General features: G+C 39.9%; 1 protein-coding gene across 1 annotated transcript; it reads left to right on the top strand.

Annotated features, from left to right (window-relative positions):
- Positions 1-7,561: 7,561 nt before the first annotated feature.
- HDX (highly divergent homeobox) lies at positions 7,562-54,333 on the top strand. Its single transcript, XM_050901720.1, has 12 exons — positions 7,562-7,714; positions 9,105-9,407; positions 10,076-10,221; positions 15,037-15,183; positions 19,826-20,950; positions 26,345-26,398; positions 37,512-37,658; positions 43,685-43,892; positions 47,217-47,296; positions 50,179-50,262; positions 52,931-53,053; positions 53,689-54,333. Exons 4-12 carry the CDS (start codon positions 15,037-15,039, stop codon positions 53,812-53,814), a joined length of 2,094 nt encoding a protein of 697 aa, XP_050757677.1. The 5' UTR covers positions 7,562-7,714; positions 9,105-9,407; positions 10,076-10,221; the 3' UTR covers positions 53,815-54,333.
- The last annotated feature ends 6,615 nt before the right edge of the window (positions 54,334-60,948 follow it).

Genomic DNA, 60,948 nt, shown 5'->3' with positions numbered 1-60,948 from the left:
GGCACTCCCTAACCGTACCTGCAACTCCTGTTGCCTGGAACCGTACCTGAAACTCCTGCTGCCTGGATCATTGCCCGCCCTGGAAGGTGCCAGAATTACCTGACGAGAATTGTGGCCAGAATGGAAATATACTGACCAAAGTCAATCATCTCCCGATCCTATAAACAGCGATCCTAAGTGAGACCCTTTGAGCTCTCCGGGATCGCAGCAGGCTGTGACCCAGTGTCTCCCCCTGAGCTGGGACGCCTCTCAGAGTAGATGTTGCAAGGATTTCGAAGAGTAGATTTTGCGAGGATTTCCAAGATCGTCCGCTGACAGATGCCGACAAAGAAGAAGGGGACGAAGATCGTCTGCTGACAAATGCTGACGAAGGAGAATAGTGAGTAATTCACTACAATTAGATTTCGCGAAGTTTCAAAGATCATTTGGTACCAATAATTTACTACAATTGGCAAAGAGAGAAAAATCTTCATCATAGGTTAACCTCTATATTTGTGTGCGTGTGTTTGTGTGTGTGTGATTTGATTTAGGAAACTTTGTAGTGTTGATTATAGCAAATTTTATTAAATCACGCTGGTAACTGGCTGATGATTAAGTATTGTTAAAATCATGTAACATAATGTTGTGATTTACCATAATAATGTTAATAAATCTTAAATTGCTGCTACCTCAAAGTCGTGTAGGATCCATAATCACTCATTCCCCAACAAATTGGCATAGTAATTCAATGGGAGATTTTCCTTACCCTTTGTATCCCTTCCATTAGGCATAAACTGTTGACCAAGTCTGGGACTAAGTCTGGCTCCAGCTGCGCCTAGCCTCCTCTCTGAGAAGGAGTTTAGAAAGCAAGGGAGTCCACTCTGAACCTCGTGGCTCAACGGGAGGGTCTCCCTTACCTTTTTATGTCTGGTCTCTGTGTGAATCATTCTAACTTGATTCTAACTCGATCTTCCTTTGTATGTTTCTTCCATGTAGTAAGCAATAGAGTGAACCTTGCCATCAAACTTCGTTAAGTCGCGCTTTTACAAATTCACATTAAAATCACCTTTTGCTAATACCTTTGATGGTGATTCTTTAAGTGACCTGAATGTCTCATCCGTGACAAATTGGCGTAGTCGGCGGGATGCTCAATCAGGATTCGCGACATGGGGTGTAAGTTTTTATTACTTTAGAAAAGAAATACCCCTCCTTTCAGGAAGTCTGTAATAATGAAGTCTGAAACAGTAGACTTGTGGATTCTGTACAACAAGCATCACAGTCCAGAAGAATATGGGATTAATTTGTAAAGGCTTCTAAGAACAGGTCAATTGCATAGGCAGGAAAAAAAATGATGGGTTCCCTCCCTGGTTCTTTGCTTCCTCCTGTCTTTATTGGGTTTGTTTTCATTTTTATTTTTAAAATATTTTAACTTTTTCTTTGTACTATAAAACTCTCTATGCTAGGAATATTAATGGGTGGAAGATAAATATTCAATAATTATCTCCCTGGGTTTTTTTTTTTCATTTTTGGTGTATAGCATTTTTATATGTGCCTCAAGTTCATAATTTTCACGGCTCACTGTATGAAAAATTATCAAAGGTAATAAAAATAAAAGGAAACAGCATTCCTGATTTTCATAAAAATATCCCAAGAAATAAAAAAGTGGAACAAATCTCTAAAATATATACCCAGCCAGGCTCTTTTGCATTTGTTTTTCCACAAGCACCAGCTGTTTTTTGCATACTAGCATACGGGACATATTTGCAGATTCAGTTTATGGGAGCTTTGTTTATGCACTGGGTGAGGATTAACAACTTATTTTAATTAATGTGGCAAAACCAAGTTCAAGGAAGACAGAAAATTTGTAAATCTTGTAAGACCACTAATTCTGGCTGTGTTCTTAGATGCAGAAAAGGTGCCACATGGAATTTTCCATATTAATGTTTTTACTAAGGTTTACACACTGTAATCCTTTCTCCATCACTATTTCACAAGGAACCTCCTGATTTAGCAGATCTTTAATTCCACCCTTGTGCCTCCCAATATTGAGTGTGTCTTTACAATCTTTCCATAAAACAAATACCACTGTTGTCATTTCAAGTGTTCATCAAGCAGGAAACCTGTGAAAGAGCAGGCAACTAAACCAAAGGGCTTGCTTTTCGGAGCAACTTATACCTGCGCAAAGTCAATGGCATCGATACGAAAAGAACGGCATACACATTTTGATGGAAACACGTAAATGAATAACAGGTAACTTGGATTTTGCAAGAATATATCATGTCAAACCGATCCAACTTTCCTCTGTGACAGAATAATGAGCCTTGTGGAAACACGAAGCAGTAAATGTTATTTATCTTGACTTTAGCAAGGCTTTTGGCATGGTCAGACGCGGCGTTCTCGTAGCGAAGCTGGGGAAACAAAGCCTCAGAACTGGCTGAGGAACTGCTCAGAAAACTGTTATTATAGTTTTCTGACAAAACGAAAGGAGCAAGTGGGGTTTTACTGTGGTCAGTCTTGAGCCTGAAGTTTAATAAATCTCTTCTGAGGGTTTAACTTATTGAAGATTCAGGACGAATGTTAGCAAAAAGCTCCTAATGGGAGGACGGTCAAGCACTAGATTAACTGTAGGCTTTTCAATATTGGATTCTCCCATACATTTTCCCAAGCACAAGTTCGACACTGTTCTTTTTGGGGACAAGGCAACAGATTCAATGACAAGATGAGGTCCCTTTGTGGCTGATGCTATGTAACTACATGATTTAATGCCTTACAGCAACGTAATAGGCAAGTTACTCATTTGAGATCAGGAAGCACCACACCAAATTGCAACACAAATTGCTGGTGAAACATTCTTGTGCTCCTTTCCACCCGGCTTCCCCCCTCCCTGAGAGGCCGCTGACTCCATCAGGTCACCCTCAGGTCTGGCTTAGAGATTATGTCCTTTAAGGCATCACCAGAATAACGGCATAATGAATTGAGTGAAGTTGTCCTAAGAGAAGTTTCTGTTAAGTGGGTTGGTTTTGCCTCATTGGCTTTCTTAGTGTTTTCTAGATTCAACAGAAAGCCAAGAAATGGAAGTAGCAGCTGTTGCTCTAAAGTGTATGGCCAAAATTGTTCAGGTTCATCGCCCGGGGGTCACACATCAGCTCCTCTCTCTGGGACGCTTCTGGGGCATCGTTACAGAGACTTCTCTTACCTGCACGATCTGCTAAAAATCTGAAAATGGTATGAACTGCTGGAAAAGGGAGGTGGTCTTGGGATGGGGGAAGAGAAGAATTGTGTGATTTTACAGTTGGGTTCCTGACTGTGGAATACGAAATAGGGCTCGTGACCTATTCCATATCCCATGTGGGGACGACGGGACAGCCGCACCCCGCGGCTGCCGTTAAAGCAGGGAATATCTACGCACAGCGCTTAGAAACCAGCGCACGTATTTCTGAGAAATGCTTTCTCTGCCACATAGAAGCAGTAACCCATACTGAGCTAAGTGACTAATAGTAAGCCTAGCTAATTAGTTTAATGAGCTAATACAAAGTAGCTACATCAGAGAGTCTTGCTTTGATGCTAATTCCCTCATGTAAGGAGTCCTTTCATGTCCCGGGCTACTGTTTAAACCACTGGACCAATTTGCCAGCCCCTGTTAATTTAAATCTGTTATTAATGAATGAGAAAGCATGTGGATCTGGTTGCCGCAGAAGAATATTTGTTTTATTTCACCCTGCCATAGTTTTTCCCTCAAGGTTTGTCTCACTGAGAGGCAACACCAGGGAAGGAAGGAAGTAGTACGAAGTTCTTTCTGGAGCTTGTCACTCTGCTGCTGCAAACAGCAGCAGCTTTTTTTAACCTACATGTTCAGTTTACTCTTCTATATTGTAAAGTATGTATCATTGAGCGTGTCTCTTCTACCCTGCTCCTACCACTAGCATAAATGTATTTTTTCACATGTCCTTTACCTCTTTTTTCTTTCCATGTTCTGCTTGCTGGATATAGACTGTTCTGCTTAAGCTCTTAGTCTTACCTTTTATACCGAGACAAATTTCTGTTACTGTGATCTATAAATCTTTTATGTGGTCACAAGTCTGCATACTAGTTTCTTTGACAACTTAAACGCACGGCTGACATCTCCTTTAAGGATTGTACAACTTTTTGATACAAACTATAGAAAAAGCACCTGTGAGCCCATTGTTAGTCAGATAAGAGCCCTTGAAATATTACTGTTATTCAACATTTTAAAAGAGTTTAATAAGCTATATTTTATGAAACACCACTGTATCTTTTTCAAAGGATTTTAGAGAGACTGTCTCACCACTTTTGTTTCCCAAGCCCCAGATAATGTGAGAAGAAAACGTACCAAATTTCTCTGGAATCATTCCGTAGCAAATTCCGAAACAGTATTTTCTATAAAAGTGGTGTACGGTTTTTATGGTTGCTCTATTTAATTTTTACAAGGTGAGTGTTGATGGCACCCAGAGGAAGGGAACAGATCTAGGGAAGAAGCAGCATAATACAAGATTTAGGGTTTATAATACATGGACTATCCGTTAGATCCTGTTATTAAATTCAGGGTGTTTACTACTGCGTCTAATCCAATACAATTGGGGGCTGCTACCCAAAGGGATACCCCCCCCCCCCCGCTTTCCCTATCCTCAGCTGCTTCCTCACGCTGCTTTCCTGCAGTGGATCGAGCAACTGTGCTGCAGCAGGCGACCTGTATCAACAAGCTGAGCCAGTAGGTAACCAATCCCACCCAGAAAAACACCATCTTTTCAGTTGGCCCACCTCATCCATGCAATTCCCTCTGCACCACACCATTACTGGGTGTGATACAAAGGAAATATCATATCAATATACCTGGTATATTATCCTAATTTGTTGGAAGTATGCAGAGCTCTTAACATCAGCCACACCAGGAGAGAGGTATGTTACCAGAGGAAAGCTGGCTTGGTCCGTCTTCTGCTTTATAAAGCAGGAAAAGCTAAAGTAAAGACTGGCACTTTACTGAAACAATTCAAGTAATCTAAGATCTTTAGCTCAGATTAAGCTTTATTAATCGATTGACTGACTTTCCAGAGTGGTGAAGGAAATGTAGTTACAACGTGGACAGAACATGAACTACTATTCAACTATTAAAGAACACTCTAGAAGGATCTATTTTATTTACGGATGACCAAACAGTCAGCACATCTTGCTGCTGCACGGAAAACCATAGACAAAACTTTAGGTTAAATATGTCAGAAGTCACTGTTAAAATTTTTAAACAAGTAACTTACTGTAATTTTAAAATAAACATACACATTCACCGCTTTTCTCCTCCCTGCCTACAAATAACCAGTAGCAATTCTTTTATTTCAGTCCTGCAGAAATGTTTACCAATAGTTCTGATTAAAGTCATTGCACAAAATTAGTTGCCTGTTTTAATATTTTAACATTGTGACTTACAGCGTAAACTATTCAGGATAGGGACACGGCATATCTAGAGGCTTTGAAATTAACACAACAAGGCCTCAAATCTGATTCAGACTTCTTAGTGCTCCTACAGCCGAGCCAATAAATAATGACTTTACATGATCTCTATCACCTAATCTGTCAGTACAGATGAGCGCTATCGGACTTCCCGCTTGTTTGTTGACTAGGTTTCCTTTCGGATGGGAAACCGACCCCGAAGGAGGGCTGGCATCGATGCACCTGGTTGTACTGTGAACTCCCGTAATAAGACAGCGTTACAAGCCTGCGTAGTTTGTGTCGTGGTGCTCGTACAATCACCAACTCCGACCAAGACACAGGCGAGGTGTCTGGCCTCCATGAGGGTACTGGCCCTGTGCTGCCCACCTGAAGAGACCGACCTTTCCTTTCTTCCCAGACCAGATGTATTCACCCCAAGCAACAAAAAGTTTATTTCTTGACTGCCATAATGTTCGCGTAATTGAAATCCTGATCCTTCGTGGAGCTTTTCAGCTTTTACCAGACACACCTACTCGTCTGCCCAGAGCAGCACAATAAAAAGGTTGCAAAACACGGTACATTTTATTTAGCTGGCTATTCACTATTTGCTTCTCTCTGAAAACGCTGGTATCGCTTTACACGCGGACGGCAGGCATTTCCATGGCGCCCAGCGTTACCTGCCCGCAGGCGGGGATGCTGGACGGGCCGACGAACTCGGCGGCGCCCCAGGCCTCCGGGCAGGTGAGCGGGAGGGCCCCTCCGGAGGGGCCGCGGTGGGGCAGAGCTGCCGCGGGCCGAGGGCGGCGCGGCGGGGCCGCTACCGGCGCCGGGGGAGAGGCCGGGTGCCGTGAGGAGGACGGGGCTGTGCGCTGAGGGAGCGGCGGGCGCGGCGAGGCGGCCCCGGCCGCTGAGAGGCTGCGGGGCAGCGCGGCGCTGCCTCCCCGCGCCCGCCCGCCCGCCCGCCGTCCGGCGCGGCCGCGGGCGCTGTGGCGGGCGCTCCCCGCAGCGGCCCCTCGGCCCGGCGGAGCCTGCACCGCGCGCCCCCCCGGGCGAGGGGCGGGGGCAAGCACTGTCCCGGCCGGCGCTGATCTTACGCTCCCATTGGCCGCTGTCTGCGCTGACGTCACGATCATGATGAGAATTAATGATCGGAGGCGCTGATTTCATTGTGTGACGCCGGGACCGACCCAGCCGAAACCGGCTGAATCCGGAGCCCCGAGCCCCCCGGACCAGCCCCGCACAGCACGGTAAGCCCGGCGCGCTGCGCAGGGGCGGTGGGCGGGCACGAGTGAGTCCCGGGGGGGCAGCCGGGTCCCCGCCCGGGAGGGGCGCGGCGGGCGGGGAGGAGGAGGAGGAGGGTGATGATGGTGATGATGATGATGATGATGATGATGATGATGCCGCTGGGCCCGCGGCCTGACGGTGGGGGAGGGCGGCCGCGCGGGCTCGCGCTCGCAGACCCACCTCGGGCGCGCAGGCGCACTGCGCCTCCCCCGGCGGCCCCGCAGAAGCAGGCGCTGGGCGCCCGCCGCCGCCGGCGGGGAAGTGCGCATGCGCACGGCCGCTCGGCGCGCCGGGGAGCCGCCTGCGCCGCCTCCGCCGCACTGCGCGTGCGCACCGCTCTGCGGCCCTGGTGCCCTGTGGGGCGGCGGGGGCGCATGCGCCGAAGGGTGGCTGCCCTGCCCGCCGGGGCCGCGGGCGGGTTGGCGGCTGGGGTCTCTCTCTGGTGGTTTCTCTTCCCCGAGCTCTGGGCCCCTTCTTACCCCTCGCGTCAGTGCAGGGGCAGCTCCTGGAGGCTGGGCTGGTACAGTGGAAGGCTTTGGGGGGACAGGTGGGGAGGGGTAAGGAGAAAGCTTGCCGTTGCCTCGTGGTGTGAGGCCTGTGGGGTCCACGCAGGGGCAGATGGACACCCACGCATGAGTGGGGCAGGTGGTGGCCAGCAGTAGGGGATTGTCACGGAACAACTCAAACCTTGTTTCCCCTAAGGACTTCTACCTCTCAAAGGCCGTATCAGCTCTGTTTTGCTGCCAAACACAGCCAGTCCTGGTGGCGGTTGAATAGGGTGTCCTTTTGCTGTCAAATTGTAGCCCTCAAGTATTTGGAAGGGAATGAGGAGGAAGAAGTGCGCTGGTTGTGCAGTCTGTGGCGTTCTGGAGGGATGATGGTGCTAAGGGAGGTCTTGCCTCTGGAAGTGCTTGTGTTGCACATAGGCTTGCCCCACTCTGGGGAATAACAAGCAATCCCCAACCGTGTCCCACTGCATTCTGTTAGCCTGGGGCTTCTGATACTATAGGTAAGATTGTATGTAACTAACCAAAAGTAGTTCTATATCCTCCGAACTGGAGTCTTGAAGCAGCTCACATCTTCAGAGTAAAACTGCATTTTAGTATTCCTTTCCTTTTTTCTGACATAGGTCTTACAAATGCTTGTGTACATGCTTAATTTAAAACGTGGCTAATCCAGTTGAAGTCAGAAGTCTCATTTGCATGAATAAAGTGGGATGGAATGCATAAACCTGCAGAGTTGTGGTCATAGGTTATTATATTATTAAGTTACTGAGGGCTGTCTAATTTGTCCCTAATAAAGGGCTGAATTTTATAGGTAGAACTGTAATACAATATTACAAGTGCTGTACTTAGTGGTGAGGGAAACAATTGTGCTGCGAGTCATGGATATTTAAAAGTAGTTTTTCGAGCTGATCTGTATATTACATTTACCCAACCATAAGCATAATCTACTGCACTTACAGTTGTGTAGTTGTAACTATTTTGGCCTGTGTAGGAAAGAGGCAGTAACCTACAAATTCTGATTATTAAACGTTGTTGCCTGATGTACGTCCAGTGTGTCCACACATGGTGTGTAAGTTGAGGGGTTGGTTGGTTGATTGTTTTCTTTCCATTTGGGGTGTGCAAAAAATTGTGAGCTTTTGGCAGACGTGGAAAGTGAATTGGGTGATTGCTGGTACAGTTCAGGTTTCTAAAGCTGTAGTAATAGCATCACTACTGCAGTCTTGTTTTTTTTATGTATATAGTAGCTTTCTTATAGTTGCAGTTTTGTTTCAGACTTATATTGGTGCCAAGTCTTGTTATTTTGTACCGCTGGAGAAAGAAGGAAAGAAATAAATTAGAGAAGTGTGCTGATTTTCTTGTTGTACCTGTTATGGATGGACAGACTAAAACAGTAATAGGCTTACAGGCTTTTATAAGATGAGTTTTTTCCCAACAAATGCTTGTTTGGTGCTGAGGTTAAAAAAAAAAAAAGCCTCTCAGAAACTGCTTGTTCCCTTTTATCACTATGTGTTAATCCCTGACAGTTTTATAGTGTTTTATACCATAAAGATTTTTATACTTAGTTACTTTGTGGTGGCTTGTACTTTTGAGTGAATTATTTTTTTTTATTAATTATAATTTCACATCCAAGACTAGTTTCTGTTACAGTTTGAAATGAGAGGGGTATCATTTTTGTTTCCTATTTTTCAAATTAATTAGTATAAATTTAGTATTCTATAAAGACTTACCTTGTAAGTAAGTTTATTTGGTTCAGCAATCTTAATATTTAGAGACTTTTTGATGCTAAGCCTACAATGCTATACATTGTAGGCAGACTGCAGACCACAGAAATTTTTTTTTCCTTCTTATGTTACTTCTTTTTTTTTTTTTTTTTTTTTTTTTTTTTGCCTCCAGATCTTTCAAGTAGTCATTGCAGAACATCGCCAGGTCTCCCTGGAGAGATTCTTAATTTTGGATGTTGAATAAAGGAACTAGAGTGGAAGGACTAGGCATTTGCAGCAAACCGTGTGGGATAATTGTTATATTAAGTACCTGTTTCATGAAGCAAATGCACTACTACTTCAGAAGCAAACTGCTTTAGTTCTTCCGAGTTCTCCCCTCTCCACTTGTGCTCGCTCTTGCCACAGAAGGGGAAGGAAGGTGGATACTGTGGAAAAAGTTGCTCAAGCAGCTAAAGAAGTCTAAAGAAGTTCAGCCGTAAGAACAACCTTAATCTCATCTGACGAGGAGCCAATGTGACAGGTCACAGTGTGTTAGTAGGATTGTCCTTCGTGAGGCTCGTACTCAGCAGTCTTGGAGAAACTGAAGGGCATGGAGTTCCTGTCTTCGTTCTTATCGCTTACCACCCTTAGGTCTCTCATGTGTCCCCAGTGCCTGACTTAGCACTTTGACTACCTTCGTATCTCCCGAACCACCACATATAGCGAAGGGATTCTTCTGCTACTATGATACATTTTTTTAATTAGTATTCAGTTTAGAAAGGGAATGAAGAGCAACATCGTTATATTGATGGGTTTACAGAGGTTGAGGAGTGGGAGACCACCAAAGTGGAAAGTTGAATGATGTTAGTTGGCCTAGGACACATAGCAGGGGTGAAGGAAGTACTGACAGGAGACCTGCTTTTTCATTTGTCATAGATTATTCTCTGCACTCTCACATAGACAGCAACATACTTGGCCAACGCTACCTTATTTTATTAGCAGAGCAGGCAGATGTTGAACCCTTAAAAATACTGCCTTGCTACCTCTATCTTTTATTGAAGTGAAAGTGTAACTTACGTTCACGGAATTTCGGTTTGCATAATGCTTTGCCTGAGTTTTATTAAATTTCACAGAGTTCTTTTCTGTAACAAACTCTCTTTCCAGTGCCAATGTGTTGCCAACCAACTGGACACCTGGCTTCCCAAAAGCTCAAATGCATGTTTTCTAAGCTTGGCAAGTCAAGATCAAAATGAAATTATGATAAAAATCCATGTGGATTTCTAACTTGGAGTCTGAGGTTCAAGACAAAGGTGAGAAATCCTGAAGAAACGAGTGCTTTGTAGGTACCCAAATTGGGAAAAGGAGTTTATTTCCTTTGAAGTTACTGAGATTGTTTTGAATAATACTGAGTCCATTATGAAGGTGTATGACCTGCTGATTCCCTTGATACTAATGTGGCTACCTTAATGCTTAGTAATGTCAGCACTTTGTAAGTTATTTCCCATATTAAAGAAAATGTAAGAATTAGTATCTTGTTCTGTATAACTATGAAAACTGATGCTAAACAGGTAATACTTCTAAAAAAAAAAAATAATCGGTGTAATGCTTTGATGAACATACCCTGTATTAATTTGTCTCGGAGACAGTAACATCATGTTCTCATAGATGTTTGAATGCTCAATGTACTTAATGTGGATAAATTGCTAGGCCTGACAGGTATGGAAAGTGAGCAAACCTTGCCTGTGAAGATGGGATATGCAGAGGCAGTGCTTCATGGATTAACGTGATGGCTTTGGACTCTGTGGTTTTCTAATGGAGCTTCCAAACATTCAGTAATTGGTTTTTTCAACACAGGGTACTGTTTTAGATATTCTAAATAAGCACCTAAGAACTGCTGATAGCAAACCGATTTCCATCTGGGCTTTACAGATAACATACTATCAGTGAGCTTTTAACCTGCAAGAGAAGGAATATTGCCAAATGTCCTACACAGTAGTGTGAAATTAGTGTGCCAGTTATTGTTTTGTCCTACGATACTGAGATTGAATGCTTGGAGATTATTACTGCTATTTCTACTACTAATAGTAGTCATGTGATGTTTTATACCTCGTTAGAAGTTATTATGTAGGCAGTTAAAAAGCAAAGAAACTGTGATTCTTAATTTCCTTTCTCTTGTTCTGTGTAATCTAAGATCTTCATGCGAAGTTGTATTTCCTGCCCAGCTATCACCAGAGCACGTGTCTTGTGAGGCTGTGCTACATCTGCAACCCAAATAGCAGAAACGGCCCTGCAGCTTCCTGGGGGCAGGATGGGTTTATTGGGGCTTTCTTCTAGGCATTAATGCTCTATGTTGAGGTTATCTATCGCTTCTGCACTGTCTGGAGCTTAATGTCTACTTGTTGATAACCATGTTATACCAAGCAACAACTGTAGCATAGTTCAAAGTATTATGGAATGTAGTGGAATGGCTTGTTGTAGTGGACCTGTGGATCCAGTGGTTTGGTTAGTTTGCTTTGAGTTTAATATTTTGAGTAGAATTTGAACCAAGTTTTCTGTTGGGCAGATGTAGCTGCCTGCGTAGCCCTGCTGAACATTATGTGTGTGCTCTGGTTTATTCAGCAATTTACCCCTAAATTTCTGTTGCCTCTGGTACAAGGCAGTTTAAAAAAAAAAAAAAAAGGATTAATTAATTGGAAGAGCAGAATGAATAAGATGGATTTACATAGCAGGATAGCTAATGATATTTTAAGAATATTTTGATGTCCCTCCTGTAGTTTTGGTAAATGTGTGTGTGGATAGGTGGGGCAGTGGGAAATGGTACAGAACTATTTATTGACTTGGGATTCAGTATATTTAAAACACAAAAAGCATTAATAAATTCTCACCTGCTTACACCTGCTTATTTGAAAGTTTAGATGTTGGAAAGGAAACCCAAGTTATGACTCAGCTTCCATAGCTCTGTTTGTAGAGTCCTGCAATCTATTTATTTAAATCGGTTTCTGATGGCCTCTGCACGGATCCTCTGAGCTGTACTTGACTGGATTCAAGGCAGAAGTTACTAAGGAATCTTACCAGTATTTTGGTTGGCAGGTGTAGTTTACAAGTGATTAAAATAAACTGCAAAAATGAGTTGTTTATTAAACGAGACCATGACCTCTCTTGAGCTTAGCTAGGCGAAGTCTGTCATGCAATGCATATAGGTTTATCTGAAGATCAAGAGATTTCACCGAAATGCTCCACCATGTCCTTATCTAAACTATAGATGTCAAACACAACAGTGAAAGTATTTTAACACAGAAGTGACTTTGGATACAGAAATCCACATAACTAAAAAATGTGTCAAGGACCTGACACACGTCTTCGCTTGCAGGTCATCAGGTCTGATTCTAAAAATTTACCTTGGAGTTGGAGGAGTCTTCATTGCAGTTGATGAACTATTTGGAGAGCATGCTTCTTTTTGATGAGCCTATGTATAGAAATGCTGGAGCTATTGGATGACAGACTTCATCTGGATCTGGAAAGATAGGAGGCTCATAACTATTTCTGATGAGGTCATTTGTGGGAACTGATCTCAACTAAATAAAACAGGACCACTGGTACTGACAGAGTAGTAGACACAGAAGTGTAAGCTGGGTCCTGCCAATCGTGCAGGAGGAAAAAGAATCACAAAATTAACTCTTAGGTATTCTTTAAAAGTAACATAAATCAGTTGGTGGCTGTATCATCGTGCATATCCACATGGGAGATCTGAAGACAGTTCTTAACTTTATAAAGTAGATTTTTATGAACTTTATTGATTTGTTAATGGGCTAATAATTGTCTCCTCTGTTGCTTGCTATAAATTTCTTTAAACAGCGGAGTATTCAGAGCAAGAGTCCCCTTTGCCCAGCTCTGACTGTGACTGAATACACGTGCTGGGGGAGGCATAACTCGGGCAAAGCCTGACTTGTAATGCAGCTGCATTTAATAATGCACTATATTGAGAGGGTAAATAAGAATTGGGAACAGAGGTAAAAATGTGATGGAAAAATCATCTTCTGTTTTAAGTATTGTTGAAAAGAAAACAGCAATTTTTACAAATTGGTAGTTAGTGATTTTTCTATTGTCTGTTGACATATAGAGGAAAGTAAACTCTGAAGTCAAAGCTCTGGCCTACAAGCGTTTTACTCCAAATTCTAGATATTAATCTCTTTCTTTATAGAGGCTTGTTGAACTCTAATATCCATTACTATTACATAGTATAATCATGTTGATTAATAATGTGAAAGGAGTTGAGTGTCTGCTCATGCTTTTGAGCCCTTAATAATTTTATTTGCTCTGAATTAGAAGTTCTTGTGCAAAGATTAAGTATGTTGCTGCTCTCCTCCTTTCCATCCAAAATTTCCAAAAACAGTAACTAAAAGCTTGGAAGCTACAAAGAGTTCCCTCATCCCATTTAGTTTCCTACAAGATGATGTTATGGTTTCTTATTCTTTAGTTTGTTCTGCATTATTTTGATATATGTACTGAAAGTATTAAAAATAACTTGTGGCTGGTGACTTTTTTGCTTTCCGAGACACGAAGTCAGATGCAGGTTGTTCCTGGCTGGCGCTTGTGGTGTCTCGGCTGGCGGCCTGTTCTGGAATCCTGTGATGGTGGGGCTCTTCTTTTCTTAGATATAACCAGAGAATTATATTCTTTGCTTGTATAGACCATATAACAAGAGCATAAATCTTCAGTTTGCCATTAGGGAGTCTGTTCTGTACTTGGTAACATTCAGCTGTTTGCCTTTTCCAAGCCAGGGCATGAATTTTCATGCGTAACAAAGCTATGTCTGCTTTAACACGTTCAGCAAACTGCTGCTGAAGAGGCTGCCTCATCCCTGGCCACCTCCTGCCTCTGCCATGGCCCGGTATAGCCCGTGCTGAGCCTGGCCGGGGCATGGCCCTGGCAGGGATGCGGTGAAGGGTCTGTCTGATGGCCTGCTGTGGGGAGATGCTGCTCGCCATGGAGGCCACACCATCAGGAGCGCGTGGGCCTGAGGGCAGGCTCGCCGGAGCAGTGCTGCTCCCCAGCAGGGCCCGTGGGTGCCCAGTGGCCTGGATCGCAGTGGAGCGGCTGCCCCAGCATGGGCTGCCCAGTCCCTGGGTGCCCTGTCCCCACACAACGAAGCGCTCTCATGGGTGGACCCAATGCTGAGCTGGCTCAGCAGGCTGAAAACAAGACCTGAAGAGTTGCTGTTAGCCTGGAGGAGCGTGGGTCTCTTCATTCTGGTTGAGCGTGCTGAAAAACTCGGCACAAAGCAAAGGGGCAGGAACGCATCCTGAGGTCTTGTAGCCAGCATTGGCTTATACCCCTGTAAAACAACCCGTAAATGTTCTTAAAAAACCTGATTTATAGCCTCAGGGTACAGTTTCACAGTAGCTTGAACCTTTCTAAACACAGGCTGTGATTTGGGTGGTCCCTCCTTTGTGTTAATATTAGAGCATTAGCATTGCAGTGGGCTGGACCAGAACTGCCTAAAGCCCTTCTCTTTGGTTTTTTTTCCCCGCATTGGTCTTCAGTTCTGGTCCTTGATCTTTGTGATTTTGCAGCTGGGAAGTGCCGGCGCTGACGCAGCAGGAGTAGCATGACCAGCCATAACGGAGTGTGGGATTTGCTGAAGTTGGAGACGGTGGAAACTTTACTCGTGCCAAACAGTCACCTTTGTTTTATCTCACATTTTGTCTCTTTTTTTGGTAGGGGAGGGGAAACAGACCTGCCAATATTGTTGGAGTTGCTGGTGTTACTCTGTTTTGCCTAATGCCTTTTTTTTTTTTTTTTTTTTAAAGGGAGTAACTTTGTCTTTGAAACTAGAGGCTCTTGGACTTAGCAACACAATGTAATATTTATTTATTTATGAAAGGCTGTCAGTGTTGTTCCAAACATGTAGTTCACCTGTTCAACTTGAGTCTATCACAAAGAAATCACTAATGCTGACTGTAACAGGTTTTTTTGGAAAGTAAGTAGAAGTGTTGGTAAAGGACTCTGTAAAGAAAACATGTCAACACTTAGCATTATCACAACAAGCATAAATGAGAGCCTGTGCATTCTGCAAGTATTACAGTTTTTATTCCAACTTTCAGAGTATCTTCTTTTATTTTTAGATGAATCTGCGTTCTGTATTTACTGTAGAACAACAAAGGATATTACAGCGTTATTATGAAAATGGAATGACAAATCAAAGTAAAAATTGCTTTCAGCTCATATTGCAGTGTGCACAAGAAACTAAACTGGACTTCAGTGTAGTCAGGGTAAGTACTGAGGCCTTCCAAATTTGTATGTTAAAGTTATACACATTCATTTCTTTACATAAAATATCTGTAGAGGACTGGAGTCTCTAACTTCATACTTGTTTTAAATCAGACTTCAGTATGCGTGTGTGACATGTTCATTTTTATCCAGTGAGCCTGTTTATAGTTTGTTTTCGCTGAAATGTCTTCACATGATTGCTGTATTTAGCAGGGGCTTGGATTGCATAAGGAATGATTTTTGTTTGTTGGTTTGGTTTGGGTTTTTTTGGTTGCTGTTTGTCTTTTGTTGATGGTGTTTTGGTTTGGGTTTTGTTTGTTTGGTTTTTTTTAATTTGTTAAATTGCAAATTAGTTTGCCCTATAGAAACCTTGTGCCATGTATTGTATCAAAGAAAGGTCACAGTATTAGGAAACTATTCTTAAGTTAAACAAATTTCTATAACCTAATGTATTTGGGGGAATAATGGTGGAAGTATTTATTTTGACATACTCTGTCACGCTTGTATTCCATGTCACAATCATAAATATTGTGGTCCCTCATGGTTATTTACAGTGAGTACATTCTTTTCTTATAAAAGAAGAATGTCAGTAGTGCTAACAGGAGCTCTTCCAAAGTCTATGAATTCCATGGGAAGGGAAATAATAATCCCTTTGTGAAACACTAGACGACAAAATGGCTGTTGTCTCAGAGCAGAAATAGAAATCATGAAGCATTAGCTGAAAAAATAACAACAGTAGTGGAGCTACCAGGAGTTGCTGCGACACTGGACACTGGAGAGGAAGAAGTAAGACCAGTCTAGTTTGGTTTTTTTTTTTTAAGTGGTGTACCAGTGGTATATTGACAATAACAACCCCTCCTGCTCCCGAATTCTTACCTGGATTCCCCTCCCCCAAAATACTCTGGAAATATTAAAACTTACTTTCTCAGCGCTAGGTGGTGGGAAGTTCTGAAAGTCAGCCAGAAATTCAGACTCCCTGGAACAGACAAACAGTTGTAACAGGAATCTGGATGCTGATGATGCAGTCGTGGCCTGTTTTTCTATTTTTATTCTGATTGAAGGACCTAGAGGAGGCAGCCAGTCTTTCCTCCACTTGCGGTCCTCATTCACTCTCCATATTTCCCTTTCCTTCTCTGTTTCCCTTAGTGCAGTAATGTTTCATGGCTTTTTTCCTTTAGTTTTCTTCCCTTACTGAGCCCTTGCTTGCAATACTTAAACTTTCTTCCTACTTGTGAAGTGCAATGGAAACAGACTCAGCGTTTGTCCTGCATCTGTCATATTTTTGCATGATCTTACTTTCTCTTCTTTACGCCCCTCCTTTCTGCCTCTCCTAATCCCCCCCTTTTTTCTTTTTTCTTTTTTTTTTTCCTATAAAACTCTTGGACGGAGATTAGTACTTCTTTGCACAATGTCTAGCAAAATGATACTTTGGTTGCAGCTGGCACTTGCAGATATGACTATAATAGGAACATGAATTCCCTAAATGTAACTGTTACAATTCAAATGTCATAACTCTATGAATATATTCTTTCCCTGAATCAGGATTTCTATAGCCTTGTCCCATAGAACTACATCCAGTCTTTCCAATCTTGAGCTGGGTTGGAAAAAAGAAAAGTCCTATTTATGATTTGATGTAAACCTCTACAGATTTTATCACTGCAATACATAAAAATATGTTCTTCCTTTCAAAATTAGGAAATGTGGTAGAGTTACTCCTGGGGAAAAAACCCTGGCCCTCTTCAAATTTGATAGAGATGTGTTCTAGCTACATCAGGTTTGAATGGCCTGGTTTCATTCATTAATAATAGCATACTTCTGCTGGTTGCTGCTTGTCTTTATGTGAAATGTGAGCAATGTGACTTGATAAAGTGCAAAAGTTCTCCAAGTCTGATCTTCACAGTATCACTGAGCGCTGGGAGCGGTGATCAGGGAGGTGGTGTGGGGTTCTCCCCATAGTACAACAGCAGATATTAGAAGAGTTACAGCTTCGTTGTTCTTTTACACCTCTTGAAAGATTTCCTGAGGACACTTTATTTTCAGATTTAGGATGGACCTTCTGGTCAAAACTAATGGCCCGGCACCACTGACAGTCCCTCTGTGGTGTGTATCTGGATTGTGGGACAGTCTGAAGTTCCAGCTCTGCCTGGTTCAAGCTGGGAATGTAAAATCAGGGTGTCTGAAATTCCAGGTAATTTTCTTAACAGCTGGGCTTTTGATGTATTATCTCTTCTGGGAGCTCCTCCTCCTCCTAAATAATAGTTAAGAATTTCAGTAATACTTCCAATGTTAGTGAAGGTGCTCCCAAAACTTACTAGATGGGCAACTTGATTGAAACAAAGATTCGTGTCCCTTTTGTTAGGATGTTTTGTACTTAATGACTCCTCTGTCGCATCCCAAATTAGTACCATGACCATCAAGCTAGTAACAATGTGGAGCTTCCCTTTCAGTCTAAGGGTATAGTTTTACATAATTCTTCTCAGTGCTAATGTCTCACAGTGCTAAAAATGGGAGGTTTTGTACTCTTTCCCTTCTCCCAGCTGTGCAGTTCTTTCTTGTCTTTCTTCTTGTGCTGATCATCTCTCGCATTTACTCAATTTCAGAGTAACCCAGTTAAATTTGCTAACCTCACCACCAAAACTTTTGTTTCTTTGTTTGTTTGGCTTTTTTTGCCAATTCAGTTTTATGCCTTTTGGGGGAGCTGCACTCACTGATCCTTCAGGTGGGTGCTTTTGGATAAATGGTGGGAGTAAGAAGCTGGGGACATGGTCAGGAGAATGGGACTCTTTCAGCAGTGGCAAATCTGACTTGTGCCGTCTCATGAAACTGTACTTTAATCCCAAGTGAATAGTAGTGCTAGTAAGTTATTTGCATTTCTTTGAATGCATTTCTTTTCAGGAAAACTGTGAGGAAAAACTTCAGATTTTAGTTCTATACAGTTGGAAAAGCTGGGGATGAAATCTCTTTTCCTGGTCCAAAATTTGCAGTGTCTCTATTTAACTATAATTTCTATCTTGAAAGTTTACTGACTGAGCAGAAATTACAAAAAAATAAATTTGATCTTTGTAATTTGTTTTATGCAATAAAGGAAAGTAACCTGAGATCTGTGGGCTATAATTTCTGTAGTTAAACTTGCTTTTGAGAAGAAAAATTTTATCAGTAGTAACTGAGATTTTACTGCATGCAACAAATCATGCCTCAAATTAGGCATTTTGTAAAATTTGACAACAAAAATGAGTAGAGTGGATTGGAGACTTCAGCATGCTTCTGTATGGCAGGGATGCGTATTTTCCTGTAGAATAATCTTTACTTCCTTAGCAGGTATCAGTATGTGAAGAAAGCTTTCCTCCTTTCATGTGATGAGATGGAAACCCAAGATAGGTACTCAGTGCAGTTTGCTTGTTATGGAGTGAGGGAGTTTATTGATTAAATCAACTGGTTTGGGTTGCTGAATGTTGAGATCTTGGTTTGGTTTGGTTTTAGGTGTGCAGCAGATGGTGCACCAGAGTGGTGCAGAAAACTGTTTCACCATATCTCTATATGCGTATCTGATCCTTTTCATAACCAGCATAAGCAGATGCAAAAGCTTATTTTTTGTTCTTTGGCGCTTGTATCTTGCTCGCTTATGCCCTCACATTCAGTACAGGCATACTGTGGTGAAAGAATTGAGCAAGTCTTGTCTCTCTGATCATGAAAGTTGCCAGGAATAGTTAGGTGGTGCTTAGGCTTCCAGTGTTAAAGCTGATGCTTCCACCAGATTAACTCTCTTTATCTTGAAATACTGAAGTTAATGTTTCCCCTTCAGTTCTTTTAGCTGTATCTTAATGTGTTACTTGCAGGACGGGCTTTCGTGTGTGTTTGAAACAGCAGTACATTTTAACCTGTGCACAACTGCCATAGTACCTGCATTTTTCAAATATTTTTTCCTCTACTATCTCTTACACAAAACCATATACTGTCATTGTCACTTTCAGAAATGTACATAATAGCAAACTTCTGTTGGAATCTAATCCCGGTAGTCCTAATATTGTCTATCAGTGTCTTTCAAAAGCAGATTTTGACATCAGATCTTGATTTGTGCAGCTGGCAGAGGAGGAATTAGTCCATAGGTCTAAATGCTTCACAGAATTGTTTTGTAGTTGTCTAACAGAAAGAGGAGTTCTTTTTCTTCCTCTCATCTAAATTCAAGAGTTGGCAGTTTCTGTTCAAGGCAGTTTTGAACATCGTATCTCTCAGTTATTTGTTTACAAAAGTTAAGCTACATACCTCAGTGATGGTTCTGCATCCTAAAGTGCTAAATATTAAAAACTTAAATCTGGGGGAATTAGTCACAGCGGTATCAATGAAATAAATACTTCAGGACAGGAGGCACAATACAGTCTCAGGATTTTTGAGAAACTGGGGCTTTGGAATTGAGACTGGGGTTCTCGTGTATTAGTGTAAGAATCCCAAGCACGAGAGGCATGGATTTCCACCCTGTATTGTTCAGAAGCTGCATAATCAGTAAATTATTTACATGTTTGTAAACTTAGGTCTCTGCTTGACCACTTAACATTTCATCAGATCTGCTTAAAAATGGAATTGCCTGATTCTTCTGCTTATTTAATGCTTTGTTTTGTGTTTGTTGTCGTTGTTTGTTGTTTGCAGACGTGGGTTGGCAATAAACGAAGGAAGATGAGCAGCAAGAGTGCTGTAGAATCTGGAGGCACTCCCCCAGGGACTGTCCCTACTACTCCCTCAGTACCTCCAGAAGCAGCAGTTAGAAATGTGGTAAATATTGCTCGATCCCAAAGTCAGCAGTCTTCTTGGACCTCTTCTAATAACGATGTAATAGTTACTGGTATATACAGTCCTGCTAGTTCATCTGGTAGGCAAGGATCCACCAAACAGGCAAATGCTTCAATGGCAGACATACATAAAACCTCTATTCCACGACTACCAGGAAAAAGTGATACAGAGTTTCAGCAGCAGCACATCCCTATAGGACGACAAGTACCACATTGTAAAAATGCTTCCCTATTAGTAGGGGAAAAGACTATTATTTTATCTAGGCAAACAAGTGTACTGAATTCTGCGAACTCCATATATAGTCACACTAAAAAAAGCTATGGTGGTTCATCAGTCCAGACCGCAGAGTTGGTGTTACCTCAGAAACCCATGATATGCCACAGACCCTGTAAAGCTGAACCCGTGGGATGTCAAAGGTTACAAAAACCGGAACATGCAGCTCTCGCATCGCATGTCCCCCCTGGACAAAGGGCTAATACCAGGGACCCTTCTTGTAGCACGCAAAACCTGGAAATCCGCGAAGTGTTTTCTCTGGCGGTTACAGATCAACCTCAAAGAATTGTGGGAGGAAGTGCAACGCAAAAGCATTGCTCGGTGGAAGGCAGCTGTCTGTCCATCGCGATGGAAACTGGAGACGTGGATGACGAATATGCTAGAGAAGAAGAACTAGCATCCATGGGAGCACAAATACAAAGCTATTCAAGATACTGTGAAAGCAGCAGTTCTGTTCGAGTAGAGAACCAAAGTGCAGCCTTGTCTGGGCCAGGAAGAAATGTGAGCTGTAGTTCACAGATGGTGAATGCCAGGGACGTGCCTGACAATATTCTGTATCATAACAGAGACTACCACTTGCCTGCACGGACCTCATTACACACAACATCCAGTACATTATATAACAGTGCTAATCCATCAAGAAGTACCTTTTCTCCTCATTTTACATCTTCAAGTCAACTGAGGCTGTCACAAAACCAAAATAATTACCAGGTAATCCGTCAATTTATCTCTGTCTTCAAACCTTGAAGACGAGGTTGTAGATAAGTACTGTTTTCTTTGAAAGTTGGTAGCTGTAGGCGATAGGTTCACCTTGCTGCAGGCTGTGCTCCATTTACATCTTTCAGTAGAGGTAATTCCTTCTTGAAGAAAAGCGCAGGTAGGACTGTAGTATGGTAGCACTCTTATCTGTATAACTGAGCCCATGGCTGCAGGGAGTAGCCGTATATTGAAGATCGGTGTGGGCTTCATAGATTCAATAGATAAACTTTGGTTACAAGAGGATCATACCTATGACTGCTGATGCATGCTAAAGCCTGTGTTGTCCTGACATGGCTTGCCGGCGCATGTCACAGCGATACCCTTGGTTTTTCCTCTGTAGGCATACTTTGCATGTGGCACAGGGCAGAACATGGGATCATGCCGTCATTTGTGTGCTGTACAGTTGCTTGCCCTTATTAATGTCAGCTTGGATTAGCTCTTCCATCAGCACTGCCTGTACCCCCTGTGCAGCTGCCAATCTCTGGGACCTGTTTTCTGTAAGGGATTAGGATTTCCTGCAAGGTAGTTAAGATGATGGGAGACACCAGGTGAGCAAATACTCTTCCGCTCCCACAACATCTAATTCAAATATCGGTTTTATATTCAGTCCCATTATTTCCTCATCCTGTAACAGAGTCCCTTCAGTGATACTGAGAGGGGAAAATTAAATGCAGATAATTGAAGAATGAAAAGATGTTCAGAAGAAGCTACAACACTGACACGCTTACATTTTTTTATTTTTTGTTATAACTAGAGAAGAGATAATTGTGCAGGAAACATCCAAATTGATTTTTTTCATGGATTTTTATGCCATCTGGCATGACATAGTTTAGAGACACTGAGATAAAAGTCTTAAGACTGACAGGATGTGATACTGCGTGTTTTACCTTTGTGCATTTGCCTGTTACTACCTTTTTAATTTATCCTGAAAGTGAACCATGTAAACAACATACCATCTTTCTTGTGCATTACTTACTAGTATAGGGAACAATACTTCGTGAAGCTTTTTTTTTTCTTTTTTCTGACTTGTTCCTATCTCAAGTGAGGATTTGAAAGAAAGCTTTTGAATCCAAGTAGGTGCCACTTTTCACCAGAATTATTCCTTTTCTTGGTAAACCTGAGGTTCGATGAGCATATGTACTCTGGAGTAGATTCTGTGTAGTAGATGGGACATCTGCAATTCTTACTTATGGCCTTTTCTAAGCTGAGCACTTTAGTCGAGCTGTTCTTGCCCTTTCTCCCTTCGCTCAGATAGTCTGTCAGTATTTGCTATTACTGTTCTTACTTGAGTTACAAAATTCATTAAACGCTGTTTACTTTTGACATCCCAGTTTCATAGGAGAAGAAAAGCTGTAAATGTGCACGTCTGTTCAATAAAGGGCTGGTAAAGCTGCAAAAGTGCATATGATAGAGTTAAGGAAGTTTTTCCTAAGTTTCATGAAGTGAAATATATTCTTGATACCTCCAGCTGTGTGCTCTTGGTACTTTATTTCACTCTTGAAAAAGCATCAATGAGATTTATTTCTTACTATTTCTTTGGATTTTTTTAATGAAATTTGAAATAATTTTTATTTGGGATTTTTTGGGGGTAGAGACAGAGTCTTTTTCAACAACTAGAATGGTTCATGGTAGGTGACATTTTATCTGTCCATGTGGTGTGATATGGATCAGAACAAGGAGATCTCTGTAACTTTGTTTTGTCTTGGTTTTTTTTTTTTTTTTTCCCCCTGTTATAATAATGTACCTATTTTTTTTTGATAAGTGAGGAATTCGTTTGTACCCTGTTTGACTTCCATGCCTGTCTCTCAGAGACCCTGTTCTTTGGATTTGGGAATGCACCTTGGATTGAGGGAGCTCCTGTTTCCTGTGGTATCCCTTGCCCTTCCAGAGTTTTAAACCGTGGAAAAACTGGGCAGGTTGCTATTAATTCACTTATTCCTGTAAGCGTGCACGCTGTGAACCTCTGAGATGACACTCTTCAGTATTAGAGAATTTATAAGGGAGGGCAAAAGCTGTGGGTCAGGGCGTGTAGTATCACGGCTCGGTGGAAGCTGCAGAGGAATAGTGTCTACAGCCTGGCCAGATGCCCTGGTACCGTCGAAGAAACGATGGTGCTGATTTCTCCAGATCACTGCGTTCCTTGCTGAGAGTTTTTAGCACGTTCCAGAACAATGCGAAAGTAAGTTCTGTATCTTAAGAGGTGTTAGTGTTTGACAGTGACACTTCCAACACTCATTTATCATGTCGACAAGAAAATTTCACCTACTGCCTTCAAAGTCATGTGTAACAAATAGTGTACCCCGCTAGGCTGGTAACCTATTTTGTTGAAGTCATCAGTTCTGCACTAGTTTAACCCCCTCCTCCAAGTCCTCCCCTTAAAATTCAGTCCAGTATGACTGCTATTTCATGTAGATACTCCCCTTGTAGCTTAACATTATTTATATGTTAAACTTCCAGAGACATAGATTTTGTAACAGGTGCTGTCTGAATTCTTTCAGACTTACACAGGATGACACTCCTTTTGTATGTAGTCAGTTTCTGTTAGTGTTATTGCCCATGTTCAGCTAATTTATCCATCAGCGTAGGAATGAAAATCCTTAAACTTGGGGAAATCTTTCTGAGTTTAAAAACAGATTAGACCTGAGCTACATGATTATTGGAGTAGTTAAACATCCAAGCAGACGCTTCTTCAAAGTCAGGACTGTGTGATTTGTGTTTTGATGAAGTAATTACTGTCATGTATTAGTGGGGTATCTAATTAGCAATTAGTTATAGCTTCCTTACTGGTTCAATTAATCAATTCATGTTAGTGTAACTTAAGAGTAAATTTAATAAAGTGATCAATTTTAATGCCTGAGCAGTTTCAGTAAACAAATTTTTCAACCTACTTTCTTTTCTTAGTTTGGCTTTAAGCGTGTTGAACTAGAGAGGCTAGTCTTGCTGGTCCTCAAGGCTGAATCATGATTTAGTCTTCGCTTCCTCCCCCCAACCCTAAGGAACAAAAATACTGTTGAAAGTATGTGTATTTTTAATTACTTTGTTATACACACTGAAGCACAGTTATCTAATTTAGCCTTGTCTTCTTCAAGGGAAAATCCTAAGCCTTGCAGCCAGTACATCAGAATGGGATATAGATATAATACATATTTATTTATTTTTAAGATTCACTGTAAGGATGCTGCTTTATATGAATGAGCTGCAAGTTTATTTAAGGAAATGGGACTCCATTTTTATTTTTGTGGGTTTTTTTTAATGTGTCAAAGTGATTTGTTTACTTCCCTAGAAACTTTTGAAGACAAGAGGAGGACTTTCTTGCTAACTTTGGGCAGCACAGCTTTTTGCTGGGCAAGCAACATGGTCTTCTCTGAACAAACTTGAACAAAGTGTTTCCTGACACTCATTCTTGTAACAGAAGCGGAGTTACCTTTGTCACAGGAGTTCCTCCAGTTTATTTCTGGGATGAAATACTTCCAGCCGCATGAGTGGGGAGAGAACCTGTGGGGCTCTGGGGAGGACAGCAGCTGTGAGCGGGCTGCAAAAACACCGCGTATGGCCGCAAGTAATGCTGGGGGACACAGCAACCAGGACTGGGTTGGGGCTCTTGGTTTGTTCCAGTGCATTGAATTTGGGACAGTAAATCTACAGGTGAATTGGGAAAAGATTATGTATGGACCTCATATAGTGTAACCACTTTAATTAAGGTACAGCATTGGCAATACACAAGCGTTGCAGTACCTTTGAACTTTCTCTAGCATCTGCCAGAGTTGCCGTTTCTGAGACACAGTGTCTTTTCTGAGACAAGCATTTCAGGTTGTCATTTTTGCAACTCATGGTAGCTCTCCCAGTTGGACTAGGACTGAAGTTACACCTGCGGATGCAGAATAGCTATCCATCTCACTCAAAAAAATAAACCCCTCCAAAAAACCCCTAACCCTTGTGCCTTTTTCATAGAGCCAGTTTAGAATACTCACATGCATGTTGTCTTTCAAGTAGTTATATTGAGATAAACTTGATTGTATTTGGCATCATACCTGTCAGAACTTGTGTGCATTTGTCTTCCAAGTAACCGTTAATGCACTGCCAGACTGATTGCGTTATTCACATAGAAAAGCACTTTTTTCTGTAGCCCCACTTCAAATTTGTGAAGAGAAGCCATCTGGGTGGATACTGAGGATGCATTTACAGCGGATTCTGTGGTGTGAAGCTGTTGTGTGGGATATAGAATTGTAATAGACGTAACTTGTTTATACAGAATTTCTAAATTGTGTGTGTGCAACTAAGAAATCAATATTTTAGGCACAAAAACTGATGTAGACTTGCCCTTAGGAGGGGAGGGTGTTCATTTTTAGCCCCCCTCAACCCACCTTGTGCTGTAATGAGAAAGTGGCTGACCTTAGGTAACCTCCAAGCGCTTCCAGCTAAAAAGCTTGAAGAATAAAAGTATCTTATGTGCTTGTACACTAGACAAACTGTACCAGGTATTCTATATTTGGTTATGCTCATCCTGCAAGATTCATTAGTAGAGCACTTAGCAAATACGAAAACTATTAGCGTAGTTTGATACAGTCAGCAGAAGTGCGTAGATTTTTCTTCCTCACATATATAGTGTGTGTAATGACTTGAGATTGATTAATCTCTCAAGAGCTATGTTTAGTCTCTCAAACATCGCTTGTCTGCAGCAGAAGATGAACATGGAATCCTAAATAAGCCTAAAGTACTCCAGGCTATGACACATTTCAGATGGCCAGGGAAAGATGATTATTTGATAAAGTCTGACCTCTGGGAATGATGGAGAAGCAATGGGAATCAAGGCAGCTAACCTTTGCCTTCATACCCCTTCCCCTTCCTTCTCCAACCTGGTGTCGCTTGTTTGTTTGCTAATATGCAAATCCTTAACATCTGACATGGAATAGCTCAGTTATTAATGTGATAGTATTTTTTTTCTGAAAGTTTAACTGATGTAATTGAAAAATATGTGACGGCACTTCTGTCAGACATTGGCCTTTGTCTAACTCCAGTCTGCTTAATCTTACCAGTTTTGTGACAGATTGAAAGTGAAAACTTGTATTCTGAAATACAAGTTTTGAGATAGCAAAAGTACAGAAACACCCAAGTTTCCATTGTGTTATCTTACCCTCACCCAAAGAAACTGTTTTGGTTTTAGTCTTACAACAGTAAGGCTAAGCGTGACTTTGTTTTGCTTTTAAATCTTAACCTGTTTTAAAGACATTCTTATCAGAATTGAGTGCACAATATTGAAGTCTTGTGAAAGCTGCTCAGTATTCGCTATCATAGCAACCTAAGCTGCTGTTGTTTTCTGTTCTGTTTCCTCCTTCCCCTCTACAGATTTCAGGAAACCTTACTGTGCCTTGGATTACAGGTTGTTCCAGAAAAAGAGCAGTAAGTATATTTCCATTTAAGTATCTAATACATCAAGTGAAGGAATGAAAAATTTATAAAAATGCATTTTTAAAACATCAGTTCTATTTACCTTGTGTGATTTTATTTTTCCCCTTTATACTTTGACTAATACAAACTTTATCTGCAGATACAATGTTTCAGTTAATGTAAAGTTGATGTATATCTTTAAAAGCAGTTCAAGGTCATAAGCCTGTGTCAATTAAAGTGATGCCCAGGTATATGAATTGTGCTATTAGCTGAAATAAAACATCTGAATTGATAAGGACTGAGAGTTTAGAGCTCAGAATACATTTTTTTAATATTGAAAGTGAAATGGTTGTTAACTGAGGCAACGGAATGCTTAAGGGAGTAACTCCCTTTTCAGCTACTCTGCACATGCACAGAATTAGTCCATGCTGTCTGTAGTAACTTTATCAAGTCTAATTTTATCCACATATATGTCATTTCACATTAGGCAGAATCAGCCAGGTTGATGACCTCAATTCACAAATGACTCCAAACCATAACACAAGGTATGAAACAGCTTTTGTCAGGAAAATACCTCTATCCAACTCTTTTGTTTGATTACTGTTGAACATTTCTGTTCAAGAGTAGTCTGCTAGCTTCTCTTTGAAGAGCGTGTTGGTTCTGCTTGCTTACCACGAAAATACACCCTAAACCTGCAGGTTGGATGGTACAACCAAGCTTTCAAGAGGTTGTTACGTATTAGTCCAGCTATATCAGAAGCAATAACTAGGGAGATGGCTATCATGATAACCAAACTTATCCCATCAAACCCCGCAAACCATTGAGCTCTGTCATGTGTGCTGCTTTGGCAATGATGTCTAGGTAATGGAAGAACCTTGCCTTGCCTTCTCCTCCCTGCTCTACCCAGTACTTTTTTTCCTTTTTTTATTATTTTTGGTTCTTCTGTTTAGTCTTCAAAAGGTGTGAGTTTGGTAGGATAAGTAGGATTCTAAGGACCACCATGTTAATTGTGTTTTCTCTCAGACTTTTGCTAGGTCTCAACTGTAGCACACTTGCAGTTTCTGCAGACTTTGGTAGTATTGCTTATTTCTGTTTATATAGAGAGCACTTTGTAAGAGGATCTCCCAGAGGAACGAGTACTTTTATACAAATCCTGTTGTTGCTCATTCCATCTTTTTGTTTGTTTGTTTGTTTTCTTCCTAAGTCCTAGTTCTCTTGCGTAGGCTTTTTTAAATGCAGCCCTTTTCTGGAAGGCACCTTCCCTCTATCACTGAATGACCTTTTAAAACACCAAGCAGCTGGTGGGTGTCCTAGAGTACAGTTTCACTGTTTGGCTGAGCTGATTTCACAGCACATCACTGTTGAAAGGGGGAGGTTTTTTCTCCCCTCTCCTACTGGTGCCCTGCCACCCCATCCGTAGCACTGGTGCTAGTATCTAATTGCAAGGTAATCCAGGTCAAGTGTTTGACCTGTCCGATACATAGTCTTCTGCTGAGTCTGTCTTTAGTGAGTTGAATGTACTTACTGGGGATCAGGAGTGCCAGAGCCAGCTCAAAGTAGGCAGCAGGAGCATGTGGCTGGGAGCAGTGAAGGGAGTGGGGTATGATGCTATCCCCTGCTTTCCAGCACCTTCAAGGATGTGGAGTGCCTGTTTATTAAGGATGGTTATTAGGGAATTCTTTTTCCTTAGACCTTTACTCCTGTGTGTTTTTTAATCAATAAAATGCGTAAAACCCGTTGGTTAATACAGTCCCGTTTGACAACATCTGTTTCCAGATTTGTGGATGCACTTTCTCCAATTTGAATGCATAATTAGCCTTCTTAAGGAGACAAGTTTAGGAGTTGGCACTCTAAAACTGCTGTATACACACAGGTGTAAGACAACAAAAAGAGAGGAAAAGCTCCTACTTCCTAGGAAACTTCAGTTTGAAATGTGAAATTCTTTTGAATAAAGAGCATGAGGGAACAGAAATAGAATGGATAGAGTTGTAGAACTGCGATTATGGCAATTACTGCCATTCAAACAGTAAAAAGGCTAATCTGTATTTTGTTTAAAATGGAGAAGACTGTCTTTTAAATGCTGTGAATTTTTTATCTTTTGCCTTGATGTTTTGTTTTCCTTGCCCTGTCCTTCAACTGCATCAAGAGAGAAATAAAAACTGTGCAGTTCTGCAGAAACTCTTTCTAGTCTGCTCAGCTATGCTGTAAGATGACGTAATCCTGACTGTTAATGAATATTAGTCTAGAAATATCACCCTCAGTTATTCATGAGAATGTCTTTGGAAGTTAGAGTTCTGTATTCTGTCATGGTGCATGGGCAATGCATTGGCCTTTATGAGTGCATTGATTTTTGGTTTTTCATGGGGTGGTGGAAGGATAACAAGGGTTCAAAAATAGCAGTGAAGATACTGGTTAAAGAGTATTAAAAGGGGGAAAATATATTCACTTTTGTATTTGCATTTAAGTCTTGAGTGTACTAACTGTGCTTAAGTTTGTATCATCTGATGTCTTAGCAGAATGGTTAGTGTTTACGGTAGATATAACTTGGTATGCTAACTCTGAAAAACATTTGTTACATATGTGTTGACTCTAGGTAAACTGTGCCTGGCTTAGTTGTGAAGTTTTATTTTTGGGGGAGAGCGGGGGTTTGGTTTTCCTTCCCCCTCCCCCCCCTTTTTTTTTTTGAAATTTCTAATTAGAAACAGTTCTAGTGGTCTTAATATCAAGTCTGAAACACAAAGTCATTAAGATAGCAGATTAAGGTCTTAGAATTACTTCTACCCATCACCCTTCAGAAGCAGGCATAGTAAATCACATGGTATATAGTGGGTGTATTTTGGATGGGATTTTAAATGAAACTTAAGTTGTCTTTCATGTTAACGTCTGGGCTAGTTCATGCGAGGTTTCAATGGAACGCTGCCCTCAGTGGAGAAATTCACAGGGGAGCAGGTCTTCTATTTTCCCCCTACCTGGAGCAACACTGCATTGTAGTGATGGCTTTGATACCTTTTTGAATAGTGTACTTCTGCACTCTGGTGGAACCTCTACTGTAGGTAGGTTAGCTGAATCTGCCTAGAGCTTCAGCTTGGGGTCTCTGGCCTCTCAGTCTGGCATGTACTTTGGGGGGGGAATACCTGAAATGAGTGAAGAGTTCCTGTGATAAATTTTGATTTTTAAATTGCTCTTTCAACATTGCCTATTTGAATAAAATTCTGGAGATAGTGGCATTAAAGTGTTCCCCTCGGAGTCCTGCCTGTCACAGAAAGAGTACAGTAGACGCACTTTGAATCAGGTAAAGGAGCTGGTCTAAGCCCAGGTCAGTGTCTGACCTGCCACCAGTTGTACTGGCACATCTATGGGCATGGGGAAGACAGCTGGATTGTGTGGAGGAGACTAGGTGGGGGAGATACATCAATATAACTACTAAAGAAAATACCTCGTTGGACTGTGGTCTAAAAGTCTCATGAAAACTGTCAGCTGCCACAGTAAGCCTATGTGCGCTGGAGAAAAAATATCTTAGAGTGGCTTTTAACATAAAATGAGAACCCATAGGGATTAAAGCTACCTAAAGTCAAAGTGCACCTCAGTTGTACCTTTTGTTTTAAACTATGCCAATATTAACCTGTGAATTAATGTTCGCCTTCACCTGTTCACATTCCTCTCCTCTCCTAGAAGGGCAGAGGGAAGAAAACTGTATTTTAATCAAGTTGGTTAGAGCATGTCTGAGTAAGATAGTCAGTCTTCAGCAAGAGAGACAGACAAGCCAACCTGAAGATCTCCGCAGGACTGAATTGTGAATGCTGTCCTTGTTCATACCTTCTATGTCATTTGGATAACCGGTTAATGTTTTTCCTCCTTCTGTGAAATATTTCACCACATATCTCAAGGTATTTCACTTTGTTAATGTTTACATTAGATGATAATAACATGCACAGCATGTCATGACCTTCTTCCTGTGAACAGCACCTCTTCACCACTCCCAATGGCAATCCTTCAGTTAATGCAAAGGGGAGACAAGTCTTATCATCATTTCAGACAAAATACATCTTTTTATTATATGGCATGCTGCACCTAAGTTGCACAAATCACCTAGGCTTATTGCATGCTGTGATCCTGCAGGCTGGAAATATGTCATATCTGGCCAGGAACTGGAAAAGCAGACTTTCTAGTCAAATATGAGGAAGACCTTAATAAATTAAGTAAGAATCATGATAATTACTGTCTAAAAATCAGTCTACTTTGAGGCTGAATGTTCACTATTTAACAAACTAGTTCAAAATCTCAAGAAGAAGAGTGAGTTGTCAGTTTGTGTGGGTTGGAGGTTGGTTTTAGAAGTTGTGGAGTGAGATGACTGGAGTTTAGAGTGTAATTTTTGGCTACACTATTCTATTGCACTGATATCTCTTTTTCTCTTTTCTTTTTTCTTCTTCTTAGCTGTGTTTTGCTTTAGAAACACATATTAACGGAATATGTGTAGTTTTGGCTGAGTGTTGAAGCAGTTACAGCTCTTTTCAAGCTGAGTTACTATGAAATATTTATCAGTCCTGCTTCCATCGTAGCAAACTTCAAGCTTACCCGACCAGTGGGAAATGATGCAAAAAGTCTGTCTTCCAGAAATCTAACAGTTTGCACTAATCGTATGTTAGTAATAGTTTAAGGGTGCCGTCAGATGCCATTTGGCTTGCAGTCCATTTCCAAACTCCTTTTTGGCTGAAGGCTGTGCAGCTTGCTGCTGTATCTTCCGCTCTGAATGAAGCTGGTAGTAGCAACTCTCTCCTAGTCATTTGCTTTGCTAGGGGCCTTCGGGTACATTTCTTTGTCCTAAGAAGATTGAAGGTGTCTTGTGATGGGTACTTACCTGCTCATGTGATGAGAGGGGAACTGTCAAGACTCAGGGAAAGGCAGTGTCTAGATACCAGCTCTCTGAATGGCTCTGGTAGTTATGGCCAGAGCTGCCTTTCATTTTTTTCCCTGAGGAGAGTCATGCATGGCCTGGGAGTCTTTAGGGCTTTCCTGTGTGGAAATGCAGGCAGTGTGCCTGTCTGCAGAAAGTATGGTTCTTTCAAAGAAGCTTCCGATTGCACTGTTCCTGCAAAGGCAACGTACACTGTGTATGAGCATCGGTGTCTAGCCAAAGCAGCAGGATTGGTTCTGTAGCAGGAGACTGGGTATCACTGAAATGGGGGACAGCTTTGTGACAGTTGTGAAACCTGAACTTAAAACCTCAAACTGAAGGAATGTGGAATCTGGCGTAGCTTTAATCAGGTTAAATATGCTGGTAGTGTTAAGGGAAAATACAGACCTTCAGAATTTGTGTATGGGAAATGAAATCAAGAAATAATAAACTGAAGAGTAAGAATAATATTAAATGCTGCAGATGGGAAAGGGGGAACATATGTAGAATGACTAATTCAGAAATAACTTATTACATACAAATAAGATCTTGAGATATGAATTGATAATCCTCTGAAAAAATCAGTTAGACATTAAGTAGTGTCAGAGTTCAGAGAGCTGGATGCTGGCATCATTAGGAATAGTGAACAAAGCAAATTAACGCTATGCTTGTATAGAAGAATCTAGGATTTGTTCATACCTTGAGTGCTGTGTGCACTTCTGGTCTTCCGGTTCCTCCCAAAATATAACAGAGAAGCAGTGACAGTGATCAAAGGCACAGAACAGCCATATAGTGAACAACCAAATGGGCTATATCTCTTCAGACTTGAAAAGAGATGACTGGGAGGGAGTGGAGGAGTGTCCTGGAGAGCTTTAAAAATAGGAAAAGTGTGGAGAAGCAGATATGGACTCATTTGTTCCGGTATAAGAGTAAGTATCAAATCAAGCTAGCCTTAGATTGGCTCAAAAGGAGATTGGATGTGTTTATTTAGAGTAACTTAAAGTAAAAAGTGCCTCCGATTTATAAGATACTGGGGTTGCTAGAGAGTATTGGAGGTCAGTGTCACTGTTTGTCCTATTTGACTTTTTACTAAACTTTAAAGAACCTTTAAAATGTACAAAAAAAGTATTGCGCTCTGAGATTTCTTGCTGTTTCTCCATGGTAGAGTTTCTGAGCAGTAGTGACTAAAATTTGTTGTGAGGTTTGTTTGCTAGAAATAACCATTACCTTAGAACATTTCATCACAGAGCACCAGAACTGAACTGTTGATTTAATATGATTTTACTGCAATTTAAATAAACATAACTTTTTGTTAACAACATACATGCTCAGCTACAGCATAAATGCAATAGTTATTACATTTATATTAAAGCTCTAGTTCTTTCATTTTTTAACATGTCTTTTATTAATAATCTGAAGATTGTGTATAGCTTTTGTGCACGTGGCCTGAAACATTTTCAACTTGTGCATAAAAACGGATCTAAAAAAGCAGGCTCTAATAAAAGGCAGGATAAGGACACTCCACTGCAATGCAATTATTCATACCAATTATAGACACCAGATTTGCACCACAAATATTGCATGCACAGTGGGTATTATGAGGGGCTCGGCAAAGTGCCAGGAATGTCTATAATAAACTGGGTCATCTCTTACAAGAATGTTGTTATTACACTTGAGAGGTCAGGGGATAAGCAGCGTTTAACCCTGCACTCGGCAGAACCGCTGATTCAATTTGCTCACAAGGATTGCTTTTCATTGTGAGTTGATAGTCTATTTTCTGCTGGAAGAAGCTTCTCTCTGCTTTTCAGACTATGGGCAACAGAAGTGGTAAACGTAAAGAATTCAGCAAACAGTTAACACTGCCGAGGATAAAGCTGAGCCTCGAATCCGCAAGCAGGGGATCTGAAGAGAGGAAATGAGAATTGTATTCATAATGGTTGTTATAATGAAGTAAAAATAAGAACTGAATTTCTGGCTTGTCTTCAGCTGTGGAAAGTATCGTCCTACATATGAAGCTTTTCAATATTATCTTTTGATATTTTTTTCCTATGCTAACTGATGCGTAACCATGAATGTTATGATATTTATAGGACTGTGGATTTTTCCTCTTGTTTCCTCAGTTCCTCTGATGATACTGAGCATGAGAATGTTATTAACTAAAGTGATGGAAGTGTAGTTATATGATAATGTAGAAATTCTACCCTTTATTTTCTCACAAAAGTCATTGACTTTTGTAAAAGCACTATGTAATTTTTGAGCAGCTTATAATGCAGGAGTCAAACTTAGGTATAATCTTTGTCAAGGGGGTGATCCTGTAATTGAACGTAGTTTGTGATTTCCCTGAGAAATTCATGAAAAGGCATATGGCACAGTCAGTTATACAAAGGTAGGTAGTCTGGATCTAAATTTTGGACAAGCTGAAGTGTTATTTACATGTAGTGAGCATAGGGGTTGAGACTGATCCCGTTACGATGGTGCAGCAAGTGAGAGCAGAGTAAGTAAACGATCTTGGTTTGCGCTCTCTGAGGTACCATAAAGCAGCTCACATTGACCGTGCGCGAGTGTGCAGGCAGACGGCTCCTGCGGTTCACTTAATAGCAGTGACCTGCTACCCTTTTAGCAACTTCTTTGGGCATCAGAGCCCTTAAATGTTGAGAATCTTTCTTTTGGGGCACTGGTAAAATTTCAAGTCCAGAAACCTGATAGATTCTGTCTTTCATTGCTGCAAAGACCAACCAGCTGTATTACAGTCCTCACTTACGCTGCCAAAACGTACCTTTCTGAAAGACAGCACTTTCTGCTTCTCAGAGGCTCAATTCCTACCTGCTTGGCTGTGTTCAATAGGTTACTCAGTGCTGATCTTGGTGGAAAAAAATGGCAAAAATGAGATACAGACTCCAAAGTGGAACAGTTAAAGTGGGATGAGAAGTACTAATTGGAGAATACGCTGAGTTGGCTAGGATGGATTGAGCCAGGCATCTCAGTAAGGCTGCTCTCCTCAACCCTGAGGGGGGCCTGACTTTTCATACCATCTTCTATTTACATGCACTCATTTTTTCCCTCAGTTTTGTTCCTGCTTTCTGGACTCTTTCATGTGGTGTGTGTTGTGGGTGTTTTGTTTTTTCTTTCATATCAGTTGACTGAAAAAACTTGTTCTCCATTTCCTTCTCTGACCTGCGATCGGTATTGGTGTGATTCATGTGCTGCTGCATGAGCTCTTCAGGAACGAGTGAAAGGATAAAGTACGTGGTGTGGCAGTAACTGCGACAGCAACAAAAAAGCAAAACTACATATTGTCATCTGAAACACTAGGGATTATTTTTGACAAGGAGGTAAAACAAAAATTTTACATTCTTTTTTTTTCCCCTTTCCATTTCCACAGTAAGTGGCTGCAAAAGACTTCTTTGGGAATGTAGCTACAGGAGAGTTCCCATAACTTTAAAACATCTACTTTGATCTAAACTGTTGAGACTGACTCTACAACCCTGGTCTTGTAGCAAAATTATATAGCAGTTGTGAGGTGAAAACCATTGAATAGTGATTTATCTAAGAAGGTTTTTATTAAAACGTTTGTGGTAGATCATCAGAATTAACATACATCTACCTCAAATGGAAAAGATATGACACTGCTTTAAGTAAAATTTTTGAAGGCCAGGTGGTTTTGCTAAACACTGCTTCCTCCACTTAAAAGCCTTGTATTTAGTAAGTAAGAGCTGAGCAGTCTCTGCACTCTTCCCGCAGTACCATCCCTTTGGTAAGTCTGTCTGTAGTCAGTTATTGCGTGTCTTTTGTCTAACGTGGGATCCTTTTGCATATCGCAAATATAAAGCTTTTCTATTAGCGAGTATTCTTACCCTGTATTCTTTCAGTACAAGAAGCATTTTCTTAGATAACTGGAAACCATGCGGCAAGCAGAAATGTGAACTTACTCCAGCATCAGCTGTACTTTCTTTGGTTTTTGTTCTAATTTGGCAGTTGCAACAAACTAGGTGAGAGACGATGACACTAACCGGGATTACTCCTTTACATCAGCGGTAGTATTAGGCAGATTTCCTTTTGCTTCTCTCATTTCACCCCTCCACTGGGGAGGGGGAATTTCCACGACGTGTTCCAGGGGGTTTCTTTAAGCTGTGCATATTAAATATGAAGAAATTTTCTATTTTATTTTGCTGATAAGTGTAGATCGCAGTAAGCTGTGAGAGTGGTGGATTGTTGCAGCAGTGTTGTCAGTGTGAACTCTCCAGAACCAACAGTGAATGTTACTTTTTTATTTATGTTTAAAAAATGCTCAGTATACTTCAGAAGATGAAGTTGCCCTGAGCATTCAGGAAAGCAGGATAGGCCAGAGTGACTTGTTTCTCTGTGTAGGTTGAGTGTTGCTATCACACTCCTTTCTGTCTTCCCTTTCCTCAGCGCTTGGCTGCTGCTCCCCCACTGCAGAGCAAGAGCTCTTCGCATCACTTTCAGAAGTTACAATCTATTTTACCAACAGCTATAAAAGGAGGTGTTGCTGCAGTGATTCAGGAGATAACTGTACTTTTGTTCTTTGAAAATATCTTGTAGGTAGGAGGAGCTCAGGTCAGGCGTACAGGGAAAACCGGCATCTGCTAAGGGTGAACGGGCATCAGGGATTTAGCTTTGCTCAGCAGGGTGCTCTTGAGGTGAACTCCACTTACTGCACTTTGCTGCTCATCCTAGAGCAGCCTTGAAATGTGCCAACTGGATTCCTTTTAGATTAAAATAGACTGCAGCGTGCCGTCTGGGAGTGCATCTCGTGTGCTGTGGCTGCTCATAGGTGCTTGGTGTGCAGGACCAGAGGAGAGCGGCTCCCGGGCAGCGTGCGTGGTGTGCGCACGGGCTCTCCGCACCTCCTGCCTCGCTCTGCAGGGGAGCGCCTGGGGTCCTGCGCTCTCCCTGCGTAAGATGTCAGCTGATGGCTGGGCAGGATGGAAACAGCTTCTCTAATTCTGTACCTGAATGTATGAAATGATAGCCAAGAAAAAAAAAATCTGAGTGCCTGGTAGCAGTTAATAATGGACCATATTTGAATATAACTGGTACATTTTTTTTACTGGACCACCTGGGATTATTTTAAGGAGACAAGGTTTTGATACCTCTATTTTATATTCATACATGAAGGAGACTCAAGTGCTTCTAACATTTTGAGAAATAGTAATTTTTAAAAGAAGAAAATTGCAAGGATTACCATATTCTGAAGATTAACCAAAATTAAAATTAGTAAGTGTACAACATTGTCAAATTATTCTAGTTCTGCAAAATTTTTTTACTCCATTTTAAAGTTATTTCATTCTAACTTTTAACAGTTTTTAAATGAGCAAACCCAGATTTCAGCTATTGAAATCATGATTGTCTTACAAAATTCAGCTGTTGAAATAATGACAGATTTGGCACATGTGGCTACAACTTACTAGTGCAGACTTTATTGTTGCGTTTATGTACGCCTAATAGCAGGAGAGATGACAAACATGGGTTGATATAAATAAACTGTAGATTTTAGTTAAAATTCTGGGCTAAAAGCTTTTGATAAAGCTTTTAAGTTCTACTAGTGAGTAATACTGTATGCCCACAACAGTTCAAGAAGTGGTAGGATGTCTAGGATTTGTTTTTCAGTGTTACTCCTTTTATCAGTAATCCGCTATCACATACTTCGATAAATGTACACATAGAGTTAGGGAACTCACAAATAAACAGTGGAACCAATTTAAGCTCTGAAGCTTACCAAATAAACATTAAAGTATTCCCTTTAGGAGCTCAGAATCCTTTGAATTATGCATGTATTGTAGTTTGCAGTAAGATAAAAGAACTTTAGGTGGGGGAGGGTCAGAAACTTGAAAAGCCTTAAGCAATAATTTGCATAAATTGGGTGGAGAGAGTAAACAGCACAAGGGGAAAAAAGTTATTTGCGGTAAGGCCTTATAGAAAGAGATAAAACAAATTTAAAAAATCAGGTGGAGTTGAAACAAAGCTGAAGTGCTTTAAACTTGCATTAGCACTGCCATCGCCTGTAAAGCAAATCCCAGGGAACTCTGTACTGCCCTGGATAAAAAACAAACTTAAACAAAAAAATTCTTAAGGGAGAGTTAAAAGAGAAGAAAAGCCATGGAGATAGTATAACATGTGTGTCTTACTGTATGCAAGACCTCTGGAAATTAAAGGAACAGCATAAGCAGAATTTTTTTTAAATCTAACAGTATTTTTTTTATCTTACAGTTACAGGACCGCACACAATTTAGTGACCGAGACTTAGCTACCCTAAAGAAATACTGGGACAATGGCATGACCAGCCTGGGCTCAGTCTGCAGAGAGAAAATTGAAGCTGTGGCTGCAGAATTAAATGTTGACTGTGAAATAGTGCGGGTAAGAAATCTAGAGTCTTCCCTTATCTTGTCGCAGAAGCAAAAATAGGACAGATGAAAGCCTTTAAAAATTTCATGAGGAAGCTTGAAATAGATTTCGTGTATTACATAATGAATGACCATGTTGGGAAGTGCTCTCTTGCTCTTTCTGCAGTCTATTTATAGAAAAAAGCCCTCAGGTAAGAGTCTTATTGATCAGCAGCAGAAGTAGCTCTACGAGCTGTTTGACATTCTCTTTAGACTTGAGTAAGATTTTAAGTAAAAGTGTTACATTTTTTAGGGATATCCTAGAAGACTGAAAAGTGCTATTTATATTGCTATTAAGATACAAAAAACCTTTACAAAGATAGAGCAAAAATATTTCTCGTTAATGCTTATAGGAAAAAATCATGGTAAACATATGAAAGAAAATGCTCAAAAATAGGGAAGAAAAATTTTACAAGACTGTCTTGAAGCCAGGTTGAGATGTGATAGAGGGCAAAGGGTACTGCGAAGAATTCTGGGTCACTTCCATTTGATAGTCCGTAGAGGAGTCGTTGAGGAAGGATTGCTTTAGAAAGTACAAGTTTAGTGTAGATAACCTGATTCCTGAGAACCATTCCACATCATCTCTTCCAGAGGTTGGGAAGTTTGGTACAGCATCAGTTGTTGCCACTGTATTCCCAAATACCAGACATACGTCATCACCCTCAAACTGTGGGGGTGTCATTCGCTCAGTGTTTCCATTCTTCAGAAAATAGTCCGACTGTCTTTGCAGTCAGTACAAAAACATGATTAGAGTCTTCCTTTCCCTCATAACAGGCATGACAATTGTGACTAGTCCTTTAGCCTTCGTCCTCTTTTTCCACCTCTTTCTTACAATTCTGACGTTGCTACAAAAGCGGAACTAGGAGCTCTTATTTGAAACTCTTCTTTTGTGGAGATCTCTCTTGGGTTGGTATATCAAAACGGTACCAAAGCTACTTTCAGTATGGAACACTAATCTGGTTATTTACTTGCTTGTTTTCCTGAGCACATGTGAATTATAAAAAATTAAATTGTGCTTTTGGAGCCTGAGAAGAATTACTCTTTTCTGTGTAGAGAACAAAGCTGCTCCGTATTTTCCAAGCTCTTCAGTTTGCTTTCTGAAAGGTGAAGCTGTTTCCTCTGACAGCATCTCAAAATGGACTCCTGGATATGAAATGCCTTATTCACAGGACAGTAAGACTGACACCCATGCTTTGCCTCCCTTACTTTGTTCCCTTAAGAACATCCTTTTTGGCGCACACACAGGATGACAGTATGAAGTTCTGTACACATCTTTCAATAGCATCTGCTTGAAATGCTTTTGTCTTCAGGGCAGATGTACTAGGCTCTCATTAACTCCCTAAGACTCTCTGGCATAACCTGTATTAGAACATACACACACGAATGAACAAAAAGATTTCTTTTCTTCATAGTAACTGGTGGTGTTACCAGTATCTGTCCTACCTCTGCCTCTAGTTCCTCTATATGGCAGACTTGAGAATTGTAGGAAGAATTAAGTGGAGGTTGGTCCTGCACTATTTTTTTTTGGTTTGTAAGGGCTGAATTAATGCTACAGGAGGTGTGTGATCTTCAGTGCTTCCTGTTGTCCTTTCTCTCAGGGACATTGTGTGTGTCCCAGCTGTAGGACAGGTATTTTCCATCATGTGCTCTAGAGGATCTGTCCTAAATTTGTTTTGGGATCTATATAGGCACGTTGTATTGTGCCTGTCTCCTTATCTGCCAGCCTGCATTTTCTTCAGTAAGAAACACTGATGCCTGGCAGTTAGTGTGCAGCATGGTCTCTTTCTCCTGAGGAGTCAGGACGCGGCAGCGATGGAGTCAGCTGTAAGGCATGAGTGAACTACAGCATCTCTACCCTGTGCTGCATGCTCAGCCAAGAAAACTTGGACTGAGGGACACTTCTGGCAAAAGCTCTCCGCTTTCAATACTTGTACTTTGCTGCCTTTGTATTTCACTGTACCTTGAATTCTAGGTAGCATGCAGCTAGCAACTGTTTCTCCATTTGTGATGTAAAAAAAAATAAATGTAGCATATGTAAAATAGTACTAAGTATATATATAAACCCAAGTAAATACATATACATCAAATAATACACAACAAATATGTGTAATATTTTACATAAATATATAAACATATATAACTGTAAAATATTTATATACATATTGTATCACTTGTTTTAATTCAATTAAAGACATATCCCCATTTTTCCCTTTTAATAGCTTTTTTAATGGAAATTCATGATTTGTCCAGATGAACGTTGCTTTTCCAGAAGTACAAATGATTGGTCCTTATGACCCATACTGGCTCGAAAGATCTCCAGTACAAAGAAAGTATCAAATCTGTTTTCCAGTACAAGGAAAGATAATGTTTGCCACTGTGCATAGTTCTACTGGATTTGATCTTTTAAGGTTGAACAGGGCATTTTATTCCATGGGTTTTGTACTTCTGGTAGGAGAGTGGACTTGCAGAGTGACTGCTGGTTGTACCTTAACATCATGCACATTTGCACCCTCAAATGTCTTTCATAGGTTCCCAAGACACCAAAAGAGGGAAATAAAAAAAGTTACGTCATATTTAAATATGTGAACTCTGGCCAATACTTCATTAAACTTACACTATTTCTTTTGCTTACATTATAATTATTGCTGATCGCATTTGTTTGGGGTTTTTTTTGTGGTTACTTACACATTTTTGTTTATATTTCTATTGACTAATTTTATTCGTTCATACCAAAATAGCATCTGAAAGCAGAATAGCCTTCTTGGCAGCGGGACATTAGATATTTGAGAAAGACAGATGACAACTATCAAATTCCTCAGAAATATATGAGGAATATAAGAAAAATGCATGACAATTTTTTATTTTTTTATTAATAGAACATAAAGCTTTTGTATATAAGAGGTCAAAAGCTACTCCTAAGCACCCACCACAGGCTAAAGACACCTCCTCCTCTTTCCCAGCAGCTCACCAGATAAAAGCTGGATTATTGAAGGTAGTGCTTCAGTCTGACTTTAGCCCCAAAATCAAGCAGTTGCAACAGAAAGGCCGCTCATTCTTCACAGCTGACTAATGGCTTTTCTTGCCGGGGGCTCTAGGCCTAGTCTGGATCCGGCTTGTGATCGAGAGAGACGTTGGAAAAACAGCTACAGAATCTGCCATCTTTATTTTTTCAGTTAAGTGGGATTTCTGAAGGTTCCAACGTAGAATCTTTCTAGCACGTTGACACCCTAACCTCAATATCTGGAGAGCTGTAATCATGCTTTTTAAGTGGCTGCCTGCCAGTCCACTTACTTAGAAGCTGCCTAAGGGCAGACATATGCTGGCTCCTTCTGCCTGGACTCTAGCCTTTCTTCCCTCGCTCTTGCTGGTCATCTGTTCAGTTGAAGCTGGGGAAGTTGCTGCTGAGTTCATTGCTGGCTGCTGTAAGTAGGCTTAAGGAGTCTGATCACATGCACCTTACAGATGTTGTTTGAAGTTTTTAAGGAGGTAATATTTTAGGGCTGTAATTAGAATTATTAAGCTGGTTTCCTACATAGAAATACTAATCTGCTCTTACACTCATCATTATACTGCTCCAGAATATTCACTGTTAAATGTAGCATGCAGGATATGGAACCTTATTACTTTTCTTTCCCATTTTAATTTGAGACCCTATAAAAATATGTTCATTTTCTATGACATATTCAATATATTGAATGAAAGATTTTCTGCTTTGAAAGGTACATAAAAAGACAAGATCTACCTTTCCCAAGTGCCTCGATTTTTTGCTGAATTTTTTAGTAAAAAAAAAAAAAAAAGCAGATTCGCTTTTAAATGTTATAGTTGTTAGCACTATTTATTACCATCATAAGATTGTGAGAAAATTTAAAGAATGGCGATACACTGTTTGGAAAAAAGAGACATAGGTCTGGAAGGGGCCGCTTGTGGGGGGTTTTTTTCCTTTTTTTTTTTCACAAACTGTATATAATGCACAAAAATATCTAGGTAGCTGTCTGTGTACCTGTTTTGCATTCTTCAGAGAGGAAAATCAGCAAGCTGAGAAAGCAGATATCACCCAACAAAAATGATTTGCCAAAAATAGTGTTAAGTATGTTATCTTTTAGTTAGTTAAAGAGATTCAGCTTTAAAAAAATTTTTTTTTCAAGGCTAGCACAGCATGAAACTATCTTTGGTAGTTGGGACTGCTGTTAATATTTCTTAATTTTTCTATTTGATAATCAAGGTATTACAAGCAAAGTTTTTTACTAAACTTTTTCATGCTATATATCAGAACTGTAGTTAAAGAAAGTGTGATGGGGAGGAGGAGCAATGCAGGTATTTCTGAAATAAGGCCAGAGTAATGTTTAGTGTATCTTTAAAGAAAAAAACATCCTATAATATTTTAATGTGTTTGGAAAACTCTGTTGGCACGTAGACCTTATGGAACGGATGTGCGTTTTACCATGCCCTGATCGTATGTTTTCAAACATAGGAACTGCCCCTGCTTTCTAGAGATATGTTTGATTTTTAGCAATCCAGAAATTCCAGCACTAGGCATGATTCAGAACCTAATAACGACTATGCTGCGCGTGCATCGTCATCACAGTAATCAAGCACACTCTGTATGGTGACGGCTTATGTGGCCAGCCTCCACCGTTATCCATCCTGGGCCAGCATGTGGTCAGGTCCTGAAACAATGAGGATGGTCCCACTAGCCCTGTCAGCGCTGCTCCTATTTCTTGTGTTTTAGATGGTGTGGAAGGGGGAGGAGAGCCAGGTCAAGAAGTCTGGAAGTTAGCATTTGGCAAAGAAATTGATTCCTGGCTCTGAGAGGATTTTTGGATGCCAGTGGAGAACTGACTTGGACGGAACAAAGGGTCTGGGGTACAAGAGCTGTTAAGAAGAATTGAAATTAGATGAGAAGTCAAAAGCTTGAGTAATGCAAGGGAAGGGAGAGAGTTAAGAGGTGAAGAGTTGCAGAGAATTCTTATTAGATAATGTTAAACTCTATTTTGAGTCTTTAATAATTTTTAGTGTAGACTTCAATAATTTTTAGTGTAGACTTTTCTTTATCAGAGAAAGCAAGTTAATTAACAGTTATACAGATCCACTTGGAGAATTTTGAATGTGATTTTTTTTTTTTTCTTTTTTGAAACTCAGTTTTATTGATGTAAAATGAACTTAAAGCATCCATACCCATCCGATCATGAATGGGTTTCCAGATTCCTTGATCCTGGACCTGTTTCATCTCCCACCACTGTTTACAGTATGCTTTTGTATACCTTACTGCAAGCAATGTTTATTAAAGACTTGTTTTCCAACCAAAGAGGACTGAAGGATAACATTGCTCTGAACTTAATTCTGCCAAGTTATGTTCTGTCATCAAAGTGGAGCAATGTAGAGCTATCACCTCAGACAATTTCTTCTGTGCTATAGGAAATGTAGAACACGTGGGCCGTTTGGGTCATTGGATGCTTTAGTCCCTTTATGGAAGTTGCAGAGTGGGAGAACCTGGATCAAAGATCTCATGTTAAATTTGTTGAATAATTTAGGTGGCGAGAGACCTTACAAGGTCACCTAGTCCTACTCTTTCTTTAGAGCAGGATTGACTTCAGAGTTAGGTCAGGTTTCTCAGGACGTTGCGCAGTAAAACGTCGAGTATCTCCAAGGTTGGAGGTGCCAAGACTCCTGTGGACAAATTGTTCCAGCGCCTCACTGTAAAGCATTATTTTTTCTTTTTTCTTAATTCCAGTCAGAGCTTCCTTTGCTGAGACTTGTGACTGTCGCTTCTTTTCCTTTTGCTGTGCACCTTCCCTTTTCCCTTGTATTGAAGGACTGAACCTGGACACAGTATTCCAGGAAGCAGCCTCATGAGGGTCAAATACAGGGGAATAATCACCTCCCTTGAATTGCTGGCTACGCTCTTGTTCCTATAGTATAGATGTGCTAATTTCACTTGGTTGTGGGCCTGTTGCTTTTGTTATAGTTTCTGATATCATTCATGTTTATTTCTCTTACAAGACTTGGATTGGGAATCGAAGACGGAAATATCGTTTAATGGGGATTGAGGTCCCACCCCCTAGAGGAGGTCCTGCTGATTTCTCTGATCAATCTGAATTTGTTTCTAAATCAGCACTTAATCCAGGAGAGGAAACTGCTACTGAAGTGGGGGATGATAATGATAGGAATGATGAAGTATCAATCTGCTTATCTGAAGGAAGCTCACAAGGTATTTGAAAATGCAGTTACTACTGTGCATATATTTTTAATTTTGTGCAGTGTGCATGCTTTGAATTCTCTGTTGTACACATTCAAAAACGTCTGAAAGAGTGTCTTAACAGTCACAAGTTATCTATCTCGGCTATATTGAAGGTACTGTTTGGTCTCTTTCTTCTACCTCTCTCTATATGAATTTTGTTGGTTTTGTTATCACGAAGCTTGCAGAAACCTTTTATCATAAGACCTCTGTTTCTGCCAAATTTATCCGAAGTTAAATGACAAGTTCACAGTTTGCTGGTGCAACTGAGAGATGGACAGACAGTACAAATGTATAAGTCTCACTTTCCTCAGAAGCCAGGTTTTAAAAAATGCTCTCTGTTAACTGGCCAGTTCTGCACAGCTTGAATATCCATTCCTGTTAGCCTGAGTCACACCAACAATTCTCTACTAAACAAGCACGAATGTGTGCGAACTTGCTCGCTTTGAGCTGACCAGAGCTAGGTACTTGCAGTTTTCCTGATATTAAACTCATGCTGATGACATACGTTCAGAAGATATTTAGCTCAGACTTGGTCTTGAACTAAAAGAGTGTCACAGTACGTCAGAGCATGGCAGAAGTTCTGCCGTTAAGCTGTCTGCAGTGTGTATATGGTCTCTGACAAGCAAATACAAACCAACAGAAAAGATCAAAGTCAGTAGCAGGGGACTACTCAGAAAGCCTTAGAACTGCACATACAGGGTGCCTGTGTGTTCTCAGTAAATTGCATGATCTTGAGTGATAAGTGTCTCAAACTTAATTCCCTTTTACTCCACCTCCCAGAACCGCACGACTACATTAAATTGATCTCTCCCTTTCCCTCTTGTACGTTAGCACTCTGGGCCTAGGGCAGATGAACTGCCGCTCGGCACGTTCGCTAGCTTCGCAAGCTCAACTAATTGCTCCCAGTGCTTCTGATTAGAAGAGATCAATAAAGCCTTTGCTCTCTAAACGAAAAGAAAGCCTAATCTAGTGCATGCTATTGCAGCTTAATATGCCAGACTTGATCGTGTCATTTTGTCTGAACAATTTAAAGGAAGGAACTAGAAAAATGGAGAACTGCTGGGAATGAATTTGTGATAGCTTTGTCCTATTCTACTGTAAAGAGAGTAAGATGATAAAGAAATGGGTCAAGTGATTGGAAGCCAAGTGAGATGCAGAATCCAAGAGTCCTTGATTTGCTTGAGGTGTGGAAGGAACTGATTTACTCAGATGTGCTTGAAAGAAATTGGTGACGGGAAGAGTCTGGATTCTCTGTAGCTTAAAGTGGGAGTAACACCACATTTGTTGAACGAGGCTTTCATAAAACAAGATAAGGCTGTAAGACTATGAGTAGTATTAGAGTCGAAGCTTAAGGAAGTGCAAGAAAACTATAGGATTTCCACAGCATCCAGGAATCCCACTTTCATTCCTTTATTCTGCCACAAGGATTATATCTGTTCATTTCTCCACTTCAAAGGAGTAGGTTTCACTGCTGCAGCTCAGCTTATTTTGAACTTCCTGGAAAATATTTCCACCAATAATCGTGTGTGCTATTCAGTCACAGATGTGTGATTGTTTTAATGTTTGAGAACTGTAACTTTTGGTCCTAATTGAGAAAAAAACCAAAAACGCAACAACAAAAAACCACTCTCAAAGACAGGAAAAAGATATTTTTAGTCACCTAATCAGAGTGAAAGTGTTGATGGCACTTGCTCTTAAAATGTAGTGTGTAAATATTTAAAAAAAGCAAAGCTGTACTCTGATGCAAAATTAAGCATTAAAGTTCTCATAGTGCCTTACCTTTTTTAAATGTATGTTAATTGAATCCATACTTTGTGTAAATGAACACAGCTCTGTGGAGGCCATTATAGCTGTGCCAGTTTATATTGGCTGAGGATGAATATTTAAAGAGTTGAAAGTGCTGTAGGGAGTTGCTTCGTTCGACTATTGAATCCAAGTGGTGACTGTCAGGGTTACCGAGTGACTGCTGATTTAGACTGTTTCAGAGTCCCTGAGGTGCGTCTTCAATGACCTTCATTCCTCTGAATGTAACGATGGGGTCGTATTGCTCCCTGCTTCATGGTTCTCCCATTTGAACCCATTTGCTTTTGCTGCTAGCAGAAATTTTCCTCTGAAGTTGTGACCAGTGGCAGATGAAATTCATTTGAAACAACTTCAAATAAAATTTGCTCCGTTTAGAGATATTTAACTGGTAGAAAAGTTATTGAAAACAATTAACTGTCTCTGTATGGTCTGGCCTAAATGTTATCCTATCTTTGCAAGTGTTAAATCCTGTTACCCCTGTGTTTGCATGGAAGTGATACACCCCTGCATCATTATCTGCCCTCTTTCACTATCCCACATGAACACTTGCTGCCCATTCACTCACCATGCCTCTTTTCCTCTCTAGATGCGATAGCTGGACTGTTTGACCCTTTTAATGCAAGCTCTGCCCTCAGCAGAACTGTGTAATTTTACTAGCACTTGGAAGGAGTGTATTTCCAATTAATAGCCTAGCTGTTAATGACATCATTTAAGTTTTTATCATAGCTCTTGCCTGTGTATTTTGTTTTATTTACTGATTTGCTGTTTCTATCAACCATTTTCTTCTTAACGGTATATTAATGTGGAGAATTAAAGTAAATCTGAGAAACATACTTAATCATAGGGATGGATAGGCCTATCTTTCTTGTTTTTTTCATATTGGCCATAGGTAGGGCTAATAGAATCATCTAGTGTTTGTGGTTGAAATTTAAGGATAAGATTTGCTCTGTTTTCAAGTGTGTACTTTGCTTATGCATAAGACAGCAGCTTAGCTTCAGTAGGAATAAACATTTGCCATACAAGAATGAAATAATCTGCTTGATCAGTTTTTGGTTCAAAAATAATCAGTGTCTGCAAGGAGGAGGTGGGATTCTGATATGTACCCTATAATTTCAGGGCATGCAGGATTTTTCATGTAGTAATTTATTTTAATTAAAAAAAAAAAAGTTCTGCGCACCTCTGATGCAAAACTATTCATCACTTTTGAATATTCCAACCTGAACCTAAAAATAGGAAGGTTTTGGTACATTGCAAGAGAGTAACTGATAGTTTTCTTGTTGTTTCAGGTAGCAGTTGGCATGATGTTGGCCTGAAATACTTGTGATATGATGTCTTTTTTAATTAGACATACAGTATTTTTTATGAATAGTCATTGATAATATGACTTTGCTTTTGTATCTAGCAGATGTGACATATTTAGTGGTAAAGATTATTAATGTTCCTTCAGCATAAAATTTGAATGAAATCTGAAAAACTAATTTATTTCTGCAGAAGAGACAAATGAAGCTCTTCAAAATGAAGAAATCAGTCACAAAGATGATGACCAGAATCCTGTATCTACTGATAATGTGGTATGTATACCTTTCCTTTTCCACTAATGTGACCATCTTAATTGCTAACGTTGAGGTTGTTGTCCAACACTAGTGTTTTTCGCTAGGTGAAAACTTCAGTCGAGTGTGCTAAGAGTCCTTCGTAATTGGTTGAGCACTAAAAGAAACTGTACTAAACGTACTAAAACAGAGAGCTGTGCACGTTCAGTAGAAATTGAATTATACTGCTTTTTCTGTATCATAACAATCTGGTGTTCTTTTTCTGGAGTGCAAAGCACAACGCTTGGGTAGTGCTCTATAAGTACCTAGTATAGTAAAACAGTAAGAATAAAAAACCCAGAATAATAATTGAAAATGGTTTTCTATAGCTTTAAGAAAGTCAGGTATCTCTAGTGCTTCCTCTCCATAGCTGACCTTGAATATGTGAGATCAGACTGGGGTGGGTATGTACTCTTCATTCCCATACCCTTGACAGGGCATTATGTAGATGTTTCTTGTTTTCTCACTTGCATTCACATTGAGTCAAACACAGTTGTTCTTGCTGTTTTTAATTGACTGCAGTGAGACAAGGAAGGAAAGACAGAGGGAGGAGTCATGGCAAATAATGCAATATGTCCCCTTTGTTTAGCCTGCCTTCTCTCAAATTAGAAGAAAGGAGAGGAGGAAGAGGAGAGAAGACCCCAAGTGGTAGGGTAATTTTTATCTTAAAAGTTATCTGCAGAATGAACAGGTGATGATTCCAGTTCCCAGTTGCATTCTTATTGCAGTCAGAGATTAAACGACAGTAGCTCAGAACATGACAAGAACATTTGTGCTACATCAATCACACGCAACCTGAAGTGGGAAAGCGAACAGGAGATTCCCTTCCCTCTCTCTCTCTATATATATCTAGAGGACAGAATGTTTTCTTTCTTTTGTTAATATAAGATCATCTTTTGCGTAAACTGAAATCCCATGGCTGTATTTTCTGTGGTTGCCTGAATAGAAACAGCTGCCTTTTTCCTTTCTGTTTACCTTAATGGCCTGCTGTGACCTTAGATATAATCACTCTGAGTTTCAGGCTGATGCTTTTACCATGGAGATGCAGAATGTAAAATGACAAAGGTAAAAGGTTTGCAAAGATGATGTCCGAGACACTCAGTTCTCCAGTCTACCTGAACTCCAGCATTATATAATTTGATACAATAAGAGCAGGAAAAAAAGAGGAGTAGTTTTTCCATACTCTGTTCTGAAAACACTGTAACAACATCTTTAAAATGTATGCAGTTAAAATTGGACTAACGTGCATTGAAATTGCATAAGAGATACGGTTTTCTTATTTGAAAGTCTAACCTGTTCTTTCCCCTACTGTCTGAGAATGTATTATTATAAGGAAGATAGTGTCAATGCTTGGCATTTATTTAGAGACTCTCTCCTCAAGCTGAGTCTAAACCCAAAAATCTTTGAATCACAGTGTTACTCAGGGTATGATATAGCAGCAGATCTCTGTGACATTAAGCCTTTGAAATGTTATCACTTCAGCTGGGTTGTCAGACACTGAAGCACAGAAAATGTGGTTTACCCTCCCTACCTTCAATACATACTTGAGAGCTTGGTGGCTGCTACTAGCGAGAGACTGTTAACCTCTCTTGAAGGATTTCTCCTTGGTGATTAGAAGGAAATTGCTGATGACTGGTCTGCAGGCAGACAGAAGACACACACACATGCTGCAGAGAAGAAACCTCCTCTAAAATAGCACTTCAAGAACTAACCATTAAAGTATATTGTGTCAGTGTGGGCCCTTGCCTACATTGTATTAAACGGTATACTAAAAAACATAGTAAAGTTGCTTTAACTTATTACATACCGTCTCATAAATGTTCACAACTGTCAAAACAATGACAAATAGTAAAAAACCCCAAACCCCTCTTCTTACACTACCACTGCTTCCCTCTCAAAAATATAGTGAAATTTATAGTTTCATCTGGGCAGTCATCCTTCTGAGTTCTTGTTGAAAAATGCCATTCTTATCACTATCTAATTCAAATTCATTGCGTTTGAGATCTAGCTTAGATATGAATAAAAATTAAAATCTCATAGGTGCACTAAAAATGTGTACATTTTGTATTTTCTCTTATTGAAATAACCTTTTAACATAGTTTTCTTACATAAGAAGGTTTTCTCTTGGGAAGAAAAATGGAACATGCCAGCGGTAAATAATGTAAAAGTGAATCTTTTAAAACTTGAGATACAATTGGAACGGATTTCTAAGTTCTAAACAGCATTAAGCTTGGCCTTTAACATTGTACTTTAGGTATCTTTAGAAACTCAATATAAAAAGCTCCCAAGAATTTTTGTGACTTAAGTGAAAATGTCCATGTGTATGCATTTGGAACTGTCCTTTGAATCAACGTCCTCTACTGTTTAGGGCATTTGACTTGCACTATGGCCAAAGGAGACCTCTTCATTTTTTCAGGCAAGAAGTAGGTCAGTTAGGACTTACCTGTCACTTGCCATAATGTCTGCTTTGCTCCAGAGGAATAAACTTCCGTAACCTTCTTCGCCCTGCAGGAAGTTTTCAACAAAAGGCTTACAGAATAAAATGCAGGCTTGTGCAGGCTGTAGTGAGATATAATATGCAACTTAATGCCAAAAGCATGGTGACATATAGCTCCTCCTCTGTAAACAGCCTGAGTCACCATGGCAGCAGCTCTGAGTACCGACAGTTACAATTTGGATTCTTCCTGGATCTTGTGGCTGAGGTGCATGATTGCCATCTAATGGGGGCTACACAATTCAGAATTTCTCGTGAGCAAGCAAAAGGTCCTGTCATCCTTTCATGCCGGTTTGAGATATGGATTGTTGTTTGTTTGTCTAATCTATGCATGCGAATCTTTGGAATGAACCGTTTCCTTCTCTTTCAGAAAATAGAAATTATAGATGATGAAGAAAGTGATATGATAAGTAATTCTGAAGTGGATCAAATGAGTTCTCTTTTGGATTATAAGGTGAGTAATTAGGCTATATAATGTGAAGCAGGATAGTCCACAGAAAGTTCAGACGGGTGTATCTGTAAGGAATTCAGCAAAGGCATGTGGGATCCTGCAGCTCCTCTGCTTTTATCGTGGTACTGCACATCATACCCTCAGCCACGTCTCCTCATCCCATTTACAGCCAGACTACCTGTATTTCACCTCAGAGGGAGGCAGGAAAAATCCCATTTCTCCAGAGCAGTGACATTACTTTAGCTGTAGCCATCTGCCGCTCCCACCATGTGTCCCAGACAAAGCAATTTATTTAGCCTCTAAACCAAAACTTTCTTCTTCTGCGAGAATTGTTCTTTGGAGTGCTGCGGCACACTTTTACATGCAGAGTGATGCTGCCAGCTCTGGAAAGACACATAACAGCTGGAATCCCCTAATAAAATGAGGGGATCCAAGGAGAAGTCATTCTCGCAATGTAGTGCAGAACATGTCTGGAAGCAGTCGTTGTGGGAGGGAGGAAAAGCAGTTGGATACCTGACAGCCGCTGTCTTCTGCCAAGTGGTAAAGGTTATGTGCGTGTTACTGCTCTCGTAAGAGTTGCCACAGTTCTGTGGTGTATATTGAGCATGTTTTTACATATGTAGCTGATTTTTTTTTTTTTTTACTTAGAAAACTGGTATGTTCTATTAATGGTGATCAATTACCAAAATAATAAATAGATCATCTTTTCAGAAAAAAAATTACTCCTCCAAGCAGTGTTTTCCTGGTAAGGGCAGTGGAGAATGCATATGAAGAGGGAATGACCTTTTCTTAATGTCACCTGTCACCACAGTGAAAGGCTTGCTGTGACAGCATGCCCTACAGAACCTTGTTTGTTGTTTGACATTAGTGATTAGTCTTTGTGCCTATGTGTTTTCTGCGTAAATCTGAATTCCTTCTTTGGCTGGGCAAAATCCATTGCTAAATAGGCAACTTCTAAGTTTCCATCTGAAAGAAATGCATTCAGCTAATTTTCTTATGAAAGCCTCAAAATTGCAGCCCAAGTATTTCTCTCTTATTCTCAGAGCTGTTATAACCTGAAACAATATGGTGAGCAATGTTTTGACTGAAGAAATGTTAATTTTCTGGGGGGAAAAAAAACCAAAACAACAACCATTTTTAAAGGCTTGTTACAAACCTTCCAGTTCATCACGTAGTCTCACCTTTTCATATCAACTAAAGTTGAATTACAGCCAGTCTAGCAAATGTAAGCATGACTATCAGAGCGTAGTTCTATGTTTAAAAAAAAAAAAAAAAAAAAAATTCATCATTAAAACAAAATGCCTGCGTATAAATTCACTATTGAAATTTGCTTTTGTAATTATTTGCTGCCACCAAAACCAGCCATCAAGGAACATATTGTATGCAAAACTGCCAACCTAATTAATCATATGGTTGCATAAGCAAGGGTGGATTTTTTCTTGCCTCTGATACCCTTGGTAAATGCAACACTTAAAATGAATTATCTGTGAACCTAAATGCTTTCTATGTGTATTGTGCATCGCTAACAATTTCTGTGTGTGTATTTTTTTCATTATTATCTGACGGAGGATGCACATTTGATGCTACTGCTGTTGGCTGCTATGCAGACACCTTTTGCAAAAATGCACAATGGCTTTGATCTTGAAAAGTGAACTGTTTATTTAGGTTACGTGATCTTTGCAAAGGTAAATAACCAGAGAAAATTAATTTTAGCTCTACACTGATCAACAGATTTAGCGTTTTGATCTTGCATACCAACCAGTTGGTAAGTTTGAAGGAGAAGAGATATTTGGAATAAACTGAAGTACTGATCAAATCTGAATTTTTAATTAGGTTTTTTATTTTTATATTAAGTGATTTGCAAGTACAGTAACAACGTATTTATGCAAAAGTTGGAAAAATGCCTTCTTAGCCACAGCATGCACATTATTATTGATCTTTCTCCATTTTGTAAATACACTCCTATTTATTTTGTAACCCGAGAGATCTTGGGGAGGTTGGTGAGCCGACACTTCATGATACATGTCAAACTCAGCTGCACTAGAGGAGGCTATATTTTAATTTGTGGTAGCTTTTGAGGAATTTTCAAGTTATTTTCCCTGGTCTTTGTGTCAAGCCTCCTGCTGTAATAATGGAATTTGGTTGCTGTCTCTTCTCACAGTCACCTTGCCTTTTCACGATCACTTCTAGGAAGAGACTTGTGCTTTGTTTTTCTTTATTTTAAAATGGAATTAGAGGTCATCCTTATAAAATAAAAAGCAGTGCTTCTTTAAAAGGTTCATGTAAACTTTGGCCCAAGTCATTAGTGCTTTAACGATAGCCAGTAATTCTGAAATGCCTTGGCTGCGTGTAACATGGTTGGCTATCCCATCTCTTGTGGAGGATAATGAGAAATGAAATGGCATACGCGTTTGCAGGTTTAGTGTGACACTACTGGTCATTCATCAGAAACTTCTATTTGTATCCAAAGTCTACGTGCGTTGTTCTATAATTCTGTAACTGCAGAACTTTTGGCTGTACTTAATATTGGTTTTGGCAGGAATCGTAATAAACACATTTTTACTCATTTTCACTAAAAACATTTAGTTTTAACACACGTGTGTTTAGGTGTCATTAAAAAGATGCAGTGCTGTTTATTATTTCCAGAACTTTATGTAATTTTCCCCCACAGAACGAAGAAGTCAGATTCATTGAGAATGAGTTGGAGAATCACAAACAGAAGTATTTTGAACTACAGACATTTACTCGAAGTTTGATACTTGCTATTAAGTCAGATGATAAAGAACAGCAGCAGGTAAGTCTTGAAGTAGGTTTTAATAATGGAAGGTGTTTGTCGTTTTGTGTTCTGTCACTCCCTCGGTTTTATTCTGTAGGGCCCAGAGGCTCAAATTATGATTAGGGCACTGTTGTACTGAACATCTTGTAGACAAAGAAAAGCTGGACTTTAAACAAAAGAAGGATCTTGCAATCTACACAAGCAATGACATAGACAAAGAAGTGTGACTTTTACAAAGGGACAACCAGTGCACCAGTGTACACTGAGGGACTGGGATTTCTCTGTTGTGAGATCTAAGATGCGAAGGCTAGGAAAAAAAGCCAGGCTTCTTCAGTTTCACTGCACCACGTTTAATACATAGCGCTTCTTTTAATGCTTCATTGGATCATGTCTTGTATGGGTAAAATTTTGTGCTTTATTTAGGAAGAGATTTTGTTGCTTTTATTTTTTTCTTTTTGCCTTTAAGTCATCTTGGACAATATTTTTCCTTTCAATATCTTATCAATACTGACCTCCTCTTTTTTTTTTCCCATCCAATACCAACACTGACTGAAAAGCTCAGCAAAGTTTGTTCACTATATGTTTAAAAGACATTTGAATCCTGATATAAAACATATACCTAATACTGTATTGTAATATTTTTTTACTTGCAGGCACTGCTCTCAGACTTACCTCCTGAATTAGAAGAAATGGATTTCAATCATGCATCCCCAGAGCCTGATGATACCTCATTCAGCTTGTCGTCTTTATCGGAGAAAAATGCCTCAGACAGTTTGTGATTTATTTTTTTTAATTGACAAAAAAGAAACCCCACGTAACGTGTAGGTTTCAAGAGAACGGCATTTTGCTATCCAGTGTTCTTCAGCCCAAAAAAGAAAGCCCAAGGTGATGTAGACTTTCCTGAAGGATGACTGTAGTATGTCATGGCTACAGTTTGCACTGTCAAGAAATTTCGAATGTTGTTTTTGGTAAAGGAAAGAACTGTGTGAGGAGAGGTTTCACTTTTAGCAGTTTGGCCTTGATTAGGATAACTTCTGACTTTCCAGAATAACTCTTGCTCTGTAGCAAAGTCTTTCTGAGCAGGGATCCAAGAGTGGAAAACAAATGTCCTGTTACACAGACAGCTAATTCTTCAGAGTTGCTTGCTCACCAGTCCTGTTTATTATTTTTTTCCCCATTTTTACTCAGGTAGGTGGACTAAAAATCGGGGATCCAAATAGAATAACAGGCTTTTTATGAGTTGTGCTTGAACCCTTTTGAAAATCTGAAATTAAACTAAAATGTTTTTCATTATGTGACTTCAGATTGTTGAATCTTCCATTTTCTGACCAAAACAGCTGAAAAAACTTTGAAAGGCTAACTGAAAAATTTGAATTATCGTCGATAAATTATTACTGTAAAGAAGCAGTCATAAGTGTTGTAACAAATGAGACGGATATGGGAAACCTGATAGCTGCAGAACGTGACTTTCTGATGCTGTCACAGTAGCAATGGGATTAGATGTTTACACTACTATTTAGGGTTTTATGAATGTAGTTACAGTTTTTATTTGTCAAAGTCTGAATGCTAAAGTTCTGTTCATTGTTTTAAGTATTGGTTATATATTTTTCCACAAACTTTGCTCCATTTTATCAAGACACTGTCATAAATCCACAGCTGTCATTGCGTCCTGAAAGGTATCCAAGTGTTTGGGATTGAGTTTTGCAGATCTTCTAGATGTGACCTGTTTTTGAAGCAGCCCTGTCTGACGAATTTTTTGGCAACTGCCAGGTGCCATTTCTAAACTGTGAGCTTGATGGCAGGCAGTGGCTGAAATGAATTTCTTCTTTCCCAGCTGTTGTTGACATTGAATCCCTTTGCTCATCTGATTAAATGGATGTGAAGCCACATTCAGATAAATTTAGTAGGGCATGTAGGTGCATGCCCGTATTATTGATGCTCTATAGCTTCTAATCTGAATACTCCTCAGCAAGCATTTTTGAAACAGGTACCTTCACAGTCTGGAAAAAAGCCCGATCTTTCAATTTTATGCCAAATAATAATTTACTCTGGTGAATCCTTATTCATGCACTACAGTAAGTAATCCCCTTAATTTCAGTGGGAGGCCCAAGGTGTAGCTCAGAAAATCCAGAGTATTGGGGAAATCACACTTTTTTTTTCTTTTTTTTTTTTTTTCCCCCCTTTCTTTAATACTGGGATTAACTCACGATTTTAGTTTTGTCTCAGTCTGCTCTGTTCCTCCCTAATCACTTCTACAGCTTTTTTTTTTTTTTGTATCGGTAGTGAGCTCTGTTCTTTCAGGGTCTTTTCTGTCTCTGTCTTGTCCTAGGGCATGGGGAGCTTTTAGCAATATTGCTAAATGCCAGCTGCATAAAGGATAGTAGCAGGTTTTTTAAAAAAAAAAAAAAAAAAAGCTGTTTTGAAAAACAAAACAATTTCACAGTTCTGACTACTATACAATTCAGTTAGTTCCCAAAAGACCTCTTACCATCTATTCTACAGAGCAACCCCATAAAAGCAACCTGTTGGACCTGTATTGGAGTTTAGGCATTAAAACTGAGAGTGGAATCCCAGGAGAGAGGGAGGGCACTCTGTGTAACCAGGAGGTAAGCAGTAGGTTACTCATCCTTTCACTGCCTGAGCTGAAATGTCCCATCCTGGCTGGCAGCCATGTCCTTACAGCCTTACTCAAAGGAGGAGCGGTATTTTACATGCCTGTTGAAGTGACCACCAAACTAAAATTCGTTAAGGTTTGTGAGCAAAGATCACAGTACTATCCTTCAAATGTAAGATAGAGCTCAACTGTAATTCTGCTCACTCTGAAAAACATCATTTATAAAGGGTTTTCTATACTGGGTTAACAATGCTTTCTATTACTGTTCTCTCTAGATAGGAAATTTGTGCCACTGACAATGAAACCTCTTGTTTTCTGTGAGCTTTGCTGAAATAAAAAAAAAATAGTACTGTGATTTGCCACTATTTGGACCCTGTTTTCCTGCTTCTTCCACTTAAATTCCCATGACAAAAGGCAGGATACTCTTAATGAGAGTTCTTGATTTCATGGTCAATTAAGTCATCCGCCTTTATACAAGAAAAACTTTCATTGATGATTCATATTTTGCTATGTCTTGCTTCTACTTCATATGCCAAACAAATCAAAGGAATTAATTTTGAAGGAACTACTACCAGATTCAAGCAGTTATGTAAGTCCCTTTTCTCAAGGAAGCTGGAATCCTCTTTAGGATGTGCAGCTGAAACTCTAGCTGCAGTCAGCGCCCACGTCATCCCTGTGGGCACGTTGTTCTTTGGTCCTTTTCTCTTGTAGGGTGACAAGATATAACATAGCGAAGTAGTCATGTTTTCATACCCTGAAACGCTTGACAATATTACAGGATATTCAGGAAGAAAGAGTGTAAATTATATTCCTGTATAACAAAATGCTATATAGGATAATACTGTACAGCTGTTCTGCTGTCGTTTTCAATATCCGTGTATATTTCCTGCCATATGTAAAACAAAAATTTTAATGCTATATTACCGTTACTGGTATTTTAAATCATTGCAGCAACAATAGCTCTGCAGTACAGTGGCTGAAGAGCAGCTTAGGAGGTCCTGTAATATAACACTTAACCATCCTTCAGAGTTACGAAAATACATATCCAAGTGTCGCCCTTCAGACTAGCACTGCACACATGCTTTGTAATTTAGGGGTTTTTTTGGTTTGCTTGTGTCCCTAGCAGGCAACGTGGTGTGGTAATCAAGTTTGCGGATTGCATCCCGATCCGTGTAACTTGTTCAGCTAGACCTTAGAACAGTATGAGAGAATTGGGCGTATTCCTTTCCAGCTCCGTCTTAGTAGTTGTACTGACAAGCATCTTACTGACAGGCATCGCATTCTGATACACGGTCACCGCGACACTCGTTTCCAGATGAAATTCTGAAAGTTCTTCAGATGATGGAAGACGATGGGGATGGCTCTCTGGGCCCGTGGCATGTTAGGATTTGGTTTATGGTTATTTCCTCTGTTCGTAGGATGATAACGAAAGCCCACGTGAAGTGCTAGTTCATCATTGGCAGAGACTTTCCATGACAGAAAAAGCTAATATCGGGTTGTGTTACGATGGCAGAAATAAGCCCCCCTTGCCATTTCAATTACAATTTCTGTAATTCGAATAGCCGCTACAGCAGAAGTGCCACGTATTGATGTTTTTATCCTCTTTCTGCAAAGGCTCTCATTTGCTTTGTCCGTGAAAGATGACTTCCCCGGCGTTGTTCATTCCTAATGCATCTGTCGGAACATGAATGATGAAGTATGTCTTTCTGAAGAAACCAAAGTGGGAAAAGGTAGTTCAGAACAGATACTTTAAACCAGAGGCAGGACGCTCGCTCTCCTTAGGGAGCAATGAAAGTCTTTGATGCTAGCAAGCTTGCTTATAGTTAAGAAAGCTGTTTCCTGAAGCTATGCCTCCTTTCATTTCCCTGCAGATGATGCTTCTGTCAAGTCTATAGGTCTAACAGGAGTGAGTAATAGTAAATATTCTAGTAGGTGATTTTTTGGCAGATTTAAAAGTACACGAGCAGACGTACCATACAAGTGTCAATTTTCTTGAGTGCTTGGTTCTTGAAGCAGCACTGCACTTTAATCTTTCCAAGTATTTCTTTTTCGCTAAGGCAATAAAAAGTCTGAAAATGACAAGCAGATCGTGGGCTTTGCAGTCCTCTGAGTGAAAAAAGGAAGGTACCGGTTATATCTTCATCTTCTTAAATCGGGAAGCAGCTTAGCAACTCCATTCACCAAACGGAGACAGCTCTATCTACTGTTGTGGCTATACAGTTGAAATGATAGGACAAATCAACAGTATCATGAACGTCCTTATTGTGGAAATGGAAATTACTGCTTAAAATCGATCAGCTGTCCGATTTGGGATCCCTATTGCACTACCGTATTAGTAACGTTAAGAAGAAACTAACATGTTAATGCACAGCACTAACTTTTCCCTAGGTACTCTAGTCGTAGCTGACTGTTGGTCTCAGGATACTGATAGCATAAGGAAAGACAATAATATGCATCAATGGAATAGCACAGAATATCTGAAACGTGAAGAATCCGTAACGTGTAATGTTACAACCAAAAGCTTGATTTACTACCTCCAGTCCCGCTGCCCGGATCCTTCAGGTCAGGCAGTGAACTACGAGGCTGCTCTACGTCTTAGAAGGACTGGCAGCTGTCTAACCGTCAGCCTGCATTTCGAGATTCTGCCTTTTCTGCCCCAGGTCGTCATAAGGTTGAGTAAGTTGCTCAGTTGGGAGATGCCTGATCAGAGTTAGAGGACGGTTAGTGAGAACACTCCAGCTAGCTATTAGACAAACCAGAAGCTGGTTTATGGTGTTTTTTATTTCTCTGCCCAATTACTATTTTCGCACATTGGCCAAATGTGAAATCTTAAAAGTTAGGAGCAAAAAAAAAATAAGCGGTACTACAGAATTGGTTTTTTTCCATGGCAGAATAGGGTTTTATTCTGACTAAAGAGTATTTATTTGTCTCTGAAAGGCAGCAGCTGACATTTTGGTCAGAAGACGACAGACACAAATGGGGCAGAAACCTGGGCTTGTGGTGGTTGTTGTTCTCGTTTTTAAACAAATGAGCAATCCTCTTCGATAAAAGAGACGCTTAAGAATGTTCCTGTAAGGAAAATGGTTTCAGGTCAGTGCTTTGGTTCTGGTGAACATTTTGCTGTATTACTGAACTAAGTCAATAATTCTTTTCAAATTCTGTATTACATTTTACACACACTACCTCTGAAACGTGACACCACCTTTAAAACCACACAGAAAATGTGAACTTAAACATTTTTTTAACGTTTTATAGGCAATAAATTATTTCCAACATGCATCCTTCAATTTTGTGCTTGTTTTTTAGTTGAGTGTGAGACATTCACTTTGTTTTTTATTTTAGTACTATTTTTATGTATTTGTCTTAAACACAATCTATGGACAAGGAAATAATAAAGATGTGATATTAAGGAGAAAAGATTAGCATATGTTAATGGTAGTAAGTATTTCTATTAAAGCTGAAGGATGATGCAGCAAATGGGCTAGCTGTGCTATTTTTGGTACAGTTACTGTAAGGAATGGATATTATTCTTTGTGCTGGTACTAAATGATTGTTGTAGTATTTCTCAATACATCACAGATGAATTTATCAGAGAGAACAGTCAATGAGTCTCAGCAATGTAATGAAAAGGAATAGGATTTTCCATTTTCTGAGACGTAACGGTTCATAAATATGTCCTTAGATTTTTGTTTCAGCTATTGTTTCTTTTCTTTCCCATAACTATGTATAAAGACCTTGTAGAAACAATTTTGATTTGCTTGTAAGCGAGTGTTAAATGAAAATGAATCGGTAGCAAGCTAAGGTTTAAATGTAAATGTAGACCATGTTTTGTAGTCCGATTTCATCTTAAGAGAGTCCCTATGCTTCCCCCCATCACATCTCTCTCTGAAGGACGTGGGGAAGGCTGCGAGAAGGTCCAAGCCTCTTCGGCCTGGGGCTGGGGGGAGGGCGTGAGGCACGGGGAGGCGTTCCGGCTGAGGAGCGCAAATGGAGCTCCTGGGCTTCTAGGCAGGGAAATGACAATAAACTAAACTTCTACGCCTTGGAAGACAAGAGCTTCTACTTTATCTTCAAATTTTGTGAAATACCGTTCAAAAAGTCATTGGCAAATCCACTGCATTGTGTTGGGGAAACAGCGTATTCTCCAATGGAAATTATATCATTTCTATGATTACTCCTAGAATTACTGAGCGTATATGAATACACGTATGCATATTTATAATGTGCACAGATATACTGAACTTGATCATCGTATTAGCATCTACAAAGGTGTTTTCACTTAAAATATTAAAGTAATTCTTCTAAAATATATTTTATTTGCTCTCATTTTTATGTCTTACTATATATGGATTACATAGTTTTGAAATTTAGTCAAATACATCCATACAAATATTGTTTATAGTTTAACTCCTTGCAAAACCGGTAACTTTTAGGCTTGGAAATTTACTAAAATGCCTGTAATAATGGTATTTCTAAGTGATCTTGGCGAATAAACAAACTGCTGTATTTATGAAGAGATAATGAATCTTCTGCCATGATAATTTCTGCTTTAGTTTCACTAAAGGTATCAGTTTGATTTAAAAAAAAAATATATTCTGCAAGTTTAAATATTATTGTATAACTTAGATGTTTTCCTTAGCCTACAAAACTAAGATAATTGACGATCTTAAAACTTGTATGACTTCTTTCTGGGCCAATTCGTTAAGCTTTGTAACCTGAGTGTATTACTGAGTTTCTCTGTGAAAATCAATATTTATATTGCATTTTTATTATTTGTATCAGTATGTGTAGCAAAGAAACTACTAAGTACCTCCACTATGGTCCAGGACATTTGATCTTGGCTTATTTGAAAGATGGATGCCTAGTGAAATATTCCATACATTTGTATTGATTTTTTTTTTTTCTGTATATATAAGGGTATTTATAATCTTGTATTAACAGAGTCATCATGAGAAATGCTTATTTCCTTCTTTAGAAGCCTGCTCAGCTATTTTTATATAAAATGTTGGTCTCCGCCTTAATTTTTTTTGTGAAAAGTTGTGCCATAGATATTTTAACTTATCCACAGATAGTTTACAGAATTTGCTTTGACTTGTCTTTGGTTAATTATTTTTTCCTCAAATTGTTCTAAATTGTTTTCTCCTCCAAATGCGTCTCAAGGTTGGTTTGCTTTCTTAATTATTTTTTTTTAAGTTTTGGAAGATACCTTCATATGCATGCTTTGGTAGATCCAGTTTTTCCTCTGTAGTTTATTGTTTATAGTTTAGCAAAACCTTTCATTGGGGGGAAAAAAAAAAAT

The sequence above is a fragment of the Gymnogyps californianus genome, chromosome 9 (assembly GCF_018139145.2).
Source record: "Gymnogyps californianus isolate 813 chromosome 9, ASM1813914v2, whole genome shotgun sequence".
In the NCBI taxonomy this organism is placed as follows: domain Eukaryota; kingdom Metazoa; phylum Chordata; class Aves; order Accipitriformes; family Cathartidae; genus Gymnogyps; species Gymnogyps californianus.
This window is presented reverse-complemented; position numbering and strand designations above follow the sequence as displayed.

What these genes read in the sequence shown, in the direction of transcription:
- HDX (XM_050901720.1), top strand. Translation starts at nt 15,037, where the DNA reads ATGAATCTGCGTTCTGTATTTACTGTAGAACAACAAAGGATATTACAG. An exon ending in AAAACCAAAATAATTACCAG is followed by an intron (nt 20,951 to 26,344) that starts GTAATCCGTCAA and finishes TCCCCTCTACAG; the next exon opens with ATTTCAGGAAACCTTACTGT. An exon ending in ATCTGAAGGAAGCTCACAAG is followed by an intron (nt 43,893 to 47,216) that starts GTATTTGAAAAT and finishes TTATTTCTGCAG; the next exon opens with AAGAGACAAATGAAGCTCTT.